The following is a 72089-nucleotide window of genomic DNA, read 5'->3' on the forward strand; positions in this document are numbered from 1 at the left end:
ACAAGCATCCGAGGACCGGCCCGGTTTCGAGGTAACACCTCTCATCAGCCCGGCTAGCTTGATTCCAGTGGTGTGGAGTGCCTGGGACTCACGTCTGAGCATCCCCAGTACACTTAGAGCGGTAACTGCAAACACAACAGTGATGGACAGAATGTGGATCAATGTCACACATTCACCCCAGTCCAAAGATCTGGGCCCAAATCCATCGTTTTTCCACTCCACACCACCCTGGGTTAGACAATGGTGATATGCAAATCAGCGCTGACCCTGTGCCCCATGGGAACAGTCCAGTCCGAACTACAAAAGCCATGTCCTTCCCAGAACGGAAACAAGCATCCGAGGACCGGCCCGGTTTCGAGGTAACACCTCTCATCAGCCCGGCTAGCTTGATTCCAGTGGTGTGGAGTGCCTGGGACTCACGTCTGAGCATCCCCAGTACACTTAGAGCGGTAACTGCAAACACAACAGTGATGGACAGAATGTGGATCAATGTCACACATTCACCCCAGTCCAAAGATCTGGGCCCAAATCCATCGTTTTTCCACTCCACACCACCCTGGGTTAGACAATGGCGATATGCAAATCAGCGCTGACCCTGTGCCCCATGGGAACAGTCCAGTCCGAACTACAAAAGCCATGTCCTTCCCAGAACGGAAACAAGCATCCGAGGACCGGCCCGGTTTCGAGGTAACACCTCTCATCAGCCCGGCTAGCTTGATTCCAGTGGTGTGGAGTGCCTGGGACTCACGTCTGAGCATCCCCAGTACACTTAGAGCGGTAACTGCAAACACAACAGTGATGGACAGAATGTGGATCAATGTCACACATTCACCCCAGTCCAAAGATCTGGGCCCAAATCCATCGTTTTTCCACTCCACACCACCCTGGGTTAGACAATGGCGATATGCAAATCAGCGCTGACCCTGTGCCCCATGGGAACAGTCCAGTCCGAACTACAAAAGCCATGTCCTTCCCAGAACGGAAACAAGCATCCGAGGACCGGCCCGGTTTCGAGGTAACACCTCTCATCAGCCCGGCTAGCTTGATTCCAGTGGTGTGGAGTGCCTGGGACTCACGTCTGAGCATCCCCAGTACACTTAGAGCGGTAACTGCAAACACAACAGTGATGGACAGAATGTGGATCAATGTCACACATTCACCCCAGTCCAAAGATCTGGGCCCAAATCCATTGTTTTTCCACTCCACACCACCCTGGGTTAGACAATGGCGATATGCAAATCAGCGCTGACCCTGTGCCCCATGAGTTGTAGGCAGCTGCTTTTGATCCATTTGGCAACAGCTACAATGCCTTCTTGAAAGTTGTGTTTGGCTGCGTTGGGTTTGTTGGATAGGGAGAGGATGAGATGGGCGTCATCTGCATATGAAACAATGTTGAGTCCGTGGGTTCTGACGATGGGGCGAGCGGAGCAATGTAGACGTTGAAGAGCGTGGCGCTGAGGGAGGACCCCTGGGGGACTCCACAGGTGGTTGGTGTAGGGTCCGAGAGGAAGAGAGGGAGTCTGATCCGCTGCGTTCTGCCGGCCAGGAAAGAGTGGATCCAGCCGTGGGCCTAGTCCAGGATCCCTGCATCATGGAGTCTGCGTGTTAGGGTGCGGTAGGAGGCTGTGTTGAATGCCACTGGAAAGTCAATAAGGATGAGGGCTACTGTTTCTCCTTTGTCCAGTGCGGAGCTGATGTTGTCTGGTGCGGCGAGGAGGGTGGTTTTTGTGCTGTGTTTTTTTCTGAAGCTAGATTGGCAGGAGTCGAGAATGTTGTGCTCTTCGCTGAAGGTGGCGAGTTGGCTTTCTCGATTACTTTTGCTGGGAATGGGATCAGGGAGATGGGTCTGTAGATATTGAGTTCGGTGGTGTCCGCCGAGGGCTTCTTTAGGAGGGGGTTGATCTCTGTGTGTTTCCAGTCGTCGGGGAAGGACACCAGGGAGCGGTTGATGGTGTGGCGAAGCATAGGTGCGATGGTGTCAGTGGCTCTGTTGAAGATGTGGTGGGGACAGGGGTCTTTGGGGGCCCCGTAGTGGATTGACTTCATTGTCTTTAGTATGTCTTCAGTGGTGAGGGCTGTCCAGCTGCCAATCGTTGGTTTCAGGGTGTCTGGGGTGGCTGGTGAGGGTTCAGTGTGTTGATTGTCTTCATCGACCCTTGACCCTGCTTCAGGCAGGTCTCTCCCCGCGCCGCAACAGCACCATCTGTTGTGCCCGTGTTCCCTGTCACTTCTGCTGCCTCTTCGGCGAGTCTGAAGCAGTGGTTGGCTGCAGGTCTGCTCTTGCCTTTACTGTATTGTTTTTGTTGTTCCTGCTATACGATATAGCCCCTATTTTACTGTTTCAATTGTTTCATTGTTTCATTTCCCTCCACCTTCTGTCTTATTATTCATTTGTTTTGTTTTTTTCCTCCTTGTTCCCTGTGTTTTCTGTGCCCTGTGCCCTCTTTTGCCTTCTGTTCCCTCGCCGCTCCTTGCCCCCATTTTCCGCTGCTGCGTTCCCTGAGTCCCTGCCCCCCCTGATTTGTACTGTATTTATTTTCTCTGTTTTTCACTGCTTAATTGACTCTATTGTTTCCTCCTTCCCGTTGTATTCTATGCGGTGTGCCCCCTTTTTCCTTCTGTTTCATCGCCGTTCCTGCACCTGTTTTTCCGCCGCTGCATCTCCTGTGGCCCTACCCCGGGCTCGCCTATTCGGCAGCTCCCTCCTCCCAGCTGCTCCTCCCTCCCACCTCCACTTCTTATGGCTCCAGCTGCGTGGCCATGCCGAAGGCGCGCCTAAGGCAAGCCCGTCTGCGCCTGTCCGTGTCCTTCCGTGCCTGGAACGCACCTAGCACCACAACCCCTGGACCCCACGAACGCCACATCGCCCGGCTCTGCTACGATGCCAGCACCCTCCACGCACTCAACACCAGACGATCACATACCTGCTTCTTGGCCACCCCAAAGCGCACCCAAGGACCATTCTCCTGACAGAACTGAAGCTTCCCCAGCACCCGACACGCCAACCTGCCCACCGGGTAAGAAGAACCCAACTACCTCAGATGCATTCTTCTCAACACCCGCTCCGCACGCAAACACGCCATTGAACTCTGGGACCTACTCGACTCAACCTCCCCAGACGTCACCCTCCTGACAGAGACCTGGTTGAACCCCTCCTCAGCACCTGACATCGCCATAGCCATCCCGGAAGGCTACAAGATTACCCGCAAGAACCGCACCAATGGAGTAGGAGGAGAAATCGCCAACGTCCACAGGAAGACTCTCAGAATCTCTACCAACACCGACGACACCCTCAGCACCGCCGTACACCTGCACTTCCAGATCCACTGCGACCCTAACAGCAGCAACACACCCCCGGACCCTGACCAAAGTTCAGCGACTCCATCGCTGACTTCGGCAGCACACACGCCCACGCCTCCACGGACTACATCCTCCTCAGGGACCTGAACTTCTACCATCGAGAACAACAACGACACCAACTCCACCACCCTGATTGACAACCTCGCCAACCTCAGACTCAGACAACTCGTCACAACACCCATCCACTCCGCCGGCCAACACGCTCGACCCAATCTTCTCTGCAAGCTGTCACGTCTCCTTCAACAACTCCACTGAACTCCACTGGACCGACCACCGCTGCATCCACTTCACATTCCAGAAATCTACCATGCACCACCGCACCCAACAGATCCCTCGCTGCTGCTGGAGCAAAGTCACCGCACACCAGCTAACCCCCACCCTCACCCGGAGCCCACCCGCCGACCCCACCGACCCCGACACCGCAGCCCGCAACCTCAGACAGTGGATCGACGACTGCACCAACACCCTCGCACCCCCCTCAAGAAACCCTCTAACAGCCACATAAGCAAGAAAGCCAGCTGGTTCACTGAAGACTTCCAGGCCTCCAAGCAAACCTGCCGAAAGCCAGAGAAGAAATGGCACAATGAACGATCACCAGACAGCTACGCAGCCCAGAAGAATGCCACCTGCAGACACCAATACCTCATCAGATCCGCCAAAAGGGCCTTCTTAAAGACCGCCTAGACAACGACGCGCGCAACAGCAAAGAGCTCTTCAACATCGTGAAGGAACTCTCCAACCCCAGCTCCAATACCAAAGACATCCCACTTTCACAAGACCTGTGCAAAGCACTTGCCATCTTCTTCCATCTCAAGATCGCAGACATCCACAACAGATTCAATGCCACGACCGCCCGACAGCCACTGAGACCCCTGCCCCCTGCTCTCCTGGACCAACATAAACAACAACGACACCATCAAAATTATGAACACCATCCACTCCAGATGCCCGTCAGACCCATGCCCACACTACATCTTCAACAAAGCAGGCACCACCCTAGCACCCCAGCTCTGGAAAGCCATCAACATCTCCTTCGAGACTGCAACCTTCCCGGAGAGCTGGAAGCACGCCGAGATCAACGCCTTACTCAAGAAATCCAAGGTGGACCCCAAGGACCTCAAGAACTTCCGGCCCATCTCCCTGCTCCCTTTCCCGGCGAAGGTCATCAAGAAGACCGTCAACGAACAACTGGCCCACTATCTCGAGGAGAACAGCATCCTGGCCCATCCCAGTCCAGGCTCTGCAGCAACCACAGCAACGAAACTGCCATCATTGCCACCACCGATGGCATCAGGGCCCTGCTAGACAACGGAGAAATCACGGCCCTCATCCTCCTGGACCTGTCAGCCGCACACAGTCTGCCACCGCACACTACACACACACCTCCATGATGCCAGGATCCAAGAGAAGGCCCTGGACTGGACCACCTCCCTAATCTCCGGCATAACACAGAGCGTCCGCCTCCCCCCCTTCTGCTCCGAAGCCTCCGAGATCATCTGCGGCGTACCCCAGGGCTCATCCCTCAGCCCAACGCTGCTTAACATCTACATGGCACCATTCGTCCACGCCACCGACCGCACAACCTCAACATCATCTCTGACGCAATGACACCCAGCTGATCCTCTCCTTCACCAAGGACCTCACACCACCAAAACCAACATGGAATGAAAGCCATCACCGAGTGGATGAAGAACAGCTGACTGAAGCTGAACTCGGACAAGATGGAAGTGCTTAGCCTCGGATCCACCCCCTCGGCCTGGGACGATTCCTGGTGGGCGACCGCACTGGGAACAGCACCAACACCCACTGACCACGTACGCAACCTAGGGGTCATCCTCGACTCCACCCTCTCCATGACAAAGCAGGTCAACGCTATATCTTCCTCCTGCTTCAACACCCTCCGCATGTGATGCAAGAACTGCAAGTGGATCCCCATCAAAACGAGTAGAACAGTCACCCAAGCCCTCGTCAGCTGCAGGCTGGACTACATAAATGCCCTCTACGCAGGAGCCTCGGCTGAACTCCTGAAACAACTTTAACGCACCCAGAACGCCTCTGCACACCTGATCTTCGACATCCCCCGCCGCAGCCACATCACACCCCACCTGAGAGACCTGCTCTGGCACCGCATCATCAAGAGGATAACCTTCAAGCTCCTCACCCAAGCACACAAGGCACTCCACAACACTGGATCAGCATACTTCAACAGACGACTCAGCTTCTACACCCACACCCACAAGCGTCGCTCCTCCAACCTCGCCCTTGCCACAATCCCCCGCATCTGAAAAGCGACCTCCAGCAGCAGATCGTTCTCCCACCTCCCTGCCAAGACCTGGAACACCCTCCCCACCCACCTACGACAGACCCAAGACCTGCTGACCTTCAGAAGACTCCTCAAGACCTGGCTTTTTGAGCAGTAGCAGCATCCCCCCCAGCGCCTTGAGACACTCACGGGTAAGTAGTGCGCTTTACAAATGCTCTGATTGATTGATTGATTGAGTTGGTGAAGATGTTCTTGATTTTGTAGTGGAAGAAGGCGGTGAGTTTGTTGCAGATGTCTTGTGAGGGAGGAATATCAGTAGACTCGCTGGTGGGTTGGGCGAACTCCTTGATGATGCCGAAGGGTTCTTTGCTGTTGTATGTGTGTGTGAAGATTCTGTCTTTGATCGCTGTTTTTCTCGTATTTCTGATGAGTTGGTGGTGGGCGTTAGTGGCGGTTCTGAAGTTGCTGTGGGCGTCTGTAGATTTGGAGTTCCTCTAGGCCTTTTTGAGGCAGCAGCATGTGCATCTGGACTTTCGGAGTTCGGTGGTAAACCATCTGGCTTTCTTGGCATGTGCGTTGTTTTACTTTTGGAGGGGGGCTATGGTGTTGGCGCTGTTGGAGATCCATCTGTGCAGGTTTCAGGCTGCAGTGTTGGGGTTGTCATCTTCTGCGGTGGTTGGGGTCAAGTTGCCGCGTGAGGAGGGGAGCTGGTCATCTGTAATTTTGGTCCTGTTTCTTCATGGGAGAAGGTGCTGGGGTCTGTGGGTGTCCTGAATGTGAAGTGGATGCATTGATGGTCCGTCCATGGGAGTTTTGTGGTGTGGCTGAAAGTGATGGAGTTTCCTGTTGTAAAGAGAGGGTTGAGGGTGTGTCCTGCTGAGTAATTGGGTTTGGCCACGATGTGGTGGAGTCCAATGTTGTGGAAGTTGTCCAGGAGGGAAGTGGTGTTGGGGTCTAGTTGGTTGTCTAGGTGGAAGTTTAGGTCTCCCAGCAGGGTGTAGTTGGTGGAAACGATGGCTTGCGGGGAGATGATATCCGTGATGTAGTTGGTGAAAGGTCCGCGGGATCCGGGGGTTGGTAGATGAGAGTTCCTCGGAGGGTGGTGGTAGGGCTGGCCTGTATCTTAAAGTGTAGGTGTTCCGTCAGGTCTGTGGGCTCGTCGGGGAGTGTGCTCAGGTGGATGGTAGATTTGTGGATGATGGCGATTCCCGGGCGGGTGGGGTGGTCCTTCTGGAAGATCTTGTATCCTTGGACGATGGCGATGGCGATGTCCGGTCCCGAGGTGGTGTTGGTCCAGGTTTCAGTGAAGAATGCTACGTCTGGGGTGGTGCTGTTGAGGAGGTCCCAGATTTCGGTGGCGTGTTTGTGGAGTGATCGGACATTGAGGAGGATGCATTGCAGGGTCTCCGATTCAGTTGTGTTCTTGCGGGCGGGTTGTGCTGGGTCTGTGTTCCTGGTGGTGCTGCAGGTGTGCCGTCTGCGCTGACCGCTGAAGGGTCCGTGGGTGTCGGCTGGTGATGCTCAATTGCAGTCCTGTTCTCAGGATTGCAATTCACAGGATTCACTATGAGAACTATGAGAACACAGATATATGGTTCAGTAAACAAACATTGCACCATTAAACAATTCACACCATTTTTCGTTAGCTGCTGGTCATTGATTAAACTGAATAATTGGTGATTCTCCAACCCTTGACCTACTCAACAATGTTTCATCTGCTATCAGTACAAAGTACCAAGATAAAAGGTATCAGCGGCAGAGGAACAAGAGAGAGTAGTCCTTTTTCTAAATGCTATCAAGTGCTGTGCTACAACTTTAGGGATAATTACCCTTATTGTTTCTTTAGCACAGTTTCTTGTAATGTTCTTCAAGTCAAAGGAAAATTATGTCTTTCTGTTGGAACCCTCAGGTTCAGTGCATCCGTGGATTTTGATGAGTATTTTCTTGTAATTATGTCTCTCTCTTTCAGGGTCTCTGCAGCACAGCTCAAAAGACTTTACTTCACAGGGTGGTAGGCTGAAGGGGACCATACCCACCAATAGGTAAGCTAGTGGGACTCTCCAAGACTTCACTGGAGGGGTATCTCCAAGCCAAGCAGGGGTTTGTTGCTGGGTACAGTATTTATAGTGCTGCACTCAAAATGGCTTGCAAGTCTCATGAGAGCTCTAAGTCTTGCAAGATTTTAACACTCACTATCGGGAGACTGAAAGGGACCCGAGGAGGTAGGGGGAAGATTATGGGGGCCCACAGTGATAAAGCCAGATTATATGGACTCTGGTAGGTGGCAGGAAACTTAAGGGAGAACCTGATCTAATGGCAGTGAATGTTTAGTAACATGATGATACAGCCTCATTGGTGGTGGTTTAAACAGGTCTAGGGGGTCATTTAACATGCCCAAGCACCATAGAGGGTGCAGGTGGAGGGGGGCGTAACACCATGTTCTTTGTTCTCTATGTCTTCTATTTTGCTGGCAATTCAGTGGTGGCAAGTTTGTGTAGCCAGTGTGTGCTTGTTATAGCCCACCACTTTTTCTTTGTTATCCTTGACTAATTTTTTGCTGGCCATGCTGCAGAGGCTATTTTGTGTAGCCAGTGCGTGTGTTTGTTATAGGTCACATTTTTTTCTTTGTTGTCCATATCTCCTTCTTTACTGTCCATATAATGGAGGCACTTTTTTGTAGCAGGTATGGGTGTGTCTGTATGTGTGTCCGCGAGTGTTTGGCAGCCATTTTGTCTGTGTTTTCAATTCCTCCTCCTTTATTGGTCAAGCAGCAACCTCCATTTTGCTGAGTTAATGAGTTTCTAAGAGGTGGGCATTTTGTCTTTGTTTTCCATGCCTCCTTCTTCACTAGCCATGTGGTGGAAGAGCTAGCTACCACCGTATTGTGCAGCGAGTCTGTGTTTTAATCCTTTTATTCCACTTTTATAAGCCATTTTCTAGAAACTGATATATTTATTTTAGCTAGTGGCTGATTATAGTACAATTGTACAATGTTGTTGATTTTATTCACTTATTCAATTTTGCTCCCCCCTCCACTTCACATTGGGTCTCCATGGCCCTGGAAGGACACCAAATTAACTTTCCTTTTGTATTGTCTGCAAACATTGTTTATGCATATACACACTATTTTTAAGCATTTGTGATTAAAATGGTGGTTGAAGACTTGTATGTATTCAATTGGCTAGATTGCCCAAATTTCCCTCACAGCCGGCTTCATTTTTATTTCCTGCAAGTGCGGGAGGTTCACATGATGCCAATTAGCTGACAGCGAGTTAGGAGTCTGCTGCTAAGTGCTTCTGTTTGTGCTATGTAGTGCTAACCCATACAAGAAGATCCCCAAAGAAGTAGTTTGTTGTCAGTGCCATCACTGGCATCAACCAATTCTAACTTTTGCGGAAATAACAATGTACTTTCTGCAACTACCACTGAATAGGATGAGGCTGTGGGAAGCATCATCTCATGATCAACAGCGCCACCAACAAGCTCAAGTATGGATCGCTGTAGTAACTGCAGTCATGGAGAAGAGTGGGTATGAAATTGATTTGTGCCAGCTCGAAAACAAATCTTCATAGGAAAGTCAACAACACATACCAAGGCCTGATGCACCTGTTCTTCCAGAGGTGGAAGCAGAGCGGGAAGTTGGGCTTGTTATGACTGCTTTTTCAGCAGACAAATCAGCTCTATGATCTCCAGCAAGGAAAACAAAGGGTACTACCCCCAACTTTTCCAAGCCCCCTTCAGATGATCTGGATATGGATTGGAAACCAATAGAGATATGCCACAAGAGACGAGAGATACAGAAGTTTCCCAGAAGCTATGAATATGAAGACGGTGATGAAGAGTCTTTGATAGCTTGTATGGAGAGTGGTAGAGAGGAAGAACAGTTCACCACTATTCAAAATGCTTCCACTCATGTTGATCCAACAATAACAACAGCTTCCAACTTTTCAAGACCCCAAAAACATGAGGAGATGAGGAGCACATCACAGAATGCTCAATTTGTTCGCAAAAAACGGTTTGTTGTAGAAAGCCAGGTAGTTATTATGATAACGATGGTGAAAAGACACATCAGAAAAGTAACACACAATTGTGTTGGCAGAGCACCTCAAAACATAACTGCTGGTTTTGAGAGGGAAGAAGAAATTCAACTCATAGAAGAAGGTGGGGGTTGCTATGTTATGTTAGTCAGTTTTGTATAGTGCAGTAGTCACCCGTGATTGTATCCAGGTGCTCTGCAGATGGTTGGGTAGAGGTCTCCCTAGATATTATTCGAAAAGCCAGGTATTGTAGAACTCAAGCGAAAATGCTGAGACTCTTGTGTGCTGTGGGAGGTTGTGTCATGCGTTAGGGAAGATGTATGAGAAGGATCAGCTGTAGTGTACCTGTGGCAGTGAGAGTTTGGCTGAGCAGAGATGTGTATGTGGCTGTTGAGGTAGTCAGGGCCTGTGTTGTATAGTGTTGTGTATGTGTGTGAGGAGTTTGACTTGAATGTGTTTATAAATGAGGAACCAGTATAATTATAAAGAAGTGTGATGTAATGTAGCTATGGAGTTGTAGGTTGAGGATGAGTCTGGCCTCTTGATTCTGCATGATTTGAAGTTTGTTCAGGAGCTGTTTGATGATTTCAGCATACACTGCAATGCCGTAGTCAAGTTTGCTATTTATGAGGGCTGCGTGAAGATTTTTCACAATATCCCCAGGATATGGAAGCAGTTTGAGGTGACGGAGTTGACCTGGGTCAAGCTTGTTGTCTAAGATGATTCCTAGGTTTCCTGCTTGGGTGGTGGGGTGGGTCCTAAGTCTGTTGGCCACCAGGTCTTCTCTCTGAAAAAACACTACTTTGGTAATCTCAAAAGTGAGCTTGAGGCAGTTGGTCTTCATATAGGTGGCTACTGCAGTTGATTCTTGTCCTAGGTGTTTTGTCCATGAGGGACAGTATTTGTCATATGCCATCTGCATATGTTGATGCCAGGAATTCTGATGATGTTGGCCAGTGGCTTCATGTAGATGTTAAAATGAGTAAGGAACATATCCAGGTGAGGACTGGTCCTTGGAAGTTGGTCATGTGCAGTCTTCTGATCATGGTGGATGGGGAGACTCTTTCAAAAGCTGCTGAGAGATCAAGCACGCTGAGGGCCACTGTGTCCCTTCTGTTGTGTATGATCCTGATGTCATCTGTTGCTGAAATGAGGGCTGTCTTGGTGCTGTGGTTTGGTCTGAAGCCTGATTATGTGGTGAATAGAAGCTGGTATTTGTCAGACTAGTTCATGAGCAACTTGTTGATTGTTTTTTTATTACCTTGGCTGTGTACAGTAAGAGGGAGATTGTGTAGTAGTTTGTAATCTGGGTGGAGTCTGAAGAGGGAAGCTGGCAGTAGTGAGGATGAAGAAGAGTATATTGTGTTAAGCAAGGCAGTTCTGTGACCACAAGGTACCCATGCAGCCTACCTGCTCCCCATAGGTCAATAATGGGGGTATTACAAAGAAGTCATTTACAAAAAATAGCTATCAAAACTGCTGCCTACAACTAAACACCAACAAAACAGAAGTACTCATTATGGGCTCAAACCCAATGCATGGAACGAAACCTGGTGGCCCCCGCCCTCGGAAGCTCACCCACCCCCACGAACCATGCACGCAACCTGGGAATCATCCTGGACTCCGAGCTCAAAATGGACCGCCAGATCAACTCCGTCTCCTCCTCCTGCTTCCACACCCTCCGCCTCCTACGTAAGACCTTAAAATGGATCCCCCTCGAACACAGAAAGACCGTCACTCACGCCCTGGTCACCAGCAGACTTGACTACGGCAAAGCACTCCATGCTGGAATAAACCTCACCCACAAGCTACAGAACATCCAGAACGCCACCGCAAGACTGGTCCTTGACCTGCCAAGACACTGCCACATCTCCCAGCACCTGCGCACACTCCACTGGCTCCCCATCAAAGCTAGACTCACCTTCCAGATGCTCACCTATGCCCACAAGGCCCTCCACAATACCGGACCAGCATACCTGAACAGCCAACTTAAATTCCACGCACCTCAGAGGACCCTACGATCTGCTCAGCTCTCCATCACTGTGGTCCCCCGCATCAGAAGACCAAATTGGGAAGCCGCACCTTCTCCTTCCTCGTAGCCTGAGCTTGGAACGCCCTGCAGCTCCACCTCAGACAGACACCATCGCACCCCATCTTCGCAGGAAACCTCAAAACTAGGCTCTTCGACAGACCCCTCTCCCCCTTGATGGACGGGGGCCTGCTGCCACGCCCTCTCACCCCCCATCCCCCAGCGCCTTGAGAACCTTATGGGTGTGTAGTCGCACTTATCAAACGCCTGATTGATTGATTGATTGATTGATCAAAGCTCTGTTCAACATGGAGTCACTGTACCACCGAAATGCATGAAACAGAAATGGGAAGCTGGCACAAATGTAAGCGCTTGGCTCCCTGCCCTTTTCTTTCATGGAATGAGTAGGGTTTCTTGTAACTGTAGCAATGCTCTGCCCAAAATAGAACGTTCCAAGCTGGACTTATTTTTCTTCTGTTGCTGGCCAGCCCTGTACCATCAAGTACTGCAATTTGATGTCGATAGTCTGAAGGTGAATACTGTTCAGTCCATTCACCTCAAGGGGGACATGTGGACCAGTTGTCAAGCTACAGATTACATGTGCATCACTGCAAACTGATCTTCTTTCAAGGGTGTGAAACAACAGCTTACCGCTGGTCTCAAGGCTGATGAAACTTTTCAGGGCATTGAGCAGCATGCAACAAGTACAATGTTTGCCATTGAGAAATTCAACCCCTGCAAACATTGTGAACACATTTAATACTAAAGTCTACAAATGGTTTCAACACAACTGTCTCAGCATTAGATTAGGTACCACTAATAAAGATAGTAATATTTGCAAAGCCATAGCTGATGGAGAGGGAAGAACAGAGTCTTGAGTTTAGCACAATACATAAACCTATTTTTACAGCCCTTCCTCAGAAAAGGAGATGCAGTCCGCAACATTTAGTTCACCAGTCAAATAAACTGCAGTCATCACTTCAGTCATTCATTCAAAGCTCAGAACTAGCTAAAGATCATTCGCCTTGCTAATGAACTACCTGTAAAAGCCCTCATAAACGTAGTGCAAATACGTTTGAACTAGGCCTAGGCAAACCTTTTATAATGCTGGAATAATCAATGTATTTTCAGTAATTATGTGTTACTCCTGTGATGTAAAATTGACAAATATTTTGTGATTATGCATGTTTGTGTAATTTGGAGTAATTTGGTGCAAAATAGTCTATTCAAAAGCACAGGATCAGAGTTCAAGCAGCTGCTGGCTGTTGCTCTTCCTATTCTGTTGCATTTAGTGCTATTTTCTTAGCACAAAATGCACCCTGGGGTTCATTTTGAATGGAAGGTTGCATTATATGTTAGGAAAATAGCTCTCAGTTCCCAGTTATGCTCCTCATGTAATTTTGTATAATCTTGTGCAATGTTGCTGTCATTTTGCAGAATTAGGCTACTGCAAAATACGGGTGTTATGCCCACCCCTAGTTGCAACTCAATCTACTACATGTAGTAATGCCTGTTTCAGCAATATACGCTTATCGACAATTATGTGATTCAAAGGAGAGTGAAAGCAACTGCCACAAGCCATGACAATGGAGGTGGCAAATGGGCGCTATTGTAGTACCTGATCCAATTGTCACTCCCTTTTGAGATTGTGACAGAGGACATGAGCAAGAAGGAGTGTATAATGAGTTAAGCAATCCAGTTGTGGCATCTGTTGCTGGAACACATGTAAAAGGTGAAATGAACATTTAGAAATGTCAATGAAAAAGCAGGTGCTATGGTGAACATCTTAATCCTTCAATTGAACATTAATCAAAGGCAGTGAAAAGAAACTAATCCAAAGACTAATGCTCTGTTGATCTTGGGGGCAAATTGAACTCACTCTGTTACAACCACCGGCATCCCTGATTCCGCGCTGTTTTACCTCCCGCCGCCGCAGCTCCTGGTCCCGTGTTGGTCTCCCTCCCGCCGCCGCAGCTCTTCGCCATCATAGCACGACCCCAGAGAGGGGGGGGGGACTACACTACCTGGGAGCCGTCGCGGCAGGAAGCCGCCACGGCCAATTCTGCGCCCGGAGGCTCTTAAAGCAGACCAGAGCCCCGGTGGAGCGGGTGCTCTGTTGATCTTGGGGGCAAATTGAACTCACTCTGTTGCAGCCACCGGCCTCCCTGATTCCGTGCTGTTTTTCCTCCCACCGCCACAGCTCCTGGCAAAGAGCAGTTTTAAATACTATCCCTACCAAGTCTAACAGCAATTGATAGAATGTTGCAGAAAACCATAGGGGTGGTTGCGTCTGCCATTGAAAACACAGAAAGGCGCCTCTCCCTACCAGCTGGTATGCTCCCCCCTTTGCCCGCTGTAAATGCATCGATGCTTACAATAAACTCTCAGGACTCAATATTAGCGTCATCCTTTGTTGGTTTGCCGGGTACTCAATCTATTCCCCCAGCCCATGAAATTGTACCTATATACCTGTACTGCATAATTTGCCACCTGAATCCCTCCATTCCTTAACTAGTCTATCTTTGACCCCCACAATTTTGCCAACGAACGTATCCTCTGAGCCACCACTCCTATTTGACGATCTTTCCGAGAAGGTGGGGTGCGATACGCTTCTAAGCCCGATCTCTGTATCACTTTTTCCATTTCCATTTTCCATTTTATTTAATTTGTATCGAGCTTAAATCACCCGGAGGTATTAGAGCGCTAGTAGGCCAAAAAGGATCCTCATGACCAACTGATCCAGGGAGTAGGAGTACTCAAACTGGCTAGAAGAGCCAGGTTTTCAGTTGTTTTCTAAATTTCATGTGGTCGGGCTCTAACCTCAGCTGAATAGGGAGGGAGTTCCATGCTTCTGGGGCAGTTTTACTGAAAGCTCTATCTCCGTTTCTGACTGTTCGAACTCTGGGTACAGAGAGAAGGGCTTTGTTGGAGGAGCGTAGCATCCTACTTGGGACGTGGGCCGTGAGCTTGTGTTCAAGATAGACAGGTCCATGACCATTAACAGCTTTATGGACTAGGCAGCAAAGTTTGAACTTTATGCGCGTTTGTATGGGGAGCCAGTGCAGAGTCTTGAGGCATGCTGCTGAGGGAGTACGAGGGGGGAGATCTAGCACTAGCCTAGCAGCAGTATTTTAGAGGACTTGCAGTCGATTCAGTAGTGTTAAATTGATGGCTGAAAAAAGGGCATTTCCATAGTCCATCCTGTTAAGAATGAGTCCCTGGACTAGGGGCATACGTGCTGAGAGTGGGATCCATTTAAAGATCTTCCTCAGACTGCGCATCTGGCCATAACTATTTCCCACTGTTTTCCTGATATGTTCAGATATGGTCAACTTATCATCTATTGTTACTCCAAGATTCCTGACAAAGGGCTTAGGGGCTGGGCAGGAACCGAGGGAGACTGGCCACCATTCTGATGACCAAATTTGGTCGGCTTTGCCGAAAAGCATGACCTCAGTCTTTCCAGCGTTCATCATAAGGTAATTTCTGGTCATCCATTCTTGTATACTGGTCATACAGTTTTTGAACCTACTTTTTATATCATCAGGGTTTTGGTTGATAGTGACGAGGATTTGGGTATCGTCAGCATAGGATACGGTTCCAAAACCATGTTCTCTGATGATCTTTGCCAAGGGGGAGACATAAATGTTAAAAAGGGTCGGGCTCAAAATGGATCCCTGTGGGACACCCTTGTCATTTTCATAGAAAATGGAAGAGTGGGAGCCTAATTGGACCCTGGACCGTCTGTTACCAAGGTAGCTTGTCAGCCATTGGAGTGCGGCACCTTCGACACCAATCTCTGCAATCTCTGTTAAGTGTGAATAGCGACAGCCCAAGTGTAACAACTAGAGGGCAAAAGGCAAGGTGAAAACAAAAGAATATAAATAAGGAAGGGTCATTTGCAAAAAATGTCAAAGGGAATGGCAGTTCCAAACAGCGTAAAGCTGCTGCAAAACCATTTGGAGTGAAAGGAAACAAGGGCAACGGTCAGACGGAGATTTCTTTTCCCTCAACTAGTATAGGTAACACAGTAGCTGATGAGAATTTCTGGGGAAGAAAGTAGACTCTGATAACTACACTCCTAGACCCCATTTGTTTACAAATTACGAATATAGAAACTAGGGTAACTAGTATGGAGGAAAAGCTTGTTAGTAACCATCAGTTTACTCAGGATAAACCACATATTACATTACCTCAATTAACCTCAGTTAACTGAAATGAAAACCCTAAAAGTACATCTAGGGATCCAGTTACTCAAGTCCAGCATAAAAATAGAGAGGATAACAGACGACTGGAAACTAAAAAACCAGGGGGTAATATTGAAACTGGCGCAGCTGGCCCGTTAGGTCCTGCTTGTATATTCAGTAATAATAGTGATACTGTCATGCCCTGAGATCCCCGATGTGCTGTCCCTTTTAGAAAAAACTCTATAAATGCATACAGAGCCCTTGGAGCGACGCTTTACGTTCTAGCGTCAAGCTCCGTCATTGCAGTTCCGTCTTGTTCCCGTTTTGCCTGACTTCCTGCTGGTCCTTCCGAGACCGGGTTTTTTCGCCGTCCTACTTTTATGAAGATTTCCTGCTCTCCTTGCTGTTCCGTGGCTTACGCCTTTTCACGGAATTTTGGTTGCATTCCCCTGCTCCGCCCGACGGCCGGGCTTGTTCTCCGCCGTCCGGCCGGGCAGCATTTCCCGCAACCTCCATTGCTCACCTGCTCCGCCCTACGGCCGGGCTTGTTCTCCGCCGTCCGGCCGTGCAGCATTTCCCGCTACCTCCATTGTTCACCTGCTCCGCCCGACGGCCGGGCTTGTTCTCCACCGTCCGGCCGGGCAGCATTTCCCGAAACCCCCATTGCTCACCTGCTTTCCCCAGACGGCCGGGCTTGGTCTCCGCCGATCTGCAGGGCACACTTTTAGGTATTTAGGTTTGTTTACCTGTACCCTCCATCCGGCGGCCGGGCCTTGTCTCCGCCATCCGGTGGGTTCCCATTTTCTATTTTTGCCCTTTCATTACCTCTTGGCTGTAATCCGATTATTCCCTTCACTTCCTGTATTCCTGGTCATCGTCATATGGTGTGTTTGGGGTCTCTTGCGTGGACTCGTGTGGAGCGCAGAAGTTCCACTTCACAACCCAGAATCACGGTAACAGCGTTATGCGCTACACTCATGTTTTTTTAGTTCCTTGAATATTTCTACATTGTGACCTAATAGACATTTATTTTGTATCATTGACTTCCAGATATCAGGAGTGTTCTTATCAGAGTCTTGTCCAGTCCAATTCAGTATAGACGCTGGTTTAGGAGCCTTCTACAGGTTATTATGTAAGAGCTCTACAATATAGTAATACACATGCTCACAGCTATATCGAATAGTTACTATTGTTTCTTGTTCTCCAAATACTAGCCAGAGCCGAACCTTTTCAGGGATTACAGATCTACTCTACAACGTAGCTTAAGACATGTATGGTATGTAAATATTATGTACAACAAATAGTGACATTTCTGTATGTATGTTAACTGAGGTTAGAAAGTTTGTGTTTTCTTTCAGCCCTCACATCCAACAGAAGTCCTTGCAGTGTTTCTACCCCGTCACACAGAAGATTACAGCCACAGTCATTATCTTCCCCACCTTTCCTTGTTTTGTCTCCCTGTTTTCCCCTGACGAGCCTCTCGGTACTCTAGTGTTTGATAGAGTCGGAAGGCCGTAGGGGAAGGCTGTGGATTGTCTTCAGATTCCTGACGCTCCTGCGGAACCTGCCTGGAAATCATTACAGAACGTAAAGCCCACGTGGTTTGTTCTGCCCGAGCGTCATGGATCTCGAATCTGTTACCCTATCGGACGTAGCTAGCATGTTGGGGAATTTGCAGGTCGGGACCCAAGCCTTAATATCCAGGGTGGACGTATTACATAGACAACAGACTGCTGGAGCTATGGGGGGAGGCACATCAGTAGTTCAGGTAACCACACCTCCTTCCCTACCTTTAGCACCCCCTGAAAGGTATGCAGGAGATGCGGCATGATGTGCCGCTTTCCTTAGCCAATGTCAACTGCATTTTTCTTGTAAGGCTGCATGTTTCCCATCTGAGCAAGCGAAGGTAGCTTTTGTAATATCCTACCTCAGTGGGGCGGCTGTGGATTGGGCCATACCGTTAGTTGACCGTGATGATCCACTACTGCATAGCTACCCCGCATTCAGGAGGGAGTTCCGTAAACTCTTCGATAGGCATGTCTATACCCATTCGTCAGATACGGAATTATTGAATCTGAAGCAGGGTAATCAAGATCTTGTCGCCTACCTGACATCCTTTCGCAGACTTGTAGTTGAATCCCAGTGACCAGAGGAGAAACGTAGTACAATGTTTTACAGGGGCTTAAGAGACGATCTGAAGGACGCTCTCTCTCAGATCGTAGATTTACCGACAGCCTGTACTGATCTTATTGACTTAGTGGTAAAAATAGATCATCGTCGTCAAGAAAGAAGGAAAGAGAGGGGTCAACATGAAACAAGATATCTGCCTTTAAGAGAGAAGAAGAGCAGTGTAGATAAGCCAAGCGAGGAGAATGAGCCCATGCAGATAGGCATAGTAAGGGGGCCCCTCACACAAGAAGAAAGACAGAGAAGACGAACTCTTAGACTTTGTCTGTATTGCGGGAAGGCAGGTCACTTCTTAAAGGACTGCCCAGTGAAACCCACACAGTCCAAGTATTCGGGAAACTAGGAAGCCTGGAATCCTGTGAGACAAGGATTCCAGGTAGGTCAGGACTAACAGTCTCTTCCTCTGATTACCATAGTACCCCAACAAATCATCTGTATGTGTCGGCCTTTCTGTCCTATGGAGTGCATGGCTTACATGTGTTGGTAATGGTTGATTCTGGTGCATCAGGGAACTACATGGATAAGGAGTGGGCCAAGGAAAACCTGATACCTTGTACTCAAAAAGAGATAGCCAGTCATGTTACCACCATAGATGGCAGCTCGCTTGTTTCAGGCCCAGTAACACATCATACCACTGTATTACACATGACCATAGAACCTGAACATCATGAAGACATAAGGTTTGATCTCATTCATTCTCCTCAATTCCCGGTGCTCTTGGGTATCCCTTGGCTTAGATCACAAAACCCCGATATCAATTGGGAAGCCTCTACTATATCGTTTCCGCTGGAACCAGGAGCACAAGTAGTAGGAGCTTCCGCTGACAAGGTACCCATGTGTAGTGGTACCGATGAGAAAGAGTCTGAACTGCCAACCTGCTATCAAGATCTACACTCAGTCTTTGATGCAAAAGAAGCCGAGACCCTCCCTCCACACAGGGTCTATGACTGCCGCATTGACCTGGAGACAGGGGCAAGAATTCCATGTAGCAGAGTGTACGCTCTCACTGAAAGAGAGAATGCGTATTTACGTGATTATCTGGACGACATGCTTGCAAAAGGTTTTATCAGGCCTTCCCGTTCCCCAGCCTCCTCTTCTCTATTTTTCATCCCTAAGAGGGAAGGGGGTCTTCGTTGTTGTATTGACTACAGGAAGTTAAATGACGTCACTATCAAGAACAGATATCCGCTTCCTCTGATCGCCTCTCTCCTTGACCGAATCCGCAACGCCAACTTTTTCACTAAGTTGGACTTGCGTGGCGCATACCATCTTGTGAGAGTCAGGGAGGGAGATGAATGGAAGACCGCTTTCTGTACCAAATTCGGTCTGTTCGAGTATCTCGTGATGCCCTTTGGGCTTTGTAATGCTCCTGCAGCATTTCAGTTTTTTATAAACGAAGTCCTGAAGGATATGCTAGACCTATATGTTATCGCATATATTGACGATCTTCTTATTTTTTCTCCTTCTATGGTGGAACATGTGCAGCATGTACGTAATGTGTTGGAACGGTTACTGGATAATCATCTATATTGCAAGCTAGAAAAGTGCACCTTTCACACTCAGGAAGTCCCCTTTTTGGGATATATCGTATCTCCCTGGGGTCTTCGCATGGATTCCACCAAGGTGGAAGCAGTCTTAGCATGGCCAGCACCTCGTACAGTGAAGGAGATCCAAAGTTTTTTGGGATTGGCCAACTTCTATAGGAGGTTCATACAAGGATTTTCTACTCTTGTGGCGCCTATCACCGCTTTGTTGAGGAAAGGCGTTCCTTTTGTGTGGTCCCCTGAAGCAGCCAACTCTTTTAGCCTTCTGAAAACGGCCTTCACCAGCGCTCCTGTTTTACGACATCCGGATCCAGCCTTTCCTTTTGTGGTGGAGGTGGACACCTCACATGTGGCAGTAGGAGGAGTACTATCCCAAGTAGATTCAGAGTCAGGCGAGTGTCATCCAGTAGCCTACTTCTCACATAAGTTCACCCCTTCTGAATACAACTACGCAGTGGGAGATAAAGAAATACTGGCCATTAAGAAAGCGTTCGAAGAATGGAGGCAGTATCTACTGGGTGCCAGGCATCCCGCGGTGCTGTATACGGACCACCGCAACCTTCAATATATTAAATCCGCCAAGGCCCTGTCTATGAGACAATTTCGATGGTCACAATTCTTCAGCGAATATGATTTCACCGTCCAATATAGACCAGGGAGAAGAAACGGCAAGGCTGATGCGCTGTCGCGGTTAGGGTTTGAATCCCCTACAGATGTAGTTGAACAACCATACATCATCCCCAGAACAAGTATTATAGGAGGGATGTCAAACGAAGATGATTTCGTAACACAAGTGCAGAGCAGTCAGGCCGCAGTAGACATGACAACCTTGGTGGGTTCCCAAGAAGTGTCCTCAAGAGGGGGATTAGTCTGGGTACAGGGGGTAGTAGTTCTACCTACTAGAGAGTTACAGGAACAGGTCATGACATGGTACCATTCACATCCTGTGGCAGGCCACCCAGGAATCAAAAAGACCACCAGGGCCTTGAGAGAACGGTTTTGATGGCCTGGTATGATCAAAGATATAGAGACCTTTGTTAAGACATGTCACGTTTGTGCTCAAACCAAAGTATCTCACCTTAATCCAGTGGGCCTACTCATGCCGATAGCTTCCCCTCCTGGCCCTTGGCATACGGTGTCTCTCGATTTCATAGTGGAGCTGGCACTTACTAAGAAGAAGAACAACACATTGTTAGTAGTGGTAGATTTGTTCACAAAGATGGCCCATTTCGTACCTTTACAAGGGTTACCCACAGCAGGAGACCTGGCTTCTATATTCATGCAACAAATAACCAGATTGCATGGGGTCCCTTCCGTCCTGGTTTCTGACAGAGGCGCCCAATTCGTATCACGTTTCTGGAAGAGTTTATGTTCCTTGCTCCAGATCGAGGTCCGACTGTCCTCAAGTCACCATCCACAGACGGACGGTCAGACGGAAAGGGTTAATCAATGTTTCGAACAATACATACGAAATCAAGTCTTGCACTCTCTGAGGGATTGGGATGAGTTGGTATGGCTAGCAGAGATTTCTTACAATAATAGTCCACACTCCTCTATCAACACAACCCCTTTCTTTTGTTCCTATGGGTATCACCCCAAGTTGTTGCCTTCAGGAGTCCCTACCGATGGTTCCACTCCAGCTGCCACGGACAGAGTAGAGAAATTGCAACAAGTCCATAAGACGGCATTAGACTGTTTAGACATGGCAAAGGTGAGATACACTGAAGGGGCCAACTTACACAGGAGGCTAGAACCCATTTACACGCCAGGAGATAAAGTTTGGCTCTCCACAAAACATATAGCGTTGAGGGGTCCACGCAAGTTCAACCCCAAATACATCGGCCCATATACAGTGGTGAAAATGATAAACCCGGTGGCCATGAAACTGGAACTTCCCCCATCTTTCAGAATACACCCTGTGTTCCATGTTTAGCTGCTGAAACCAGTTGAACCTGGTACTAAACTGCCCCTCAGACCAGCGCCCGTGATCCTCCAGGATTCCGAAGAATATGAGGTGGAGGCGATAATTGATTCCCGTAGAGTAGGAAAGAACCTTCAGTACATGGTCCACTGGAAAGGTTATGGCATAGAAGAGCGTACATGGGAACCAGAGTCGAATATCCATGCACCTCGTCTGATACGTATGTTTTACCAAAAACATCCTGACAAACCCAAACAAGGAGAAGGGAGTGTGCTGTCATGCCCTGAGATCCCCGATGTGCTGTCCCTTTTAGAAAAAACCCTATAAATGCATACAGAGCCCTTGGAGCGACGCTTTACGTTCTAGCGTCAAGCTCCGTCATTGCAGTTCCGTCTTGTTCCCGTTTTGCCTGACTTCCTGCTGGTCCTTCCGAGACCGGGTTTTTTCTCCGTCCTACTTTTCTGAAGATTTCCTGCTCTCCTTGCTGTTCCGTGGCTTACGCCTTTTCACAGAATTTTGGTTGCATTCCCCTGCTCCGCCCGACGGCCGGGCTTGTTCTCCGCCAACCGGCCGGGCAGCATTTCCCGCAACCTCCATTGCTCACCTGCTCCGCCCGACGGCCGTGCTTGTTCTCCGCCGTCCGGCCGGGCAGCATTTCCCGCTACCTCCATTGTTCACCTGCTCTGCCCGACGGCCGGGCTTGTTCTCCGCCGTCCGGCCGGGCAGCATTTCCCGAAACCCCCATTGCTCACCTGCTTTCCCCAGACGGCTGGGCTTGGTCTCCGCCGATCTGCAGGGCACACTCTTAGGTATTTAGGTTTGTTTACCTGTACCCTCCACCCGGCGGCCGGGCCTTGTCTCCGCCATCCGGTGGGTTCCCATTTTCTATTTTTGCCCTTTCATTACCTCTTGGCTGTAATCCGATTATTCCCTTCACTTCCTGTATTCCTGGTCATCTTCATATGGTGTGTTTGGGGTCTCTTGCGTGGACTCGTGTGGGGTGCAGAAGTTCCACTTCACAACCCAGAATCACGGTAACAGCGCTATGCGCTACACTCATGTTTTTTTTTAGTTCCTTGAATATTTCTACATTGTGACCTAATAGACATTTGTTTTGTATCATTGACTTCCAGATATCAGGAGTGTTCTTATCAGAGTCTTGTCCAGTCCAATTCAGTATAGATGCTAGTTTAGGAGCCTTCTACAGGTTAATTTGTAAGAGCTCTACAAATTAGTAATACACACCCTCACAGCTATATCGAGTAGTTACTATTTTTTCTTGTTCTCCAAATACTAGCCAGAGCCGAACCTTTTCAGGGATTACAGATCTACTCTACAACGTAGCTTAAGACATGTATGGTATGTAAATATTATGTACAACAAATAGTGACATTTCTGTATGTATGTTAACTGAGGTTAGAAAGTTTGTGTTTTCTTTCAGCCCTCACATCCAACAGAAGTCCTTGCAGTGTTTCTACCCCGTCACACAGAATATTACAGCCACAGTCATTATCTTCCCCACCTTTCCTTGTTTTGTCTCCCTGTTTTCCCCTGACGAGCCTCTCGGTACTCTAGTGTTTGAAAGAGTCGGAAGGCCGTAGGAGAAGGCTGTGGATTGTCTTCAGATTCCTGACGCTCCTGCGGAACCTGCCTGGAAATCATTACAGATACTAAAAGTAATACAAGAAGAGACGAGGCCCCCCAAGAGGATAACGCAATCCCAACTCTACCAATTTTAAACTTACCTCCTGAAGCTACACCCTATACAGTTGTGCTAGCTAATTTTCCACCCCTTCTTCCCAATGTCTTTGAATATTGGTTGACTTGAATCAAATAAATCCCTTCATTTTCTATCTGTAAAGCTTGGCCTTGATAATTCATTGTTTTTTTTATTTAAGATGGTCAGAAGGGTTAGCTGGTTAGGCACGTCAAGTAAATCACTGAGTGGTGACTGTGTAATTTTAACAATTCGGTCGCCGCCATTGGTTCGCAATATAATCGAAAGGGGCACTATTGGACCAGTTGATACTGGGTTCATTAACATTCTCTCCCTCGGCTTCTTTTATTGCCCCCCACGTCCTGGTAGGTGTTCAGGTTCCCACTGTCCAGCATTTAACTATGTGGGTCACACGGGAGGAAGATATTGTGTCCCGACATCTAATCCTTTTGAGATTCTTAGTGGTTTAGAGAGCAATGATTGACTGCAATCAGATACCCCTGTAAATTTTTCTGGCATAGTAATTGATCCCACGCCTGCTTGCAGTTATGAGGACAATGCAAAGGAAGGGGTGGAGAAAGTTGTTAATATGATAAGGATTGAGGGTCATAGAGGGGGATGGAGGTCTTGGATGGTGGGTTAGAGGTAGGGAGAGAAATCAGGACTGAGACGCTACTAGTAGGTGCTGGACCCGATGCTCCTGTTTTTCCCCCATTGGTTCCACCTTTATGCACCGTCACCTCTTGGAACATTGCTGGCATTAAGTCTAAAATTGGTAACCCACTTTAGCAGGACTTTATTCACACTGAAGATGTGATCTGTCTCCAGGAAACATGGAGTAGGAAACCGGTCCACCTCAATGGGTTTAAGACTTTCCATACTCCAGCTGTTGATGTTATACATGGGAGAGCTAAGGGGGGATTGAGTTTTTACCTGTCAAATAAGCTGAATACAATAAGGGTAACAGAGCCTGTTAAAGATATTTATTTCCAACTCCTGATATTTGTATTGGAGTCTAATGCCCCAATTGCTCTGCTTAATTTATATAATAATATTCCCCCGGGCAAAGTATCTAACGTCCTTAATAAGCTGGTTAAAGCCCTGTCTTTACAGGGAAAAATTTTCAGGCATAATTTGATGATTATTTTTGTGGGAGATTTTAACTGCACTTTATGTAGCATGGTGGAGGATAATAGGTGTGGAACAACATGGGAAGAGGGCTTGTGTCAGTCACATTTTAATCATTCCCTTTTGGGTGAACAGTTTAATGAATTACTTGGTAAATTTGATTTGGGATTTTGCAAACGAAGTTTGTATGTTATCATCTTCCCTATCTTCAACATTTAATGGGAGGGGTTGTTCCTCTACTATTGATAATGCCCTCGTAACTAATAAGCACGCTGACAGAATTAATTCTTTTAGGGTCTCAGATATTGCTTTAAGTGGCCACTTTCCGCTCTGTGTGGCCATTTTGATCCCTATGAAGTCCCCTTTAAGACGCAACCTAGAAAGGAAATATGGGGTGAAAACGTGTTTATTGGTAGCATAAATGGCTACACGTTAAGATGGGCAATGGTGGATCAAACTAAAATACTCAATATAGTAATTGGTAAATGCAAGTCTGAGCTAGTGATTTGTTTGGGGGAAGATTCTACTACTGAAATGCTCCTTGCATCCTTCTTAACCATCTCTAATGAAATTAGGACCTCCCTTACGAGACAGTGTAAAAATAATGGACAAGAGGGAGGCTGGTTTAACTCTAGTTGTACCAGAGCCTATGCACTTCTAAAGAAAGAACTGCACAAGAAACCTAGGTGTGTTGCGGAGGTTAGGAGACTCAGGAAAGAGTATAAACTTGCTGTAAAAGACAGAAAGATATGCTGAAAGTAGAAGCCTGGGAAACCCTGCATTTAGCCTCTGAAAAAAATGATAGTGCGGGCTTTTGGAAGATTATTAGAACTCCCCTTCTCAGGGAAGAGGCTGGCCCAAGATTGGAGATAGCAATTCCGGAGTCAGACTGGATTGGGCATTTTGCCAAATTATATGAGGGAGAGGTATTGGTAACTTCTCCTTCTATTCCTACCCTCCACTCTACCTCAAGAACCGTAATGTTCACCCTAGAAGAGGTTGAAAAAGCATTGCACGCAAGCCAGAACGGTAAGGTCCCTGGCCCGGATGGTGTCCCCATAGACATCTTTAAAACCATTATTCCTCTGTGGGGACCCCTCCTGGTTCAGGTGCGTAACGCTAGTTGCATAACAGAATTTTTGCCCACCTGGGTGGAGTCCATATTTGTGCCCATCTATAAACAGGGGGATAGACATGACCCGGGTTGTTACAGACCCATCTCCCTTTGGGATTCTTTTACAAAAATAGCTGGGCGGATACTTCTGGACCGCCTTTTGGTGTGGGCCGAAGACAACTCTATTTTATCTGAGCTACAATATGGTTTCCGTTCTGGCTTAGGAACAGTGGAACAGTACTTAAACCTCCTAATGCTGGTCGGGAAGTACACAAGGGCAAAGAAGGGGAACTTGTTCCTGGCCTTTGTTGACCTCTCGGCCGCATTTGACTTTGTGGACCATTCCAAACTATGGATACTGTTGGGACAACTTGGGGTAGACCCTATGCCCATCCAGGAAGTTGAAAACTCCTTTTTGAAATGTATCCTTGCAGTCCCTAAGTGTACTCCTAATTATAATTGTCATGCAGAATTAGGGCTTCCATTTATATCTGATTTGATTAAGCTTGAGCCTGTGCTTTTATGGCACAGGCTGTGGACTAAAGAAGAAACCAAGCTGAATAGAGACATCTTGTCAGATATTCTGAAACTGGAAGGAGCTATGAGGATACCATGGTTGAGCTATGTATGCAAGTTTTTAACAAACATTGGAAGGTTGGATTGCTTTCCAAATCCCCTTACTATCTCAACCATTTCACGTAAGGACTTGAAGAAGGAGGGTTTGTCCTTCTTGGAATCCTTAAGAATAACATCTGAGGTTTTAAAACCTACTGTCCTGCAACACCAACTGTTATTAACAACTTTTAATATTCAACCCTATTTGATTTATGTCCCTGGCAATTATGACAGATTTTTATTATCCCGTCTTAGATTTGGAATTTTTCATAGACTGGTTAGCTTTCCGACACTAAATGACTGGTCGCATGATTTACACCCCTGTCCCTGTGACGATATGTCGCCCCAAAGTACTATGCATGTTCTTCTATTTTGTAAATTTTACAGTTCACTTAGGCGTAGTGTTTTATTGCCGTTATTGAGAGAGATGGGCCATGGACAATGTCGTTCGGCTATGCTAAGTATTCAATACTTGGATAACCAAAGTTGTGTTGCAACAATTACAGTGTTTCTGAAAAGAGTGATGTATAGTAGAAAAACCTTGATTATATAGTGCACTTTAAGAAGGATGCCTCCAATGAAATCTCGCCATCAATGAACCTTTTGTACGGCAGTGAGATATTGTAATTGTAATTGAAATGAAATGATTTTTTTTTATGTATAATTTTATGATTGCTTTTTTTTTTTTAAACAATCGAATAACGTTATATTTGATTTGATTTGACTAATCCACAATACCAAATTCCATCCCTCACCAAAATTGAATTTCCAGGAAAGTCATCTAGAAGAAGAATGACTGTAAATTTGAGAACAGGCAGATCTGAATTGCAGTCTCCGACCTCAAGAGAGGGTGCGCTTTTGGCACTCACTCTCTGCAACAGCAAAAAATACCAAAACTGACTGGTACTAAACCAACAACAACTTCACTGCCAACTTCTGCAATGGATTGGTTACACATGGCATTCCCTAAATCAAGTGCACATGCAACTCAGGCACAACAAATGGCACCCCAATGGCAATTGAGAAGATGATTAAAAACGATTGGATTGACCCATAATACAGGATACCTAGATCAAGCCCCATTGACCTATTGGAATGGGGGGAATGAAGAGTGGCCATAGCTCAGATGGCTGGCAATAAAGTCAGGGTACACGAAGCTCCCTTAAGTTTCACCACAAAATGTTGCTAAATTATGCATAAATATTCAAAATGCATCTCACGCTGAAAACAATTTCCTAAATGACCCTTTCAGGTATATATTAAGCTCCAAAATGAAATTTCAAGCTGATGTCAGGTCACTCATGTTCAAAACACTGACACTCATTTTGGATTTATAGTTTTGTACTCAAAGGGTCCTCTCCTGAAATGTTTGTTGACCCCCTATGTTAAAGGAACTCACACTCGCATTCCAAACTCTTCTGCAAGCATTTAGATTTGTAGTTTTAGACTCAAAAATTACCTGATTGATCTACGTATGTATTATTATAATTATTATTATTATTAGTGAGATTTATATAGATGGCCAAAGGCTTCCCAGCGCTAGGAGACCAATACCAAATGGAAGTTCAGGGTCAGACTGATTTGCATATGGCCATGTCTGAACTGGGGTGGCAGAGTGGGCTAAAGAACAGTGATGGATTAAACCCAGATCTTTTGACTGGGTGTGAGTGTTTGATTGGTTCAGATGCTCCGTCCATCACCACCCCCTTTTGTACTGCTTTGAACGTGATTCCGGCCTCAATCGGGAGCCAGTGAAGAGCTTTAAATGCTTTTCAGCTCGTCTGTGTATTGGGACCTTGCAGAGCAGTCTTGCTGACGCATTCTGGACCACTTGGAGTCTTTTGATGACATAGTTTGGTGCCCCTAGGAAGAGTGAATTTCCATAGTCCAAACGTGATGTGACCAGGGAATGGATTACTGTCTTTCTAAGCTGTACGGGGATACGCTCCAAAATTCTGCTGACCATTCTGAGTAATCCAAAACAGGTACCTGCCAATTTTTTGTTTGGCTTTGGATTGTTAGATCCTTATCAAGTCTGAAGCCAAGATTATTGATGGGCACATTCAAATTTGGTGGCCTACAAAGGCAGTTAGGCCAGCTCATCAGAGGCCTGCGAACCAATTATTTCTGAGGACCATCAGCTCCATTTTGTCCCAGTTCAGCTGCAGACAGCTGTTGGTCATCCATTCCACAATCCTTTCCATGCAGGGTGCTAAGCTGTTAGAGTCACCGTTGGATCTGGGATCTAGGGAGACCACCAACTGGGTTTCATATGCATATGAAATCATGGAGACATCACACTCTTGGGCTATCTGTGCTAGTGGTCCCATTTAAACATTAAACAGCGTGGGAGTGAGCAAGGAGCCCTGAGGTACCCTGCAAGTCAATGGCATTGTCTTAGAAAAAAGGTTGGCTTCCATATCATGAAACTTCTGCCCACCAGGAAGGATGACAGTCACTCCAGGCCTATGTCTTGGATGCCAAGGTCCAACAGTCTGTTTCGCAGGGTTTGGTGGGACACAGTGTTGAATGCTGCACTTAGGTCAAGAAGCTGTATAGCAGCTGGCTTTCCTTGGTCCCATGTAATTTTAAGTTCCTCTTCCACAGCCAGAAGTGCTGATTCCGTACTAGGCTGTGCTCGGAAACCCACCTGTGTGGGGTGAAGGCAATGGTTTGTTTCCTGAAACCCTATCAGCGCTGCATTTACATGATTCTCTACCAATTTACCGACAAATGTCAAGAGTGAAATGAGACAATAGTTGCTTAGTTTGCCTGGGTCTAAGTTATTTTTTTTAGCAATGATCTGATTATTGCATGTTTCCATGCACTTGGTACGTCGCCCGACTCTAGCAAGAGATTTGTGATTTCGCTAGTGTTGGGAGCAGAACCTCTGTGACCTTTTTAAGCACATGAAGTGGAGCAGGGACTAAAGGAGAGCCTGATTTCACCTTATCCATCAGTAATCTCACATCCTCTGTATTGACTGTGGGAAGCTACTGAGAATGGGCGTGGGTCCGCGCCTGATCTCTTTTCTGACTCATAGACGCCTCTCTCCTTGTCTTGAAGGAGCTATAAATGTATGTAACTTTTTTGAGCTAGCTCATTACATCGTTCCTCCTTAACCTCAGCAGTGTGGTTGTCATGTGTTAGGGAGGTTAGAGCTTTGACCATCGAGAAGAGTTCCTTCGAGGAATTCTGAGCCTGTTCGATCTTTAGCTCAAAGAACTTTGCCTGTGTCTCTTTGATACTGTTGTGATACAGTCTAATAGCTGCCTTAAACTTGGCTTTGAGTTGTAAGTCATAAGTCTTCCTCCATTCCCTTTTGATTTTTTTGCAGTTTTTCTTTAAAGATACTAGTTAAGTGTTAAACAATGGTGCTTTTATGGGCATTGGGTTTAGTTTAGTAGAAGTGTTAGGGGCCAGTTTATCCAATGATAGTGTAATCCTGGTTTACCAGCCAGAGTAAGCTTCATCAGCCTTGTCCTGTGTCTATTGGTGGCCAGTGCCGTTAGGAGAACCCCCATGTGTCTGTGGTCAGCTTACACAAGCTTCTTGTCTTCGAAGGTAGGTGTTTTTTCTTTCCAGCTTTCCCATTGCCAAGTGTAAACTGGATAAGAAAGTGGTCTGACCAGGGACTGGTATTAGGGTAGAGACTGAGATGTTAGGGTTGTTTAAGATTACTGGATCAAGTATGTGACCATTAATGTGTGTGGCAGACGTGATCAGCTGAGATAGTTGTAGTCCCTCGAGATCTAGCAACAACCTTTTGACACTGTGGAGATGGTCCTCGAAATGCAGATGTGGGCTTTTTTCACCAAAAAGCTGGCTAGTATATCGGTCATGCTATCTAAGAACTCTCCATAGGGTCCAGGGGGCCTTGATATTAGTAGCCCTGAAAAGGTATATGTTGGCGAGAGCTTTATGGTAGATTGGCAGCTTTCAAAGCCAAGGATGGAAAGGGGGTTAAGGGCGGATTTAAATTCATTTTTTATCAGGACGGCAAGCCCACCCCCACCTGACCTATGTGGTCCAGTTTAAGGATGTGAAATCCTGGAGGGAGGGCCATTAAGATATCTGGGGTGGAACGGTTGTTAAGACAGCTTTCAGTTATGAACAAGACGTCGAGATTTGTCTCCTCTAATAACAGGCAGATTTTTTATTTTTTTAGGGAAGGATCAGCAGTTAATTGGGCCTAGCTTCCAGGCCTTCATCTCCGTGAGTGGACTGCAAGTGTCCATTTTAAGCTCAAACGGCATAAAAAAATTGGACTGAAATGCAGCTCCTGTTAAAAAAGAAAAAGATCCCTGAAATAATGCAATGTAGGGTAATGATGTAACTTCATTTACATTTTATTTTGTAAAATTGTGAAAATTATGCAGAGTACACCAGCATAATTAAAATTTCACCCAGGACTACAATTAAGTATATATTTTGCCCGGTAGCTAATGTGTCTTCAGAGCATATGTGCACTGCAGCTAGGACAGATGTCATAGTCAGAAGGATCACTCTCTCCTAAAACCTGGAGAGATTGATGATGTTTAAATTCAACAAGCAAAATATTACAATGCTCCTGAAGTCACAATCCTTGATGAAAGTACCCAGTCTCACATCACAAGTGTGGCGAGCGAGCATCCTCTGGATGATCCCTATGAGTTTGAGGGCTAACTCCACTTTCCTACCTAATACATAACACAACAGACCAGGTAGGACTCCCTAAACAAAAAACAAAATAAACATAACAACCCCATGCAATTTCCATAGGGAATTTTAGCTAGGGCTACATTCAAAACAGCTCAATGGAGCTACTTTTTTTTGTGATATGGTGTAAATAGGTTCAGACATTTTGAATAAATATAGGCTCAAAATCTATAGATCTATTGACAATTGGGCTGAAATCTAAAAAATGTAAGTTTTTGATTGGCTAAGTGTGCTTTCTTGGGTTGAGGGCTCTCAATGGCTGAATGTAATATGAACAGAAATGTTGCTGTGCTCAGTACAGGACTCAGGGACATAGTGCCCTGCTCTAAAAATGTTTTGAAAAAACGACATGAGGGGCAGAAGGGTGGGTAGGGAGAGGGATATTATTTTTGATTGTTGCTTGGTACAAGAAATCTCACAGGACAGGAAAAACCTTAAAAAATTACTGAATGGCAAATTTTGGCCCAGATATTGCTGTATCTACTATTTATGCAAACACAAGGAGATGTGGACGGAGCACTGAAATGTTTCAGACACTCACCCCCAGTGACAGATCTGGGTTGAATCCATCAAAGTTCTTTAGCTCACTTTGCCACCCCAGTTCAGACACAGCCATATGTAAATATAAGTCTTGACCCTGTGCCTCATGGAAACAGTGCAGCCCGAACTGCCAAGCCATGTATCACTGGAACGGAAACAAGCATCCTGGGACAGGTTTCTGGCTAACAGCCGTCATCAGCCTGGCTAGCTTGAATCCTGTGGCAAAGTAAGCAAGGGACCCACATCTGGGCATACCCTGCCAAGTTAGGGTGAACAAAGCAAACACAAGATGTGGACAGAGCGCTGAAACTTTTCAGACACTCACCCCCATTCACAGATCTGTGTTGAATCCATCATAATTCTTTAGCTCACTTTGCCACCCCATTTCAGACATAGCCATATGCAAATCAGTCTTGACCCTGTGCCTCATGGGTACAGTCCAGCCTGAACTGCCAAGCCATGTCTACACTGGAACGGAAACAAGCATCCTGGGACCGGTTTCTGGCTAACAGCCGTCATCAACCAGGCTAGCTTGAATCCAGTGGCAAAGTGGAAAAGGGACCCAGGTCTGGGCATACCCTGCCAACTTCCTGCGAACAAAGCAAACACAAGGAGATGTGGACGGAGTGCTGAAACTTTTCAGACACTCATCCCCAGTCACAGATCTGGGTTGAATCCATCATCATTCTTTAGCTCACTTTGCCACCCCAGCAGAAGGACAGCCACCCCTGCCACGTCCCTCTACTCACAGGGAAGGAATGAGAGATGCGTTGGCCAAGATCTCTATACTGGGGTGATTGTATGACATTGTTCTGCATTCTGTGCACCAATTGTTCTTTTTGCATTTGTCACCCGAGTGGGACGGGTATGCTCAGATGTGAGTCCCGTGCACTCCAGGCCACTGGAGTCAAGCTATCCTGGCTGATGAGGGCTGAAAGCCCAAAACCGGTCCTAGGATGCTTGTTTCCAGTCAAGGGAGGACCTGGCCTGGCAGTTTGGGCTGGACTGTTCCTATTGGGCACCGGGTCAAGACTGATTTGCATATGGCTGGATCCAAACTGGAATGGCATGGTGTGCAAACAAACTATGGATTTAGCCCCAGATCTCTATACTGGGGTGATTGTATGACATTGTTCTGCATTCTGTGCACCAATTGTTCGTTTTGCATTTGTCACCCCGAGTGAGACGGGTATGCTCAGACGTGAGTCCTGTGCTCTCCATGCCACTGGAGTCAAGCTATCTTGGCTGATGAGGGCTAAAAGCCCGGAACCAGTCCTAGGATGCTTGTTTCCATTCCATGGAGGACATGGCCTGGCAGTTCGGGATGGACTGTTCCCATTGTGCACAGGGTCAAGACTGATTTTCATATGGCTGGGTCCAAACTGGAATGGCATGGTGAGCAGAAAAACGATGGATTTAGGCCCAGAACTCTGACTGAGGTGAATGTATGACATTGTTCTGCATTCTGTCGATCAATTGTTCTTTTTGCATTTGTATCTACAGTTTATATCATTATGAGGAGGAGACCTGAGTGGGGCACTCTTGCTCAGTAATTCAGCCCAGCCTGCACCCAAGACAGACAATGCCAAAAGAATGTAGATACACCATCCAGTTGTATACAATATAATTATTTTTATTATAAATATTTTTTAACTGCTTGAATACTGCCTAAGTTGTATTTGTGTCAAACATAGGTAGCAAATAGCTGACTTTGGAATCTGCGTGCACCTAAGAAAAACGCTGCTTGAGTTTGGTACCTGAATGGGTATCTTCCATCCAAAACAGAATTGACGTCATGTGCAGCTCTTGGACTTGATAAATGTTATGTTTGCCTATATCTCACTTTTCCTTAATTCCCCCTAATTCATTCATGAAACCCCCTAGCCCTCTTCCCTAAGGGTTGTGCGATCTGTTGTGCTAGTAACTTGAATATCCACCATTTACAGATGTCATACTTTTTTTTACCATTTTATTGCATTTTTTTTCATAAGGAGATCCTATCTTGCATGGTGAGCGGCAAGATGCTCCAGCACGTCATCTGTGGCACTACGAGGCAATGGCCGGATTTAGTTTGCCATCTATTAGGCATTGGGTTGCATGATAGATGTTAATCCCCAGATAACAAAAAGTGTCGGGTTTCCAGCTCCTGAATTGTGATTCCACTAGCAGATCTGACATGGGGCAATCTGGGTGCAAGGTAAATAAACTGGGCTTTGCCCAATTCACACCCAACCCAGAGGCAGCACGGAACTCCTGTAATATGGCATGAATGTCAGCAGTTCCATCCTGGATATCACGAATATAAATGAGGACATCATCCGCATATAAGGAAATGACATGCATTTCATAGTGCAATTTAATGCCTCAGGCCTGGTGTCGAAGCCTCCGTCCCAGAGGCTCAATTTTTAGTACAAATAGCAAAAGGGGCAGCCACCCCTGTCACGTCCCTCTACTCACAGGGAATGAATGAGAGATGCATTGGCCAATTTTAACACATGCAGTGGGTTCGGTATTTAAGAGCCAGATTAGACCATGTAGCCGGTCTGGTATGCCAAAGGAAGTTAGTGTTGAGAACAGGCAATACCAGTCTACTGTAGCAAAGACTTTCTCAAAGTTCAGCACCATGCATGTGGCATATGGCCACTAGACCTTGGAGAATGGCATCACTCAGGGCAGCCAGCAAAGGTTTAAGATAATAGGTCTTTGGGGCACAAAACCATTTTGATCCAAATGTACCAGTCGGGGAATGTGTTCATATGGTCTGCATGCTATGACTTTACTCAAGATGTTATAATTAGCCCGGTTTTATGGTATTTATTTTTTTGCCATTTCCATCTGTATTTATCCATATTTATTTTTTGGGCATTTTTTCCGTATTTATCTACATTTATTTTTGCCGCAAGCAAAAGACGACGCTACAGCTAGTATTTTTTCACTTTTATTTAAATTGACAATGCATGATTATTTTCAGTAATATGTCTAAATCAATGCTCCAGTGTTACAACAATATTGAAAACACACCTCACTATCCCAGAATAATTAATGTAAACACATTTAGAATTTGAAGGAGTGTTCCTGTGCGCTCTAATAGCCTGGCAAAAGAGGGCACAAAAAGCTGAAACACATGCTGGTTCCATATTAAAAATAAATTACATGAAAACTGTAGTTAAGCACTCTTTTAAAGACATATTCAAGGTCATTACGGCAAGACTACAGAACAGAGCTGACTCTATCAGGGGGCCCATGAAAGATTAAAGTAAGGCAACATTTCAAATTGCTGTTTGACTGCAGGGTAAGTAAGAGGCCACAGGGGTGACTGGGCATGCACAAGCTTTCGGGTGGTCTGGAACTAGGGTGCTGACCACGAGCAACCGAGGCCAATGAAAATGATAGAATGGGGAAATACTGTGCCCAAGAAAATTAGTATAATGTTGATTTAAATGGTACCAGTGTTCTCTTTTATTAACATCTTTCTTTTCCAATTTCTTTCGATAACAATATAGACAATGCCTCTAAAATCAAATGCAGTCAAAACTAGGGGTGGGCGAACTTTTCCGTTCCACCCACGGGATGGGCGGAAATGTGCACTTTCCGCCTTCGGCAAAGAAAGCGGAAAAACGGGGACAAATGTACACCCATTCCACGGCGGAATGGAAGTTGCGCGGGAGTGCGCATTGTTTACAAAAATGAAGCTGGAATTGGGAAGATGCGGCGCAATCAGGTAAATTTGCTTCAAACTTTTATTTAGCCTTTTAATTTAATTTAATAATGCGGGTGGGCGGCAGGCGGGCGGGAAGCGGGAGGCGGGCGGCCTCGCAAAATGGAAATATCGTGGAGAGGCATGGAAATTGCTTCAATCTCCATGCCTCTCAGCGATAGTCCCTTCTGCGACTTCCGCCCACCCCTAGTCAAAACATAGATGTATCCCGTGGGGAGTACCAGAGGTGCAACTAGAGTAAAATTTCAGGAGGGGCTAATCAAAATTTTGGGGGGTGGTGCTGATTGTTTTAGCAATTGGCAGAGTGAAGATGCAGGGGCTCTAAGAAGGGGTGAAAGAAAAAAGAAAGCCTTGTTAACAAGTAAATGGTCTTTTAAAGACCTGTGAAGTACTCGGGTGCGGCTGTGAGCCCGGGAAGCTGTCTCCGCCGGGCTGACACACACGAAGGGGGGGAGGGAGGTAAGTGGGGCTGAAGCCCTTTGAACCCAATGGTTGTTGAGCGCTTGGGGAGTACAGTAAAAAGGCGAAATTCCAACATTTCTAAACCGCATGCAAACACCTTTTCCCCTCAGCTAGGTTCTCCATGTATAGCACACTTCCGTTTAAATCAAATAGACATGCTCTGACGAACTGGGGACCCTTCTCGCTCTTTCCATTTTGACCCACTTCATGAGGGTGGCATTCCCGCACAATGCAACAGAGAGACCGGAACAGACCAGACTCTGCGCCTGCACCACCAGCTGTCATACGACTGATCCTGGCCGGCCTACGCTGCCTTTAACATTGATTACGGCCGCTAGTAATGGAGCCCGAGAGATGAAGGAACAGCCGGGCCGCCCTCAGCGCCGGAGGTTAGACGTGTGCACTAAGGAGGACCCCGAGAGGTAGAAAGCTCTGAGCAGAGCGGGCCACAGGGCCAGCCGCACAGAAGGTGAAGCGACGAGCCGGCCCCCCGCTACACCAGAAAGTTCATGTACGCAGCCTCCTTCCGGACAGCACTGACGGTGTAGTTGGTACAGCGTGTGGGGACGTTGTTAGTGTAGCTGTGGCATGGGGGTTGCTCATCTGTAGTAGTGGTGCAGGTGTTATGGCAGAGGTGGCACAGAGGAAGCTGGAGTGCATGTCTGGTGTGGTGTTTGTTTGCTCCCATCCCGCCCTCCCCCTACGACCTCCCATGTACTCTGGTTCTTTTCGAAATTGCAGAGGGCTGGTTCAGGGGCACTGCAGGTCACTAAAAGACCCTGGTTGGACAGATTACAAGGACTTCCCAGCATCAGGAAGGGGCCGTGGCGAGAACTCCGGATTCGAGCACGGCAGTCCGGCAACATGTGCTAGTATTTTGCCGTTTTTACATATAAATACAGACAAAGGAAACATTGTTTTCCGTCTGTATTTATATGTAAAAATCCATTTTAATATAAAACCGGGAGCCCTAGTCATAATCAAAACCCAACATCAATAATGGTCGATAAGAGGTGAGGTCCACTGGGTTTTTGGAGAGGGATACTATCAAGGACTCATGCAGTGTGGGCAATTTGGATGTGTTTAACAATCCTGCGGATGTGCTTTTTTCCTCAATTTCTTTCAGGACAGCCTTTTTAAATGTAAGGCCCACTGGAGGTACCATGCTAGAATTCGAGGTAAAGGTGGAAGACTTCTAAAGGCCAGTATCCACTGGTGAAGACTCTGATTGGTTCCCAAAGAAAGATTTCAGGCGTACTTTCCTGAAAAAATTATGCAGTTCGCAATTGGTGCGAAAACTGTCGATTTTGGGGGTTGACCCAAGCCTCGTTTGAGGATGGTGGTTTCCACATCCGTGAGTGGTTCACAATTAACTTTTCTTCTCCGTGTGGCTTCTCAATTCCATGTGCAGTTGTTGCGCTTGATCTTGCCACTGTACCTGCTTCGGTTGGTTCTGACTGCCTCTTCTTTTTCTGCCTCTCCCTCTGCCCTAGCCTCTGCCTAAAAAAGGTTGTGGATGGAAGGGGGTAAACGGTGGTTGTTGTCCTGGTGGGAAGTTCAGGTATTGCCACATAGGTGGTCCCTGGTAACTCATTTGAGGCTATGCCAGATGCCCAAATTCTGCCAGGAATCCATTAGGCCCTGGCGCCTTCCCTGCCTGTTGCTGCATCGAGACTGTGTACAGTTCGCCACAAGTAACGTCCGCCTCTAAAGAGTTGTGTTCCTCCGGGGGTAAGCAGGGCAGCAGTAGATCCAGCACAAATGTGTGCATGTCTGTGCGAGGACTCAAGGAGTTTGTACTATACCACTCCTGATAGTAGGAAGCAAAGATATGCACAATGGAGTCACTCCTGGTCACTCAAGAGCCGTCTTCAGCCATCAGATAGGCCACCAATGTCCCACTCTCCCAAGTATTCTATGCCTCCTGAGTGAGCCCCTGCCTGAGCAAAGTCTCTACATGTGCACCGAGTCTCAAAGGATGGAGTCTTGCATCAACAGCGCAGAATGTCCTTCAAGTTCTAGTATTCAGTCCTCCAAGTATATAATCATCTGTATGGCCCTGTCTTTCTGATTTTTCGTACAGCTAATAACATTGTGCTTAAAGGAGTGTCTAGTGGTTACCCACATTTGCCAGCGTCATAGAGAGCTCGAGGCGCAGGTATCACATCCCGTTAAGATCGCCCACCAGGAGCTATGGGGCCTCTTAAAGTTCCTTAATCAGATCACCGATTTTGGTCAAGAAGTTAGAATGTTAGAGGGGAGCATAAAAGCACGGTGGTTCTGTGGATGATGTCAACAGTAATGTCATCAGTCATGTCAATGAACATGTCATGAGTGATGAACTATGTGAGGTCATAAGCAGAGAACTGCGGTGGCGTAAGTTATAGTTAGCTCTGGCAATTATAACTGCTAAATTTCTGTGGTTTGTAAAAGTGAAATCTAAGCCTAACTACAATGTCCCTTTGACCTTTGGTTTTCTCAGTGAATTTCTAAGGTTGGTTTTAATTCTATTTCCTAACTATTATGCCCCTGTAACCTTTGTTTTTTTTAAGTGAATATATGTATACACATATATATCCCACCTTAAAGTTGTTGAATTTTCCAGCTGCTTGGATGTGGTGAATTGCATTGGAGTAGCAAACCTCTCACATACCAAAACTTCCGATCCTCAAACAAATATCATCCTTTCCATGTGGTAAGAAGACAGACCACAATTGAGTACAATTAATCAGCAAGGTTAATTAAACCAAATTGCGTTCCATCTCCCTCTTACCCTATGGAAAGGGGGATAAGATTGAGGATTGGAGTTTTGAGATGTATAAGCATATCAAATGCACTTTTACTAATTAACTAACTTTTCTTCGCTCACCTCAGTACGTAATGTTGCTCAATGTGTTACATTTTCCTTCCTTGTCATATTTTACAAATTATAGATTTAGAGCCTCATTTATGGCATAGTGCATCGCCGCAGGGCACCTTGCTGCGCTGCCCTACACTGAAGTGAAAGGGCAGGAATGTACCACATATAAGCAATATGGCGCATTCCTGTCGTTTCTGCCTGTGCTGGTAGCCTAGAGCCAACGTAGAGAGCCTTGCACTATGGTGCAAGGGTATCTCGGTGGCAGGCAGGATTGTTTTTATGCATGAATGGGCACCTACCTGAACAAAACCAATCCTAAGAGGCATTTTCACTCTTTCTGCATTCTACAGCACACATAGAAAGAGGAAAAAAACAAGGAGAATAATTTTTTCTCCTCGTTACTCCTCACCTCGGGAGGCATACGAATTTGGTGCTTCCTCAGGTTTACATGTTTTTGTAAATATGGGGCAACATCAAATTCCATTGGTGTTACTTGGGAAAACCCACCGATTACGTCCATGGAACGCCTCCCAGGTGCAGAGTAAGGCAACGCAGCGATTTGTGCTGCATCACCTTGGCCACTCATAGCCATGCAGGGTGATATCAAATGCCTTGTTTTAAAGTCTCAAATTCTGTTCTGCAATATTTTATCTGGAATGTAAGGTGCTCTGACACCCTATTGGGAAAAATAGGGCTAAATCCAAAACTATAATGAAATGAAAATGAATAAATATGTAAACCCAGTTTCATCTTGAATACTTCAGCTTAGTGCTATATAAAATACCTGTAAACTATGAATTACAGTATGCACACAGAGGTTGAATGAAATTAATAATGGTCTGGGTAATAATAAGTAGATTATGTGATAGGAAAAACAGTATTCTGAGCACAATGCATATTGTTTTAGGAGTTACCTAAAATGTTTTACAGAAATGTAAATATAGCGGAATCCATTCTAGATCGTGGTAAAAATTATTGTGCCTAAATTATCTAATATCACCATTATAAGACAAGGCAAAGATAACGCTATTGGTGTTTCTCTGTTCTAGTTTGAGAATCAGAATACATAAATCACACGATTCTTGTTGAATAGTGTATGATGGAGTATTATTTTTGATTTGCACTTCAATTACCCTGGATTTAATCATTCTGGCGGGCACAAATGATGCGGGAGCTGAGTCTGTGTGATGTTTGGTCTCATTCATGCAAGCCATTGTAAAAGCTGTGACAGCTAATCATTTTAAATCTCTGAGACTCAGAATACTTAATGCAATAAACCTAAATGATACATGAGGCGGATTAGTGAGGATAACAGTCAATATATTTACAGCAATTTCTTCAAGTATTTTATTAAAAATTCTGAAAGGATTCTTAATCTTTACACTGAAAGGGCTGCATGGAGCTTTAGTGGTGTACATTTGAAGTAACATATGTCAGGGTTGTCATTCTTTAGCTGTTTCAAATAAAATGCTCTGCTTGTTATGTTTCCAGGTTTCTTATGAAAATTCAAAGATTGTCCACTTTCTGCTTCTAATTCAATAAGTTGTCGAAAAAACAAGGAAACAGACATCAAGGGAAATGTAATTTAAAGCAGCGTATAAGTAAGTCTAAAGGAGGCGTATTAGCAATTCTAAAGACAGGATCTAGAAAACACAAGGAAACTTTCAAATCCATGAGCACAGACATTCAGCTAGTCATAAAAACCTACATTTTAAGTAATAAAGATCACACGATATTAAATAAATTATACATGCTATGTTAAAAAACATCCTAATACAACTTAAGTAGAAGAATGAAATGAGAGCAAACTTATCTCAGCTGTGAGCTGCAATAAAGAAGAAATATGGCTGCCTCTCACGTGATTATATGGACATTGGAATGTTAAACAAATGTTCTAAATTCTTTACATTGTTTGGTGTTGCTGCTGTGAGTTGGCAATTAAAGAAATATGCATAATATTGTCCTCTGTGACCTGCCCTAAAATTAAACTGCTCTAAGTAACTTTGCGCTGGTGCCTGGCAAATCTGCAGCTGGTATGAACAGACGTTTTTCACTTATCGAGTAGTACAGAAATCTTTTTTTGAACTGGAAAAGTTATTGCAAATGTCATTTTTTCACTGATCATGAGTGCAAAGGTTACTTCAAAATTGTTCACTACCAGTGCAACATTTTCTAGCGTTGAAGAATCAGGCAGCAACTGTAGGTGTTTCATCTTCATGTCTGTGTGGTTGTTATCCCAAAACTTGCCACTCCCTTTGAGGGCCTGATTCACAAAGGTAAACGTACACTTTTGTGCCAGTTTATGATTGTTTTCTATTCACAAAGGGATTTACTAGTATTATCTTTACCAGTGCGGACCTAAGTGTAAGTTTACCTTTGTGTATCAGTCCCCCAATCTTTATGAAGAGGGACTATTTATCATTGGCTTGATTCACACAGCCATTTTCAGGCACAAAATGACATTAACTTGTGAAATTGGCTGCATTGAGTCTGTAAGGTAACCACAAATGGATACCCAACAGAAATAAAGTAAATACATACTAGAAATTATGTGCCACACTGCACACATTTAGGCCGTGGCAAGCACCCCATATGGGTGGGGTTGGGTATTGATGGATCAAGAAGTATTTTACCTTGAAAATATGTGAAACCCCACGTAGTCGTGAATGTGTGAGCTTTCACAAACTCTACTCTAGCCCTTTCGTATATCAAATATGGTCAGCAGACGCACACCCTACCTTCTAAATACTTTATGCACATGCTGTGATCAAGTACAACAGATACTTCATACATTTTATCCAGTACAACAGCATGTAAGTTAAAATGTTAGGAGCAAGGTTAATTGATAGTAGTGGACACTATGCTGGACTGGTGTGCACCTTGCTCAGGATCTTGGGTGCAATTTCTGAAGCAAGTCAGTAGGAAAGGTAGCTACACTTCTAGAGTTTGGCAGAAGATGAAATGCAAGCTACTTAACAATTTTAGTGCGGCGTAGAATCCGCCACGGTGCGGACGTTTCTGTGAGCGGGCAGGGCTGCGTCGGCCAACGATGTGCGAAGCACTATGGAGGTAGTGCTCACGACAGCTGTTGGCCGACGCACGCAACAAACGGGTGAAGCAATCTATGGGACACACGCATCAAGGTAGGCTTTTGCGATTCCTTAATTGCGATTATTAAGGAATCGCAATTATGGAATCGCAAAAGCATATGCATGTAGGAATCGCAAACAAATGTTTTGATTCCTAAACATTCCTTTATTGCGAGTCGCAATTAAGGAATGGCTTCTCATTTATTCCTATGGGCCTACCCAATAGGTACCCGCAAATGGCGCATGCAATTTCAAGGGTGCAAGGGTACCAAAAGGACACCCTGTTGCACCCCTGAAATATGCATGTGTGCAGATGTTGTTGCGCTCTCACATGCCCAAGGGCGTATGTAACATGGAACTTTGAAAAATGCACTTTAGTGCATTTTTCAAAGTTTTTGCAAATTACCTGCAGGTTCAAATTGATGGTAATTTGAGACCCCTAATAGCGAAATTGCTATTTGCGATTGCAGCATGCATTACATTTAGGGAATCGCAATTTGCGATTTCCTAAATGCAATCATAATTTAAGTAATTGTTATGTTAGCTATTTCTTAAATTGCGATTTTTGCATTTGGGATGATGCAACCCAAATGCAAAAATACTTCTCTCGCAAAGGGGCAGATTCTGAGAATCGGCCTTTTTGCAACTGGTTTCTCTTTTGATGCATGTGGCCCTTTGATTTTTGCAGCTCGTGAGTAGAGCTGGGAGACTCTGCGAAAGTTAGAACTAATGGTCAAAGACATCAGTTTCGTAATCATAGCTGATGAAGGGACAGCTTGACACAGTCCTAGATATAGCACATTGAACAGCCAACATAACACATAACGCCAGATTCGTTATTGTTAGATCCCATGACTATGGGGGGGTATGCCAGATTTGTGTACAACCTAAGAGTCCAAGAAGCTACTGCATAGAAGGGATCTCAGCTGACAGTTTTCCATGATTTAATACACACTTGGATGTTTTTAAAAGCGCTGACTTAAGCTGGAGATATAAACAAATAATTTATAGATCACTGTTTTCATTATTGCTTTTGAATGTCAAAAGAAGTGTTATTGAAGCGTTATTCCAATATTCCGACATAGCGAGTGTGACAGAGGAGATAAAAAGTGAAGAGGCCTAATTCTTTATAGGAGAGAAGGAAGCGGGGAGAAATGTTTGGAGAACCAGTGTGGAAAGATCCTGGGTTCTAGATAGTGTTTTATGCCAGAATGCAGAGGGACAAAAAGGAGAGCATGAAGATGCAAAAGTGGATGTCGACACTATAAAAATGATAAACCTCAATAACACTTTATAAAGATTGCAATTGTCATGTTTTTTTAACCTTTTGTCCATGGTGGTGCACGTTGCTATTTTTGAGTTTTGTTGTAGAATGTTTAAGCTGTATAAGGAATTGAAGATTGTAGTCCATGGGGAACTAGGCAAAGGATACTGAAAATATCAGTTTAGAACGCAATGTCTGGGGCATGGGGAGGGATAAGAATACTAACTTCCCTTAGTGGTTCAGAAAGAATAAAACCTCCTCAGCTAAACACTATGGTATGTTGCATGGAAGGGTGTGGTGCACTTTAAAGATACCTATTTTTTGCCCAGTACTAGAATACTTTCCATTTCCTCATAACGCCTGAATCTATAGTAATGATGGATAGAGTGAAATAAAGTACCATTAATGTTAATGTGTCAACTAAATGTCTTTCAAATTGATAATATTATCTAGATACCATTTGCCATTTCCTTTTGACTGTAAATAACACTTTTCCACAGTCACAAATTGTGATCTCACTGAGAGGGTGTCTATACCATCCTTGATATTGCAAAGAAAGATGGAGTTAATAGAAAGGAAAAGGCAAACCCTTAGAAACACCTATTTGTTAAAGGAGCTCTCAGGGATAGCAATTTCATTCAGCCCCTAAGTGTATTTCTGAAACCAGCACCAGGCTGAGTTTTGGGATAAGGTATGAAGCAAGCTGGAATATTTCTTAAGAAGGATAACTGATTTTTTATGGGATTACAACATGATTAGATCACTGTTATTGGACTTCGGATGATCGTAAGGCCAGGAGGGGGCCAGCAGCGGGCACACCGAGGCTCTCTGGAGGGAGATAATCAATGGGAAAAATGTACTTACTTTCTACTCTTTTGCAAACTATGGAGTATATTCACAAGAAGGTGTGATAACTACTGCAAGAGTAGCGTAACTCTACTTTCAACATCGCAGCCCATCATGGGAAAGTAACCCAGTGTCAACGTGGAGTTCACAACAAGGCGGTAGCAGGAAATAGACACCAGATAATGCTGCAAATGTCTGCATGAAAATCCACGCCCCTTCGCAAAAATGCGATATGCGAATGCAAAAAAATTGCGATGAGGACAACCGCGGGACAAAAAGTAGCAAAAACCAGCCACAGGCCTGCAAATCTCATGCGTCTGGCAGGACAATGCACCATAAAACTCCTGGGAAAAATACACCAGAAACAAGCCAAAGCATGTAGCAACATGGATGCACCCTGACCCAGCACAGAGGTCCACTTGAACCCCACAACCCCCACAGACCACCAGCAAGGAACAACGGGGTTGGGGAAGGCCAAGGAGAAGGATGGAGAGGAAGCCGGGATGCAGACCGCAGGAAAACAAGACCAGCGTCACAGAGGCGACAGAACACTACCAGCAACTGACCCACAAGCAGACCACCTGGAATGCAGTCAGAGTGCCGAGAAGGCCAATCCAGGAGGCCAATATGCGACAGCATGACGTGACTACCTAAACTAGGCACCAACCGGCTGTCAACAGGAAGGCAGCAACGGCAGCAGGAGGTGGCAGCAGGAGGTGGCAGTCCATCGCCACCGGAGGAGCTGGAGGATACCCAGTCCACGGTCAGCAGTGTGGAGACGGTGCAAGGAGTAGGGAGTACAGACAGCTCAAGAGGACCAGACACAACACCAACAGGAAGTGCAACAAACTGGGCCTGGGGGGACGGGGGACGGGGGACATGGGCACAATGGCACACATGCACAATGAGGCATAGCACACTGGACACCCACAGACTCCCAGGATCATGTCCCAGATCCCCTTGGAACATTGCAGCACACACACATAGCAGAAACAGTACACCCACATTGACCACAACGTGGAACTATGTGCATAGCTGACACTGCAGAACAGAGAACACAACTGGCTCCGCACATGCAGAGAAACATTCGAACTACAGCTGACAGAGCCGGTAACAGTGAAATGGTAATGTACACGTACAACCTCACATTTGTCATGTAGTCCAAATGTACACTAACTCGCAGATGAATCCAGCACCCCCAAACAGTCACACTGTACACTGCCATACAGTCTGCATGCAAACTAGCACAATGCACTGAAATATATGTCAACACAAAGGCCACACGCACCTCCTCTTCACATTGCAGAGGGGCACACAACACCTGCAGCAGAGCACAATAATACAACACATTTGTGATGCTGGAGACGACCACCACACCGTCAACACCGACGCCCTACAACAGCACATGGAAATCCCACTCAACCCCCCCACCAGGTCCCGGACAGCCAAGCTACTCAGAGGAGAACACCGAGCCTTCAACAGGCCACACACCAGGTAGCACCCGCAGGCACAAATGGCTCACAACACTTCACCCACCCAAGCATGGCATCCCAATGGCATGTGTCAACACGCCAAAAGGAGGTGGCCCAACAGGTGTGGGTGGGTGCGGAACCCCTAGAATGTGAACCAGGACACATACGTAGGGGTCTATCACCATTCAGGGCCCACCCACACCCCACTAAGGAGACCCACGCAGCAATAGAGACACATACAGCACATGCACAGCACAGTGTAGTGTAGTTCCTATTTTCCCAATAGGCTCTGCGCATTGGAATAGTACCTACAGCAGTAAAGGCCTAGGCCAGACGTTAACTAGGTCTACTACTGTCGATACTAGACTTAATTTTTGGGTTTGCCAGCTAAGCTCAGAGTTCGCTAGAAACTTTCTCGAATGTTCAAGGAAGGAATTAACTCCCCTGATTAGACAAGAAGGGATTTAGTTTCTGACAACCATAGAACATGACAACTTTGCTCTCCCCTAATCAAGAGTCAATCTCAAGAGTCGTGTGAGCACAAGGCAATTATTTTACTCAGTCAGTACGTGCATTCTTAGTCTCATCAGAATGTAGAGAAAAGGAAGAGACGGGCGTGTTCAATAAAAGATGTTATTTATTGATCAGTCTCTTTTCTCGTACAAGAGAAATGGATCGATATTATTGCAATACTTATAGTTAAGTAAAGTGCATACATTAAAAGCAATAGTATAAAATAATACTGTAAAAACATTGATATGGTTTCTGAGCCATATGATGTTTAAAATGATTAAAATATATTTACATACACATATACATTTGACTAAACGTACTCAACTGGTGTTTCTAAATACGCCTACCCCGTGTACCTGACCTAAGTCTAATGCGTGGGCGGGAATAGAAAGTTACAGTTTAAGTTAAGTTTGTTTTTGCCAAGTGAATAACTAAAGAATTCTCTGTGAGGGGTTATTCAGTTCTGTACCTGGAAGTTTAGGATGGATGAGGAATGGTATCTCTTTCTCTGCTCTCGATATTCCAGGCTGCCTGCGAGGGCTGCCCGAAAGCGCCGGTGCTGGGTCTCTCGGCTTGAGATAGCAGCGCGTCTCTCAGCGCGTCAGGAAGGCGGGGCTGCTGCCAGCGGGGTCTGCTTCTGCTCTCGGCTTCGGCAAGTATGGCTGCTCCGTCTTGTCACCACGCGTGTGTTTGCATAGGGCAAGGTCGGCAATATTTATACCTTAAAGGTGCCGAGATTGACGTAAGGATGGACATAGGTACGTCAATAAAGATGTCATACGACTTGCTCGTTAGCACATTCTTTACTAAAGTTCTCTGTGAAATCAAAACAATGGCCGCACGGATTATCCAGGTTGTCAAAGGTTTGATTTGTTATGAGAACGTCGTATGCCTTATCAGGGGCTGGAGGAATGTCGCTTGTCTAATTAGATCTCAAGCGTTATGACCTAATCAGATAACACGTTCCTGTGCCGTAGTGTGACTGCGTCAAACGGTATCTGCATCATGGGGGTTTTCTTGCCTCATGGGCTGACTGTTAGTTAACTTGATAGTTAGTTTAACCAGAATAGGGTCAGGAATAGGGGGACTGATTCAGAACCTATAGAAATACACGACACCCACTCCACGCTAACTATGGTCATATCTACTAATCTATGCATAGTATAACATAGTACAACATACTATAGAGTATAGTGTATACCTTACCACCCCAAAATACATAAATGCATTTCGAAATTTTCAAATATACTGAAAAATTGCAGTCATATATATTGTATGCACATAAGCTATGAATTAAATGCAAAAGTAAACACGCATTTTTATGAATTATTGCTATTGGTATATGAGAAATACACATGAAATGGCTCTTAATATGGCTATACAGAAAGGAAGTTCGAGACCATTTCATCACATAATAAAATATTTGTGAACATCCCAGCGGGCAGCTAAAGTCTATCTAAAAATAGAAATTTTAGTTCTCTAGGAATAGTTTCTTACTTTAAGCAGAAGATCAGTGTCCCGGAAAAAAAATATATAGAAAAATATTTTAAGGGGCTTGCTGAAAAAAATTGCTGTCCGTGAACTGGAGTGAAATTGTTCATGTGACTTTATTTTTAAAGTTGAAGGCCGAATTCAGGGAACGCCGTGTGCGAGTTTACTCAAAAGTCTCTATTTCTGTTCCGGAGAGAACATCATATCATTCAGGCTTTCGAAAAAACTGTCAACAGCTTCATGGGAAAGTTCCACTAAGTCGGAAATAGGGGTAACCATGCATTCGTGCGCATGATTGTCTCCATTGACATTCTGATTTGTATTGCTGACAGAAGGTCGTACCTGTTCGATGTTGCTTTCATCTTGAACTTCACTACTCTTCAATCGTAGTGGTGAAGATTCCAGGAATGCCGTCATCAGGATTGGCAGCCTTTGAGGGCAGCACAAAGCGTGAACCTTGGTAGGAACCAACAGTGTATCTGCATCCACTGGCGCATCCGATTGTAGCGTCAGACAGGTGTCTAACACGCATTCTTCTCCGCATAGCAGACACCTTAGTACAGGTAAAACACACCTTTGCCACATTGGTCGAAATGATAGAAACCAAGTCATGTTTAGGTCTCTAAGCCGGGAGAGTCCCAGGATTTTTGATATCCGGTCCCGGTATCCAATGGCTAGGATCGTGTCTTCCATTGTCGCGAGAGTTTGATCTGTGACATGGGTTGCCATAACGAAAAATAAGGACTAGGAATAGGATTCCTGCAATTAGTCCCAGGATCAGGGGAAGTCCGCCAAAAATCGAATGGACGAAATCTGGAAAAATACCCAGTATGGCTTTGAATGGTGTTAATGCCATCGAAAATACTGTCTTAAATACCTTTGAGACCCCAGTGGTATCAGAAATATTTAAGATTTCGCTTAGGATTTCCGCGAAATGTACGGGGGAATTAGTTGATAATAATGTATGTATCTCTGCAGTCGTCCTTGCGACTTGTAGATCATACGTTTCTTTTGATGACGTGAGCCTTGTAGGCGTCTGAAGAAGCACTGTTTTCATTCTGCTTAAAGTATCTATTCGAATAGAAGTAATTTTCAAACTGGGCCATGCCCTTGCCTCCCTGTCTGGAAAGGAGCTGGGGAATAAAGAACGTCAACAGCACTTGACCTTCGCCGTTGTAGTGACTAGATAAGGAGTCCCGGGCATAAGACTACAACATCTGCGGTCTACAATAAGAATGTAACTCCCATTATAGAGTCTTTGAAAGAATGGTTCTATTTCAGTTGCAGGTGCGCCTTGCTGGTGACATGAAAGGTTGTATGAATTCCCTTCACAGGCTCCGTGCAAACTAATACCGTTACACAGAAGCATGCCGCTTAGTGACATAGCACAATTGTTGCCACTAAGAAACACTTTCTGTCCTTTATTACTGACACATGCATGTGAATAGGGCAGGTTCCAAGTTGTTTTAAGGTACCCCTTTCCCAATTTCTCGTACATGCCAGCCTGTATATATTTTTGGCAGTATTGAAACCTGAAGGTTGAGATTGGAATATTTATGATTCCGTGTATTATCCATTCACTGACAGGTCGTTCTGACATTGTCATTGGTAATCTTTCTAGTTTTTCAATGCTCAAGATTGTATAATCAGCACCCTTTTGCGCCATACCGATTTGTCTATCAGTAAGGTTAAAGATTTGGAATAGTGACGTTGTGTTGATTAAACGCCAAGGCACATAGCCTGAACGCAGATTTTGTAACGTCCAGCCAAGCTGTACAATGGAACGCAATTGTGACTGACCATGTTGTAATAACAGTAAGTCTTGCGATAGTATATCGATTGCTGAAGACACAATGCTGTCCAATGAAAAAATTCTGGAGGACAGAGTCATTAACCCATTGTCCACTACAGAAAGTGATTTTTCCAAATTAATACGGTCAATTTCCCGTATTTTTTCTGCTGTCTCAATTTGAGTAACCTTCCAGGCCTCATTGTATGCTGCATATACAGAGGCTGCTATGAAACGCTTTTGACGCTGTTTGCGTGGTCCCATTATGAAATCACGCAAGTCAGCACCATCAGTAAGTAAAGTTAGGTGTTGCTTAATTTCAGGCAGTGTGGAAGTCTGTAGCCATTGAAGGCATAATTTGCCCACACTGTAGGTTGTTATTATCCCTGGGTGATGTCTTTGGGGATATCTACGGTCTGGCCTGGTCATTTTGAAACCCTGTGTTTTATTCAGGAATCTATCTTGACAGTAATTTGTATCTGTGGGCCAGATCAACCATTGTTTCCAATCAGGATGTGTTCTGTTTTGGTTTATTATATGGTTTACGTCTATCTCTTCATCTGTATCAGAGCTATTGCTGAACATTGTTGGCTTTGGAATAGACGGTTTAATTAAATCTTTGATTTTGGCTAAACCAAGACAGGTGGTTTGTTGAACAGTGTCATTTAAAAATATCATTTGTTCTGGGATCATGCAGGCTCTAAACAAAGCTTCTATACCCTGTACTTGCCATTCTTTTGTACCCCAAACACTTTTCAAATCAACATTTTTGTCCCAATAATCAAATCCAAATGTATTCATTTTTTCGAAGAAAGAATCTGAATATATCAATTTTGTGTTGGTTATCATGGTTTTCATCCCTGTCTTGTTTGACAATTTAAACTAAAATGTTTCAGCATTACTTATGTTAAAACCTGAAAAATATGAATATTTGTCATACACGGTTCTAGAGCTTCCTTTTGGAGGTGTAGCACAATGTTCCCATTGATTATAACTTAAAACATTTCTAGGTTGTGCAGATTTATGTAAAAAATGGTTACCATAATGGTTATAGCAATACATACTATCATAATTTGTAGAACCTTGCAAATAATCATGTTTTGTAAATTTAGCAGACATTACTAAGTCCGACATCATATTGTTGATGCTTTCGAAGTCCCAATCATCAGCAAATGAGTTTGGTTTTGCAAAATCACTCAAGGAGATCTTGATTTGGTGTGGATATTTCAGGATCTCGACCGGACCATAAATTTCATAGTCAGTGTTGTCCCAGGCTACCCCACCAGGTATAGGATTGGCTGTGAAGTTGGCTGAAGAAAGTTCTGAAGAGAGTTCTCTTTTCTCGACGTGTGAAGATGTGTGTGGTTTGAGGATCAAGTTGATGTTCTGACTTGCTGTGTCCATTTTAGCATATTTTCCCTCAATGAAGCGTCCCAAAGTAAATACCATGATGAGCCAAAGTATGAGGATAAATGCACCAAAACCCACCCAAAATTCAATCCATGGAGAAACCAGATATGTTTCTTTCAGTTGTTTCAAAAGTTCCTTCGCTTTGTCTTTAAAGGATTTTGATGATGTGTGTCTTTGATTCACTGAGGCTTTCAGAGGAATCATCGAAGTTGATGAAGTACCCGGATGCAGTTCTGTCAATTGTTCCAATTGCTTCAGGATTTTTGTTTCTTGCATTGTCACTTGGTACTTCATTGTAGATTGGTGTGTCTCTGCTAAATGTTTTTATTTGGGTTTTCAGAGGTCTTAGTTCTATTGCATTGTTGCATAGTCCTTGTTGTTCTTCTGTAGGCGTTTCGAATGTGATGAGCCTCTTTGTTAGGACCTCTGTACTGGTAGCAAACCTTGGTGTTCTGCTACTTATTGGGAGTCCACTTGGACTACTGTTTGTTATCGGCCACATGTTGTGGTTTTACCAGGTCGATGGATACAACTCTGTTCTCCTTTTTTCCAGCAAGTGGCGGTAGTACAACTGATCTTGTCCCGTTGACAGACAAGACAGGAACTGCTTTTCTGTAAGAAGGCCCAAATTCCTTCTTTACCGCGATCTTCTCCCTGACTAGATCCCCGACTTTTGGAATCCAGACAGGTCTTGCTGGGACAGGTGGTGATTCTTCAGTGGTTGTTGGCTGTTGTTTCAACTGTATGTTGCTCAGGTCTTTTCTTGTTTTGTTTAAGTCCTGCAAAATAGCCAAACGGTCTTTGACATCAAAGGTTTTTTCTATTACCACTGAAGTCTGACTATCAAGGTCAGAGATCAACATCCTAGTTCCGAATAATAATTCGTACGGACTGAATCCCTTCAGAGAATTTCTTGGCAAGTTATTTAGACTACGTTGGACACTTATTAGATGTTTGACCCACCCAGCTCCCGAACCTAATATCCTTTCTATTATAGATTGCTTTCTGCCTTGGTTTTTTCTTTACACCATCCCGTACCCTCAGGAAGGAAGTGAGAAGATTCCCGCTGGGCTGTGCTCATTCGGCCATGTTTCCCCACCAGGCTGGATTGCCTGAGTGAAAACAATGGTCGAACGTAGCATGCTCTTAGCGTATATGCCATTTAGACTCGCAAATCTTGTATAATAGTCCGGACGTCAGCCGAGTGCTGGTGATCTACATTATAAGTGGAAACTAGCCTGTATATGTTAATCGCAAGCCATTCTTTTTGCTGGTAATATTATCTGCCTTGATACGACGAGGTACTAAACTGCTTCTCTCCCCACTGCGATCTCTGTTGCAGTTTGGGCAGTTTTTTACAAACATGGTGTAGTGCAGGCTCATGCCTGGCCACCAGTACCGTGATTGTAATTCTTCCAGAGAATCTTTTAATTTAAGGTGTCTGAGACCCTCGCCCATGTGTGCGTCTGCGATTAACAAGCTTCTCCTGTCCATGTTTGGAATCACTCTATCCCCCACTCCAGGGATTCGAGCAAAAGGGACGGAGTTTGCATCGATTATGTATGTATAATTGAGTGGATAGTTGATCGGTAACGCTGAGCAGTCGCCTTTTGATGACGTTTTCACCGCCAGCAATGTTTCACCGTCAATGTATTTTAATGTACGCTTTTTTCGATCTACGGGAGCCGATTTAGTGGCTGCCGCTGCGGCTGTTTCAGCCAATGAATTCCCTACAACGTGAACGCCATCACGTTGATGACTCAGTGAGTGAGTCACGTGAGTCTTTGGTAGTTCTTTTTGTAAAAGAGCTATTTGTTCCCAGAGCAGTCTCTGCTTTATTGGTGCATCTGTGTCATCCTTGTAACCGTTCCGAATCCATGTCTGCAAATCCTTGTTATATGCTTTGACGCAGTAATATGAATCTGACACTATAAGTGTCGGGAATTCGCGATCCGCATTATCTAGCGCCATTTTCAATGCGATTATTTCAGTTTGTTGTTCTGAATTAGTTTCTACTGAGTGTGATTTTGTTAATAGAGGTTTTAATATACCTCCGCGCCACACTTCTTTTGTAATCTCACATGTGGGTTTGTATGCATGTTCTCCCCAAACGGAGGGTTGAGCATGTCCGTCTGTATAGATTACACAGGCGTAATGTCGTAGAGGCAGAATGTCGATTGGCAGAGGATACGTCTTTTCATATTTTAGATTTTTTAATTCTTCTAGTTCTTTAGAAAATTGTCAACCAGGCTATACTTGATAATTCATATCCTACATATAAGACCGTTAAATGGGCAATTCTGGATTTTTTAAAGTTGAATTTGTAACCCTCTGCTGCGAACCCAAGTATTATGGTGTTCACCCTTTTCAAGTGAGTCTCCAAGTCATCATCTGTTAAGTAAATGTCATCGACATAAGATAATGCTTCATCATCATATAGTTGTAGTAATTCTGTTACTCTCGCTGAGAATACCCCCGGGCTGTTCTTGTACCCCTGGGCTAACCGACAGAATTGTTTTTGAGTGCCATTTACTGAGAATGCAGTTAAATATCTGCTCTCTGGTGCTATGTTTTGACAAAAGAATCCATTGGAGATGTCCAAGGTTGTTTTGTATTTTTTGCGCACTATGTTATTCATTAGTGCAGCACTGTGTGAGTTTTGCACTGCAAAAGTTTTGCAACATGTGTTAAGGTGTCGGTAATCCAAAACTAGACGATATGAATTGTCTGGTTTGGCGACCGGAAACAAAGGATTGTTCATTTGTGAGGTGCAAGTTTCAATCACCCCCTGGTATTCTAGCTGATCTAGTATTTCATTTACTTGTTTTTTAGCTTCTTGCTTAATTGGGTACTGCCTTTGTGCAGTAGGTTGTGATTTTAACTGGATTTTGTGAGGAGGAGGATCCTCATCCCATCCTACATGATTTTTATATAAAGCAGGTGCTAAGGCCACTGCCCACTTTCTAGCAAGTGTATATTTTTTATGAATCGGGATTTGATTCGAGAAGGCAGGCATAATTACTTCTTCGCCATGAGGGCACTCCCTGACAAACTCTGGTGGCCAGTCTTTTTCAGCTAGAAGGATGTCATAGCCTTTGGAGAGGTTATCCCAAAATAGTCCCCTAATTTTCCTAGTCTTATCTCCCTCTATACGTAATGTTATTTCGTATATCTTGTGGGGCTTGCTAACTCTGGTGTCTGCAGTTTCCACTTGAAGGTATTCATTCGTGTCCACTGTCTCCAGATGATTCATAAGGACTTTGCGAGCTATGCTCACCTCTGCTGCGCTGTCTAGCATTGTCTGAGCCCATTCTCCGTTTTTCAGTTGTGTCCTCAGTATTCTCGGCATTTTTAACTACCTTGATACTGGCTACCTTCTTTTTTGGAAATTGTAATTTCTTTTTTAGCTGAGCAGGTTCCTTGTCTTTGGACTTGGCGTGCTCTTCTGATCGTCCTCTTCTTTCCGATTTCTGCGAGGAAGTCTGAAAAGATTGAGAGGGACGTGTATCAATGTCTTGATATCTATCAGGTTTTTTAATATTATCCCTATTTCTAAGGTTATATCTATTCCCCGAGGGGTCACTCTGCGGTGACCTTTGTCTTTGGTTTGGAGATTTCTCTCTTCGCCTAGGAGACCTTCCTCGGGACTGGAATTTCTTTTCTTTAGGATTGGATTGTTTGTTTCCATCCCAGTTCTTTTTTGGTGAATTATTATTATTAAAAAATATTTTTTCTGGACTTGTAGTCAGTTGCGGTTTTACTGGTATTCCACCTAGACTATCTCTGCCTAGTTCTTCATAGGATTTTTCTATGATTCTGGCAATTTCAGCTGGTTGGTCTGCTATATCTGTCTCTTTTAACCTCTGGCGGATCGCCACGTTTGCTGCTTCACCTTTTATGTTGGCTAATAATATAGCCGAGACCTGCTTGAAGTCTTTTAGTAATTTCATACCAAGAGTTAAAGCAGGTTCTGGACCGTATTCATCTTGAATTTGTTTTAGCACATCTGGTATTACCGAAATGGATGGAACACCGTGCGTTTTTGTGTAGATGGAAGCAAAGACTGTACCCCAAGTGTCACAGTCCTCAATGTGTGGTGCGATTCCCATTGGGAGACATATAGTCAGAATCCTGTGTTTTTCTAATGGGGTGGTGTCAGGAAACACCGCCTCTATTTGGGTGATTTTCTGTGCCAACCAGAATGGTATTTGTTCCCGTTTAGCTGGAACTTTACCCAGGCAGGATTGGATGTTCTGTGGTGTAATTTTATTTGTGTTCCCCTGGTGAGGGGTCAGCTGTGGAAGTTTAATCGCTGGCTGAATTGTTGAAGTCCGCATTACATACTGAACTAATTGTCTATGAATTTTTAGTAGTTGTTTTAGCTGTATTAACAGCTCTGCTGCAGGCATTCTTTCGATGTCTGGATGTGGTGTGTATCCGGCTAAGACCGGCCACGTTGCTCCTGGTCTACCTAAAGGACCGAGCCTTGTAATGTGATTATTATGTTTTAGGGCGCCATCAAATAAGAGCAAATGCTCTTGGAATTTGAGTGGTACTTCCACCTCCTCGAAAGGAGTGTACGTTTCAGGAGGTTCCTCTACTTTGTAATAGTGGAAGTACTTTGTTACAGCATTTGCTGCTGGAAAATGTATCCATGAATAGTATACCTCTGTCTGCCGATATTCGTGTGCCTCGATTACGAATATGACTGTGCCACCTCTAGGTGTCAGTCCATTTTCTATAAGTTTTAGAGTTATAGATCTCCTTTTGATGACCGGAATGAGTATTATTTCCGCGTCTGCTGCTTGCATGGTAGCATCAGCATCTGCGAGTTCAGTTGCTAATCTAACTGCCTCTCTTTCATCATCACTCTCTGCCATTTTACAGACAGGATGGTATTATGTTTGTTTGCAGATCAGGTTTCTTTATGGAACAAAGATTAGATGCACAATATTTTGGAACTGTTTATCCTTCAACGTTGACTTGACCAAGAACCATACATAGGAGTTCCCTCCTGCGAGGTTTTGGAGGATATAACCTTTCACCCACTCCAGACGTCTTTGGAGTATTTGGGAAAAGGGGTCTGAGTGAGAAAGCACGACTGAGTTACTCTAAATGTCTTACGTTAGTTTTATCGCCCTTTCCAAATGCGTTGGGCGCCATGTAGTGTAGTTCCTATTTTCCCAATAGGCTCTGCGCATTGGAATAGTACCTACAGCAGTAAAGGCCTAGGCCAGACGTTAACTAGGTCTACTACTGTCGATACTAGACTTAATTTTTGGGTTTGCCAGCTAAGCTCAGAGTTCGCTAGAAACTTTCTCGAATGTTCAAGGAAGGAATTAACTCCCCTGATTAGACAAGAAGGGATTTAGTTTCTGACAACCATAGAACATGACAACTTTGCTCTCCCCTAATCAAGAGTCAATCTCAAGAGTCGTGTGAGCACAAGGCAATTATTTTACTCAGTCAGTACGTGCATTCTTAGTCTCATCAGAATGTAGAGAAAAGGAAGAGACGGGCGTGTTCAATAAAAGATGTTATTTATTGATCAGTCTCTTTTCTCGTACAAGAGAAATGGATCGATATTATTGCAATACTTATAGTTAAGTAAAGTGCATACATTAAAAGCAATAGTATAAAATAATACTGTAAAAACATTGATATGGTTTCTGAGCCATATGATGTTTAAAATGATTAAAATATATTTACATACACATATACATTTGACTAAACGTACTCAACTGGTGTTTCTAAATACGCCTACCCCGTGTACCTGACCTAAGTCTAATGCGTGGGCGGGAATAGAAAGTTACAGTTTAAGTTAAGTTTGTTTTTGCCAAGTGAATAACTAAAGAATTCTCTGTGAGGGGTTATTCAGTTCTGTACCTGGAAGTTTAGGATGGATGAGGAATGGTATCTCTTTCTCTGCTCTCGATATTCCAGGCTGCCTGCGAGGGCTGCCCGAAAGCGCCGGTGCTGGGTCTCTCGGCTTGAGATAGCAGCGCGTCTCTCAGCGCATCAGGAAGGCGGGGCTGCTGCCAGCGGGGTCTGCTTCTGCTCTCGGCTTCGGCAAGTATGGCTGCTCCGTCTTGTCACCACGCGTGTGTTTGCATAGGGCAAGGTCGGCAATATTTATACCTTAAAGGTGCCGAGATTGACGTAAGGATGGACATAGGTACGTCAATAAAGATGTCATACGACTTGCTCGTTAGCACATTCTTTACTAAAGTTCTCTGTGAAATCAAAACAATGGCCGCACGGATTATCCAGGTTGTCAAAGGTTTGATTTGTTATGAGAACGTCGTATGCCTTATCAGGGGCTGGAGGAATGTCGCTTGTCTAATTAGATCTCAAGCGTTATGACCTAATCAGATAACACGTTCCTGTGCCGTAGTGTGACTGCGTCAAACGGTATCTGCATCATGGGGGTTTTCTTGCCTCATGGGCTGACTGTTAGTTAACTTGATAGTTAGTTTAACCAGAATAGGGTCAGGAATAGGGGGACTGATTCAGAACCTATAGAAATACACGACAACAGAACCTTGCACAGGGGTGCACAATTAGCAGTCACATGCCCATGTCGGCTGTGCGTACGCTGGCACTTGCCACTCCCCTCAAAAATTGAGTGGGTGACGACAAAGCTACATGTCCAAGCCCCAAACCGCTGCCTCCAATGACATGTCTGCATCCGATGTACACCGCACAAAGTAAAGTCATAGGGCCAAACTACAAGACTACAGGGACACACCCAGAGATCATGTTGAACTGGCTACGGGCACATGCGCCTGGCCCCTTTATTGGCAGAGCCACATGTACAGTGACGCCTCTGCTGGATGTGTATGGGGTGAGTGTAAGCTAACCTGCATGGAATGTTTGGTGTTGGCATCCACTTGGACATTGGAAACCAGTGCAACACAAACAGAAAACACATGCAATACAGAGTCAACTGCTGAGCAACATGGGGTAAACCTGATAAAGTCCTGAGTACAGCCAACATGCAAACAGAAGTATCCATGAGTCGCAGTGCATTGGCTGTGCACACTAAAGATGAGCGCGCTCATGTGCAGAAAAAGTCTTGGATTGTGTCCCTTCGATACATTCTTGCAGCAGATGCAGTGTTGTGTGTCAGACCTGCATCACCTTCACAATAAACGTCTCAGAGCCCCCACACTGTTTGAGGTGACATACCCGTGCAACTGCTCCACAGCACAAAACACAATCAGCTACAGACAATGGCCTGCGGTGCACTGAGTCACTGGCACCTGGAGTGCACTGCTGAGCAGGGAATCAGGCCCATGATGGTATCCACGACAGGCCTGAGCAACCAAAAAATCTGTCAGGGCCACCGCCTCAACTCTGGCAGATGGCGTTTGGAGGTGGTCCTTGCGGTGGTGGCATGTGCCTCCTCCGGTGATGCGTTGTCCAGGCCGGTCTAGACGCGCTATGGTGTGTGAGCCCTGGTTGGACGACTTTGGGCCTGGAGGCTGTGTACAGCGCAATGCCACAGAGTCATGGCATTGATGACCCCAAGGCCTACACCTCAGGGGCCAGCCTGTGTCTCAGGAGAAGGGGACCCAGACTTGACCAGCACAGAGTTACTGGCCCCGGATGCACTGCGGCCGGCAGAGTTACTCAGACAACCGACGGTGACTTGCAGTGCAGTCAGATGGGCCATGCAAACTGAGCGGGTAACCATCATTGTCTGAGGTGTATGTTTTGGAGTATTTCCGGGGACAGTGGAAGGTGTCCTCTAGGGCAAGGTGCCAAAAACAAATGGAGGAGTGGAATGCAACAGCCCTTTGCCACCACTAATTCCCTATCAGGTACATGGGGGTGAAATCTGCCCCCTAGTCCAAAGGCTCAGACGCCACCACTGTTCGACCAGAGAGTGTCCATGAATGTTGTGGAACAGACTTAGTGGCACAGGGGCTGAGTGGGGATGCAGACTGCGATGATGCCGGTACACTGATATGGACTCCGCCATTGCTGAATCATGACTCAGTGACCTACTGGACCACAGTGTAGGCCGTAGGCAGCGGTCAGCAGTGGCCCACAGCCACGTGTGTTTGGCTCGTGATGCACAGCGCCAGTGACACCAGTGCAGTTGTCGGTAGTGTACGAACAACTCCGTATCGATGATCCTTTTCTCTCAGCCAAGATGCAAGGCAACATCTCTTAGGCCTCTTCTTGCGTGCAATGATGTGTAATCTGCCTTTGCATTCTTGATGTGGAGTTCCAAATCTGTGGCCTACTCGAGCACAGCCTAGGCCGAGAGCAGTGTAGGCCAGAGGCTGTGGTTAACATGGGCCATTCACCTAGTGTCGCCAGCATAGGTTGGAGGCCCCACCAGCCTGCATAATAGAGGTTCAGTGGCACCACGTTACCGGTCACCTCCGTGACTGTGACCCGGCTTTCATCCGAACTGAGCCGCCTCTTCTGCTTACTCCTGATTCGTGAATAGGCGCAGGGTAGTCCTGGTCCCTCATCCACATGTCACCGGCTGGCGTTGGACAGGGTTTGTGGCAACAAGGCTTGCCGGCTGGCGTTGGACAGGATTTGTGGCAGCATGGCTCGCCGGATGGCATTGGACAGGGTTTGTGGCAGTATGTGTCGCAGGATACGCATATGGCACTATGCCTCACTGATCAAAGGGGGTCGGGTGCTGTGGCCGCTCTCCCGTATTTTGGATCACTTCCATTCAGGAGCCAGGACACAGTCTCACATATGGGACCCAGTGGGCCGCAGAGGTCGCCGGTAGAATATGTACACGAGAAAGGAGTAATGTTGGCTAGCATCTGGGGGACAGTGTTGCTCTGAAAGGCTGGCCGGGTCGCGGGCCTCGGGCTTGGAGCTTACATTGGCACGTGGTGGACCCTCCATGACACTCCGGGGACGGATGCTGAGTAGGGTCGGGCCTGACGGGTTTGTCTTCCAGCGGGCCCGGGTATGGCAGGCGCACAGGACCTCATGCCACTCCGCTAATGAGGATGGCTTCGGCCTCCTAGCGGGGTGGGAGGCACCGCCCTGGCAGAGACAAAGGGATTTCCATAGGAGGACAACACCCAGGGCTACGTGCTTTTTATTTAAACCCCTACACTGGCCTGGCGTACGCAGGCCCATTCCACTCTGATCACACTTACGGGTGTGCTGTAACAGCCAACATTTCCGCAAGGACCCTCACTGCCTGAGGTGACATGGTTGCGTCCACTGTCCACTACACTCCATTCACCAGAGATGTATGTCGCCGTGGATATGGGTGTGTTCTGCATACTGCGGTTTGTTCAGCACTTCGCCGCCACTCTTGACATTGTGTACTTTCGAAATAATGGTTCTACCGCATCCTTCACAAATGCCTGGTTGCCTCCTCTCCCCACATTTGTCTATTGTGTGGCTGAGGTGATATGCCGTAGATTGGTCATGTTCACGGCTTGTCCAGGTTGCCATTGTGAGTTGTTCTTTCGTGTGTGGTGGGTGGGCATGTTTTTGTGCATCTTGGTTGTGGACTTGTGACGTGTGCATTGCCAGAGAGGTGGATTGCGTGGTTGTGGATTTGAGGTGAGTGGGGTGTTAATTGGTGCCATCATGGGATGGATGGTTGCTTTTGGGCTGTAGGAGGGTGAAGGGATCAAGCACACTACATGTGTATTTGGAGGCGACATGGGTGAAGGTCCCACGGTGTTCTGATGTTGCTGCACATTGATGTGTGACGTGTGCTTCCTGTTGCACTGACTGTGTGCTGTGTCACCACGGGGCACAGGTGGGACATGTGTGCAGTCGATTGCCCCCAACATGTGCGTGCATTTGGCTATGGGGTATGGTCCTTGCTTGGTCTCCAGCAGTTCCTACGCATTGTGTTGGCAGTACGGGGACTGGGGTGCCAGGGTGATGGTGATGTCCAGGACAGGTGTGGGGGTCTTGGATGTGGCTGGCTGTGAGACTCCACCAACTCTGGCAGATGATGTTTGGGGTGTGCCAGGGTGGTGCACAGACAGCAGCTTGGTGTGGGGTGGGATGTTGGTTGTCCGCTGTGTTGGTGCAGTTGGCCTTTTGGGTGCTGACAGCCAGGATGCGTAGGATGGTTGTTCCTTTCAGCCTGTAGTGGACAGTGACATTGACAGATGTTGGGCCTGTGATGCAGGTGCATTTCCTGAGGGGGCCGCTGTCTTTGTCTGCGCTGCCTCTGTGGTGGTCCGGGGAGGTGCCGGGTGGGTGTTGTGGCCTTCTTGGGTGTCCGTGCTGCATGTTCAGTTGCTCCATGGCATCTGTTGCTCTTCCGATGATGCCCTGGGCTGGGCTCCCTAATGTGGTGCAGGCTGCCGTCCTACTTTACACCAGGTCAGAGCAGGTGGAAATTTCCTGCAGCTAACACACCTTATCGCGTGTTTTGTGTTCTAATCACCTATCTGTCCGCTCGTAGTGAATGTAGAGGTGTGGTGTTGTCACATCTTTTTGCACTGGAACTACTACTCGCCATCTCATTAGTGATAGTTGCGGGGGTCCTCTGTGGCGATGTTTTTTGCAGCTGCTATCACGGTAAAACTTGTGCTGGGGGCTGTTAGCACCTGCTTGTGAATGTTGGGGTAGTTTTATCACAACTTTGGCTGCTCTAAAGTGCCGTTAATTTGGCGAAAGCACCTTGTTAGAACTGGCTATTTCTTGTTGGCTAAGGCTGACGCCAAAGCCAGGCAGAAACCACAATTCCAGTCAGGGCAAGGGAGTCACACGCCAAGATAACCCCTGCTCACCCCCTTGGTAGCTTGGCACGAGCAGTAAGGCTAAACTCGGAGGCAAGGTGTAAAGCATTTGTGCCAGCACACAACAGCAACAACATCGTAGGCACACCACAAAAGGAACTCCACACAAGATTATATAAAAATACCTTCTGTATTATCAAAATCACATCAGATAGAAATCACACATGTACATTGTGCCAACTGGCACGGGCAATATTCACAAGGGATTATTCACAAGACAGGGCCACGTGGGCCACTGTCAGAATCAACACTTTTAGAAATAGATATACTGTCAGAAATTAGAATAAAAGGATATAAAATCACTGTAGCACAAATTAGCAAGAATAGCACACAACCAGTAACTACTGGTAACAGGTAAGTGCCACCTACGCAACCCTAACCACCTTGAGAGAATGTCACGCAGGGGACCAGGACCTCACTAGGACCACCTGTACTGGAAAGAACAACCACCTAAGAATAAAATACATTTAGGGGTATCAGCAAGTACACATTACACATGATGCATCACAACATTCAGAGGTGTAGGGAAGGAAAAACACATGATGCATCAACCAACACATTCAGAGGTGTAAAACCAAGGAAGACACATGATGCATAAAAACATTCAGAGGTGCCAGACCATAACTCAATAGCGCAAAAACACATGATGCCTAAAAACATTCAGAGGTGTACGATCAAGGTGCGTAATCATATTAAATGCATTACATTTCCTAGCACCATATCACATTGCACAAAACTCACATTAGGCCATTACCATCACATAGATAATCATATTGTGCCTAAATAAAATCACATACCAGCCCCCATCTAATAAAAGGGACTAAAAGAGCCCTGTGTCCAGAATGTCAGGGCGTACTGCCAATGCAGCGCCAGTCAGGGGTGCGCCACCGGCGCAAAACCTAAACGTTGCAGGTGCCCACTACTTGCTGGGCACCTGGGAACAATCACAAGACCTAAACAGTGCAGCTGCCCACTAATTGCTGGGCAGCTGGAAATCAAAAACGCGACAGGGTCCTCACTGACCCTTAGGCGCAAACTGCGCCCACTTCTGGAGCCACACAGGCTCTGTCACCAAACACATATGCGCAAGTCATAGCCACCTGTTGGAGCCACACAGGCTCTGGTACTCTACACACGTTGGTGCCACACAGGCTCTGGCATAACACGTGCCCAACGTTGGAATCCTCCCTCTGGGGACTCGTGAACAAAAGGAATGCCCGTCGGAGCACTCAGGCTCCTAAAACACTCATGGGCCTTCTGGACCCCCACTGGGGTCTTTTAACAAAAATAGGGCACGTTGGAGCCTTCGTGGCTCGAGAGGAAATATGCCCCGTCGTTGGAGTCCCCCCTGGGGGGGACTCAAAGTCACCAAATGCCCCCGGAGCCTCGCAGGCTCCCAAGATCCAATTGTGGCCCCTTCGGCGGAGCAGCCCCCTATCAGGCGGGGGCCGCTCAAGAACTAATGCGGTCGCGCTCCCCGCACTCACCGGGACTCTCCCTGGGCTCCTCTTGGTGCTCTCTCCTCCCCCGCCTTCCTCCCCGGCAGCGCCACTCACCAGCTGCTTCTCCGGGGCGGGGGTTCGCACCACGCTTCACCCGGTCCCCCATCTCGGGACCGGGACTTCGGATGGTGGAGCCCTCGTGGCTCCAGGCTCATTCTTCTTCTCTCGGGGCTCCCTCTCGGTCACGGAGCCCCGCAGAGGCCGCCGCCATCTTCCTCTCTCTCTCCGGACTGCGGGGCGGGCCTTCCGGCCGGGCTGCCCTGCAATTGGCCGGCCGGCCAACCACTTCTGGGTCGTCACGGGCAGCGCGGCGGCCCGTTTAAGGCACACGTAGGCGGGGGCTGAATTAACTGAGGAGTGGGCTCCCTCAAGTGTAAAATATAAAAAAATAACGGCCAGGTCCCCGGCAGGGTGGGCACCTGCCAGGGGACGAAATAATCACAAAATAGCGAGGTGGGCACTCGCTAGGGCCACCGTAAGCAGGGTGGGCACCTGCAAGGCAAATAAAGCGCTCCCAGCGCTAAAAGTTAAATAAAGCACCTCTCACGCTAAAGGGACAAGAGAAAGGGACTCAGACAGTGCTAGGCCCCTCAGAAAGGACCCCAATAGCAAGGAGGGTCCCAGCAACAAGTAGGACATCACAGGCAAAGGTTTCCAGGGCCACAACAAAGTCTCCCATCACCCCAGGCAAGGCAGAGGGGTCCCAGGAAGTCCTTCAGCAGTCCAGTCATCCAGGAAAGTCCATCAGGTGTCCAGGGGCTGGGCAGGGCCCAGGGATTCCCCTGGGCCCAAGCAGCAGCACGCCCCTGGCAGATTCAAGTCCAAAAACAAGAACAAATTGTAAGGGGACACAGCCCCTTTTTATACTGTAAATTCCTTTGTCTAGCAGGGTGCAGGCAGTGTGAGAACCAGCTAGAACTGGTTATAGGGAACTTCTTTCAGGGTGAGGGGCATAGGCAACAGTCGCCCAGCAGGAGGTGGAGCCAGCATTGTGGCAGGCAGGCACAGCCCTATTCACTCCTAGGTGCCATCTCCTCCCACTTCCCTGGCAGCCGATGCAGCCTTTCATCCACGGGCTGACGCAGACAACCTCCTGGGGCTCCCCAGCCCCTGCCACCCTCAAACCAGACAGTCAATCCACAAGCAGGCCCAGGCTCACCAGCCAATCAGACGCCAGACACAAATTACACAAATATGCCAACTTCTAAAAGTGGCACTTCCGCACTAGACACATTCATGCCGCATACATCATTACGCAGCATTCAATCTCATGAGTTCGTACATACCAAACTCGACCCTGCACTCCCCACACATCAGGAACTACCATGGCCATACATATTCCCCATTCATTCCTATGGGAGGGCAGGTCACTCACCACACATACACAGAGAGCTCACGCACTTTACACTGTACCACAGTGAAAAAGTGCACAGAGGCCTAAAATCACCAACACCAGGTCACAGAAACAGGCTAGGAAAAAGCAAAAAGTCTCAGGGTGAACCTGCCAAAAGGGCCAGGTCCAACACTCCTTGTGAATATGCCCCTGAATGTATGCCACATTTGAATATACTGAACTGGGGTGGCGGAGTGAGCTAAAGAACGGTGATGGATTAAACCCAGATCAGTTGACTGGGGGTGAGTGTTTGTATTGTCAACACTCCGTCCATCACCACCTTTGTTTTTTCTTTGTTTGCCCTAAGTTGGCAGGGTATGCTCAGACGTGAGTCCCTTGCTCACTTTGCCACTGGAGTCAAGCAAGCCCGGCTGAAGACGGCTGTAATGCCAGAAACCGGTCCTGGTAAGCTTGATGCCGGTCCAGGGAAGACAAGGCTTGGCAGTTCAGGCTGGACCGTTCCCATGAGGCACAGGGTCAGACTGATTTGCATATGGCCATGTCTGAACTGGGGTGGCAGAGTGAGCTAAAGAACGGTGATGGATTAAACCCAGATCAGTTGACTGGGGGTGAGTGTTTGTATATACAACGCTGCGTCCATCACCACCTTTGGCTTTTCTTTGTTCGCCCTAAGTTGGCAGGGTATGCTCAGACATGAGTCCCTTGCTCACTTTGCCACTGGAGTCAAGTAAGCCCGGCTGAAGACGGCTGTAATGCCAGAAACCGGTCCTGGGAAGCTTGATTCCGGTCCAGGGTAGACATGGCTTGGCAGTTCGGGCTGGACTGTTCCCATGAGGCACAGGGTCAGACTGATTTGCATATGGCCATGTCTGAACTGGGGTGGCGGAGTGAGCTAAAGAACGGTGATGGATTAAACCCAGACCAGTTGACTGGGGGTGAGTGTTTGTACTTACAACGCTGCGTCCATCACCACCTTTGGCTTTTCTTTGTTCGCCCTAAGTTGGCAGGGTATGCTCAGACGTGAGTCCCTTGCTCACTTTGCCACTGGAGTCAAGCAAGTCCGGCTGAAGACGGCTGTAATGCCAGAAACCGGTCCTGGGAAGCTTGATTCCGGTCCAGGGTAGACATGGCTTGGCAGTTCGGGCTGGACTGTTCCCATGAGGCACAGGGTCAGACTGATTTGCATATGGCCATGTCTGAACAGGGGTGGCGGAGTGAGCTAAAGAACAGTGACGGATTAAACCCAGACCAGTTGACTGGGGGTGAGTGTTTGTATTGTCAACGCTCTGTCCATCACCACCTTTGGTTTTTCTTTGTTCGCCCTAAGTTGGCAGGGTATGCTCAGACGTGAGTTCCTTGCTCACTTTGCCACTGGAGTCAAGCAAGCCCGGCTGAAGACGGCTGTAATGCCAGAAACCGGTCCTGGGAAGCTTGATTCCGGTCCAGGGAAGACATGGCTTGGCAGTTCGGGCTGGACTGTTCCCATGAGGCACAGGGTCAGACTGATTTGCATATGGCCATGTCTGAACTGGGGTGGCGGAGTGAGCTAAAGAACAGTGATGGATTAAACCCAGATCAGTGGACTGGGGGTGAGTGTTTGTATTGTCAACGCTCCGTCCATCACCACCTTTGGTTTTTCTTTGTTCGCCCTGAGTTGGCATGGTATGCTCAGATGTGAGTCCCTTTCTCACTTTGCCACTGGAGTCAAGCACGCCCGGCTGAAGACGGCTGTAATGCCAGAAACCGGTCCTGGGAAGCTTGATTCCGGTCCAGGGAAGACATGGCTTGGCAGTTCGGGCTGGACTGTTCCCATGAGGCACAGGGTCAGGCTGATTTGCATATGGCCATGTCTGAACTGGGGTGGCGGAGTGAGCTAAAGAACGGTGATGGATTAAACCCAGACCAGTTGACTGGTGGTGAGTGTTTGTATTGTCAACGCTCCGTCCATCACCACCTTTGGTTTTTCTACATTTGAATATACAGCACCACACTTCAGAGGAACAGCCTGGTGTCTGGTACAAGAGAAGATATAATAACTGTGAATTGATCGGATGTGGCCACAGTAATCATGAAATCTTGACCATGACTCGTAAAAGAAAGGGGTTGATTTGAAATTACTCCCTTCTACAGGACATAGCTCTACAAGTAGATATGTGATATGCTATTTACCACTACGTTTTAGAGAATGATAAATGAGAGATGGCGGCATCCACTCTTTCCGCTTTGGGGTGTCTCTGAAAAAAGTATTGATGGGACAAGAAGCCATGACGAAAATATCTAAGGATACCAGAGTAATGTTCACTAACAATTGTACAATCGCCAGAGAAGACATTAGGATGCATTCTGATGCATCGCTACTCCGGAAATATTTTATAAAACCATATCACCTTTCCCTGAAGTACCAAACCATACATCTACTCATCAGTGGGGCCCATATTACTGTGAGTTACTCACAGAATTTTTTTCATCCCACTTCATGGATCGGTGTGATTCAAAGGAGAGCTGCTGGATCATAGCGGAGTGTCTAAATCAAAACTAAATATTTATACTATTTACACCGGCAGTTTAAACGAGTTTTACCATGGTTTTTATTAATGGGACATTTTCTTTAGACACACCACCTTTATAGTCGATGAATCTGCTAGTAAAAAATAAGCTTAGGAAAATACAAGACCAGCTTAATTCTCCATTTATATAATTTTTATTAAAATAAAAGTTTAGCATGTCTAACAGTTTATTCGCTTTATTTATTTCTTTATTCAAAAATATCTTTAAAGGAGTAAAAGTTTGATCTCAAAGAGTTATAATAATTTATTTCAGAAATTCAGAAATAGACATTATTATTTAGATTTCAGAAACACAAATATTAGCAAAGGACAGATAGTACCCAAAATTCATATTCTCCTAACTTCCCTAAGTAATAACCTCATCTAAAGCTCAATTCTCACTCAAAGAAATAAAACATTTATTCAAGAATTCTTACATCTCAGGAAAATCACAATACCAACAGCATCTCAGGAGGAAATCGAAAGAGATTTTTTTCTTAAGAAAAGTCACGACTTTTAGTACCCTTTTTCACTAACTTTATCTATCTACAAAAGTAACTATCAGTACAGACTCAAGTCCTGATTGGACAATTTGAGGGTGGATGAGCATCACCTCATCATCCTAATATTCAATTTCCGTAGCATCAGCTGAATTTTAAAGAGTCCTTTGTTTGAAAAAGTCTTTGGCCTAGTCACATCCTCAATTAGTTACTACAGGTTCCCTTCCCACGATCAGTAACTCAAATGTTCATTTTGTTGGCAGTCATCAGGACTTCCAGGGTAAGTCGTCCTTGAACCGCTTCTCGCTCAGATACAGGCAGCTCACATTCAATCTCGGCTTTAGCCACGCGTGCGCAGTATCTTTCGCTGTCACAGTAATCAAAAGCCTCCATTTTTAGGTAGGCCTCATGAGCCAGAATGGGAACTATAATAGAAACAAACACAAATAAATGTTAATTTATTATATATAGCCCTTCTGTTTACCTTCCCCCTACTAAGGGTTTCCCTGTTAGTTGTTACCTAGCAAATAAGGAACACATATGCATGATATACTCACCTAACTCCATGTTTTTGCCACAAAATACATAAATAGAAAGCACATTTATGCCGCTTTTGATTAAATTAAAGCTTTGCATTAATAAACAACATGGCGATATTACTAAGTTAGTCAGTTATAGTTTTCCATGCAAGCAGATTGGTATTCCCACGTGTATTTGTGTGTGCATTCTATACTACATTGATTAATTTTTCCAAACCACACAATTAATAAAGGTTACAGTTATGAGGAAATGACTTTAGGAGGGGTATACAACATTTTGTTTCTTTACCCTGCTCCATCAACTCCCTCCTTTGGTGATCTCATCACCAAATATCTCCCAACATTTTGAAAATGTTATCCAAACATGTTTCAAGTACTTCAGATTAGGACAGTTTATACTCTAGTATATTCTTCCCTGGTTTCTTCAAACACCTTTACTCGAAATTCTTTCATTTCTATATCATAGTTTTCTTTTTCTCTTTCTCGTTTTTCTTGAATTGCTTTCTTTATCGACTTTCTAGCATTCCTTCTTTTTCATTATATTCAACATAATCTTAATATCAACATCACTAATACTATTATTGTTACTGGGATTAGTATCTTACCTATAATACTACCTTTTTCTTGAAACCAATGTTTAACTGCTGAAAGACTTTTACCAAGTCGTTCAAGAACACCAACAACCTCCAGTGGTTCAATTTCCTTATGCAATTCTGTAATGTTTGTAATGTACCTTTCAATATTTTGACTTTTGTCTGGAATGTAGGTACAACAGTGCTGTACCTTCAAAATTCCACAAACTCCTCCTTCTTTTGCCAATATTATATCAAGAGCAAGATGATTTTGCATCACCATAGCTCTCATTGCAACCATTTCAGTATTTACCATTAAAAATCCTCCTGCTGTGTCTGTTGACAAATGATCTACTATCGTTAATAATCTTCGAATTCGGTTTGCATTAAAAGATATTCCCACTACTAGTATCAGTGTTCCAAAAATATGACCTATTATTTCAATTACACTCTCTCTTTTTCTACGACTTAACGGTTTACCTATCTCATGTATTCCATTAGTACCTCTATCTACATGAAAGATTTTAGTAAAGACCAGACCTACACACCATGTCCCATAACAATGGTCTGGTAATCTATAATAAGCCTTGTTTCCGCAAATAAAATAAATACAAGGGAAAACTGGATCTTTTCCACCTTTAAATCCCCAAACCCCTATTATTCTATAGGTGTCTTTACATTGACTTGCTCCCACAAATAACTGTCATACACAGTGTTGTCTCTTCTAATACAGAATTTCCCTAACAATGGAGTGTCTATACTTATGGCCACATTCACATTTCTATCATCAAGATTTTCATCTTCAAATGTCCAATATTTGGATTTCTCATGTTTCACTTTTTCACTACGTTTATAAGCAATTCTTCTCTCTTCAACCATATCTAAAAATGCTTTCTCCTCAATTCTCATTTTACATGTCAAATTAGTTTTGAAATCATATTCGTAGCTCAATTAATTCATTATCAGAAAGAATGCCCCCATTACTATAGCTGGTTTTTCTTTATTCATGGCATTAATTACTTTAAATTTTGCAAATACATCATCTGAATTTGAATAATATTACTCTAATTTTCCTGTTTGATAAAACAGACTTGCAATTACACTACACGTGACACCATATGTAAGTGTAAGATGGTGGTACGTCACCCCTTCTGAAACAGATGCAGGTAATTTCACACAGACATAACAGTCACTAGCATCCATGGTCTTAACATATTCAGACAACAATCTTGAAAACATGTTTTTGGTGTAGTCACTGATTGACCTATGGTCTATATACATGCTTTTTGTTAGACTTTGATTCAACATTTTGTTCATTTGAACTCACATTATATTTCAACTTCATTAAGTTATCCTGGAAAGGAATGACAATAGCTAAAAGTATCCATATCAATATTAATAGTCCTGTACATAGTAAACACATTCTACACCATTTTCTAAAGATAGAACATTCCGTTTTATGGTCATCGTAAGCCATTTTCTTTTTTTTTTTTTTTACACTTTTGTCATTTATAGGCTTTCACCTTTCACTTACAATGTCCTCCTTATATCAGGATTTCGGGTTTTGTCTTTACCTTATACCTTTGATCAATTATCACTTTTCTCTGTGATTCAGTTCTTTGCTCACTTTTCCAATTGACTTTGGGCAGTATAAGTTCTCTTGGCTACTGTTTACTTCTTCAATCAGAGGTAAAACAATGTACGACCATTCAGGTGTCTTGTATTTCTGATTTGGTCTTCTCACTCTTTTTGGCCTTTGAACAACTTCTATTCTTTTCCCCAATGACTCCTTTTGACTGGTTATTTCATTTACTTGATCTTTTGGCTTTCTTGCTTAGTTAACCAGTTTACATCTCAGTCCATCATTCTCTTTAGGCCAATTATCTCCTTTACAAACTCTTTTTGTCTTAGGCTCTGGGTGTTATGTTCCACTCTCCAAGCCCTTTTTCTTGAACTCTTTCTCAGTGGAGTTTCATCTGCACTGTCGTCAGTTTCACTTTCAGTCTCTTCGACAGTTTCATTTATGACAAACTTTATGATGTCTTTCTCTTTTTCAAAGTCAGTTTTCTCTTTCGACAGTTTATTTCCTCTGTTAGGAACTTCTCCATAGCTGGTACTCGGAATCTCATCCTTAGTGTGAGTTATTTCCTCTTTTCCAGTGTCAGGATTTCGGTTCCTGCTTTCAGAGCTTTCAAACTGTTCTTCAGTATTTTCTTGATCGCCGATTTTATTTCCACATTTCTTTGTGTCCTTACTGGTGTCAGTCCCTACCAAATCTCGATTTTCAGATTGACCTTCAGAATTTGGTTTTTCAACGATTTCTCCTTCTCCTTCAGATGCAGAGCTAGCATGTGATACTTCTAGATGTCGACGTTCTTGTCGAGCTTCAGTATCTGGATTTCTCTCTGGTTCACCTTCAGAATCAGAATCAGTTGTGCTTACACTTTCTTCGTTTGGATTCTCAGGTTCAGGCACACGGATGGTGTGGCTTGCATGCAGCCATCTCTTTACTCCGGCATATTTAACTGCAGGGGTGCTGACCAGTATAACTTGTCTTGCTCTCTGCCAGTGAGGCACCAAACAATTTCTTCTGTGATGTACCTTTATCCGAACCCAATCTCCAGGAACTAGATCATGAGCTGGATGTTTCTCTTTGATTCAGTTCCCACCTGATGGAACACAGAAGTCACCACGTCAGACAGATTTTTGCAGTAATCCAGTATGATGTCATCATTAATAGTTAACAGTTCATCAACTGGTACAAATGGTTGTCTCATCACTCTGCCCATCAAAATCTCACGTGGCCTCAATCCAGTCTTTTTGTCAGGGATACTCCTTATGGTCAACAAAACAAGTGGTAAGGCGTCTGGCCACTTCAGTCCTGTTGCCAAACACATTTTTGCAATCCTGTTTTTTATTGCTCCATTCACTTGTTCAACTACCCCTGAAGACTCAGGTCTGTAAGCACAATGCAATTTCTGACGAATGTCCAGGGCTTCACATCTTATTTGCATAAGTTCATTTTGGAAGTGCCTTCCACGATCAGTTTTGATCGTTACTGGAAATCCATACCTTGGGATGATTTCACGTAAAAGCAACTTTGCAACAGTTAGTTCATCGTTCCACTTCGTGGGGAAAGCCTTCACCCATCGAGAGAACAGACAAATGATCACTAAAACATACCTGAGCCTATTACAAGGTGGAAGTTTAATGAAATCCAACTGGATTCTTGTAAATGGACCTCCCTCCCGTCCTATGGTTCCCAAACTCACAATTGTTTTTCTCTTCGGATTAAATTACTGACACACCAAACATCTCTGGCACAGGCTTTCAGCAATCATCCTAAATTTAGGATGATACCAAGTCTGTCTAAATAGACGAAGCATGGCATCCTTTCCAATATGAGCTTGACCATGATACATTCGGGCCATATTTGAGATCATGCTATCAAGCATTACTGGTCTTTCATCTTTGTAAACCCAAATTTCATCTTCTTCTCTTTGCCTACATCCTGCCTTTAACCAGACGTTTTTCTCTTCCTCATCAGCTTCTTCCTGCATTTGCCTCACTTCCTTCCAAGTCTCAACTACTGTGGTTAGCATTAAAGGACTTGAAACATGCTCTTTACTCCTGTCCTGATTTATGGATGCAATATTTCTGGCACAATATTTTGCAATGGAATCTACATACCTGTTACCTCGAGTTATGTAGTCATCTCCCTTTTTATGAGCTGCGCATTTCACTACTGCAATCGTATCAGGCAATTGAATTGTGTCAATCAACATTCTTACGAATTCAGTATTTCATAAGGGGGAGGCTGCCGAAGTTAAATAACCTCTTTGGGACCGTAGTCATGGACAACCCCAAATCCATACTGACTATCAGTCACTATGGTAACCTAAATTTCCTTTCCCAGTTCACATGCTCGAATCAAAGCAATCAATTCTGCTATTTGAGCAGAACAAATTCCTTTCAGACAAGATACTTCCAGTACATCTGCTACTGTGCAAACTGCATATGCTGCACTCAAAATACCTTCATTTGTTCTCAGACGCGAACCATCAGCAA

The sequence above is a fragment of the Lissotriton helveticus genome, chromosome 8, assembly GCF_964261635.1.
Source record: "Lissotriton helveticus chromosome 8, aLisHel1.1, whole genome shotgun sequence".
Lineage (NCBI taxonomy): Eukaryota > Metazoa > Chordata > Amphibia > Caudata > Salamandridae > Lissotriton > Lissotriton helveticus.